This window comes from Anastrepha ludens, chromosome X (genome assembly GCF_028408465.1).
Source record: "Anastrepha ludens isolate Willacy chromosome X, idAnaLude1.1, whole genome shotgun sequence".
Classification (NCBI taxonomy): Eukaryota; Metazoa; Arthropoda; class Insecta; order Diptera; family Tephritidae; genus Anastrepha; species Anastrepha ludens.
The window spans coordinates 70,474,728-70,546,816 of NC_071503.1; the positions used below are offsets into that span (position 1 = coordinate 70,474,728).

Sequence of the window (72,089 nt, forward strand, 5' to 3'; positions counted from 1 at the left end):
TAGAGTTTTTAGTGAAATTCCCAAACTTTCCAATTGCTACTGCGCCTGAGTTATCTCCAAATATTTTTATAGGCTTTTCTATTTTTAAATTGAAAGCATCATTCAACAAATTTCTGAAAAATAATATTTCGGCTACTGCTTCTGATAATGCAGTATACTCAGCGTACAATGTTGAACATTTTGTAACTTTATTTTGTTTATGTGTTTTCCAAAAAACTAAATTTCCATACATTCTAGTAATAAACCCTGTTGTTGATTTCCTACCAATACTATCTCCGGCAAAATCCGAATCAATCTTTTGTTTTATATAAGTATTTCAATACCCTTAATGCATATTTAAAATGTGTATCATTATAACTGCTTTGAAATCTACTTAAATAGTTTACACTGAAAGTAATATCCGGCCTTGTGCCGTTATTAATATATAATAATTCACCGATCAAATTTCTATATTTTATTCTTTCATTAGTCTCATTACATTGTGGTAATTTCAATTTACTTTCCATTGGAGTATCATACAACTTTGTATTTTCTAGATTATATTTTAATGCTAATGATTCAATAAACATATCTCGTTTGACTTAATGTTAGTTTGCTTTTATCATTGCTATAGTTTATATCGATGCCAACATTTTTCTTTAAATTTTCTTTCACATTTTTTATTTTATTTCTGTCTTTGCAGCAAATTAACATATCATCGACAAATATAAAAATGTATATTGGGTCTTCATTTTGATTTTTAACGTATAAACAATAATCATAATTATAGCGATTTAATCAATCTGTCTTTTCTTTTATTTAACTTTTCTTTAAAACTTAAAATGTGTTACAATTTTGCTTACTTAGCTTAAAGTTATTTTCGTTGGTTTACATTTTCCTTTTAACAAATATGTATATGCTGATCTATGATTTTACTTTTATAATTTTAATTATTGTGAAATATAATAAAATGCTGATTTATTACTTTGAATATATTCTTTTGTGAAATACGCCGGAAATATGGAATTGGGTTACTGTCTGGCTTTATTAATTTGGTTTAAAAATTCCTGGAATTTATCAGGTTCATTGGATTTAGAACTTATATAACTTTTCTATTTTTTGCCGTTCTTTATTAAACTCCAATCTCAACTTTCGACCGTTCTTTATTAAACTCCAATCTCAACTAAAAACTATATTCTTACAATCTACCCTAAATCCCTACTTGCGGTGTAGCTATTGAGTTTGTGTTGGTGTAGTTGCGCCGGCAGCTTTGTTTGTATGTTGGTACGAATGCATTCTCAGCTGCATTCCTCAAGCTGCCAAAAGTCACGTACGTAAATTGATGATCAGCTTGACCGCTGTAAGATTTGTTTATTTGCAAAATCCAAAAGACGGGCAGGCGTAGGAGTAAGCTGTGCGATCTAATTACGAACAGCCAGTAGCGTGGGAGTGATTCAAGGGAATCATCAAATCTCTGTTTTAGCTTTGCAAGTGTGCAATGCGCTAACTTCTCCCCCTCTTAAGACGAGCCGTCCTCGACTCGTGCCAAAATTTCCTCTACTGCCCTCTGAGTTTTTACTTTATTACTTGCTAATTTGTTTCTGCGGTGGATGAAAAAAATTGCTATTGCGATCAATAATAATGGAGGAAAAGAAAAAATCGTCCAGAACAAATTACGATGAACAGATATACCCTCCTTCAATTCGTGAATGCGAGAGATGTTGTCGATATAAATTTGGTGCAAATATGGTAGGGACAAACTCGTATGGTGTTCCAAGTAATTAATGGATACGGTTTTTGGAGGATGTGGTTGGATATAAGTCGGTTCTCTTTTTACCACGTAAGTTGTATCATTTATGGTGATAGAGTCACGAAAAAGAAGCAGATACGTTCCCCTTATTTCCAATTTTCGTTGATCAAATATTGTCGTTGGTTGCACGTTGTTAAGAATAATGATGCCCTCTTCTATTTTTTGAACTGATGGTATGTGATATGCCGATTCTGATGAACAATTAGCTGTGTTATTATTTAGCATCTGACCCAAGCAATCTGAGTGAGCCGGTTTGCACACTTTAGCTACCAGAGTGTCATTGCAGTTCTCGAGTGGTTGAAACGTATCGCTACATTTTGCCGCAAGCGTGGTCTCTAGCTTTACGATACTATTATTATGGACTACAGGATAGATTTTTAGGAATTGACAGAAATTTGTAACCTTAGGAACCTTAAGAATATAGTAAATAACATCAGAACTTTGCAAAATTTTTACCTTAGATACTAAAAGTAAATTACTTAAACTAAAGGGTAATTGTTCGGAATTGAACGCTTGATCCATCTCTTCGTCATCCAAAATAAGTGGATTTATGATATTACTTTTTGCCAACACAATGGAGAGTGCTAGTCTGTTTAGTTGGCTGATTATATGGTTATTTCTTCTTACCAAATTTTCACAGAGCAATGTTTCCTCGTCTTTTAATATCCAATCCGTTTGATTTCCGCGAAGTGTATTGATTAGGTTGGTAATTTCGTTAATTCTATTTTGTAAATCGGAGTTAATTCTAATCTGCCTATTGTTGTTTTCTATTAGTATGCTTTCCTTCGTCAAGAGCAGTTCAAAATCTTCGTGGTCCGGGGTACCGGCTATAAATTTCAGGGCGGACCCCAGAAAATCTATTGACCTTGCAATTCTCTTAGGTATTTCCAAAGTGCGAATTATGTGTAGTATTTCCTCACCTTGCTGTTTCAAAATATTTTCGTTCACTACCTGATTTTTTGATTTTGATGTGAACCATCGGCTTTCGTAAGCTATCTGGCGATAATCTGTTAGGTTGGTGGCGTGCACGAGGTAAATGAATTCATTATAAATAGCCACATTTCCCCGAGGGATGGTGATAACTTGTGAGGAGGTGTAGTCAATTAAATTGGCTCTAGTGACGAAGACTAGGGCAAGCGGCAATCTGAAATTGATTTTATCGTAAATTACTTTTATGAATTTTCCTGCCTTCTATCTGTACTGTTGTACCTAAATCTCTTTCTACTATTTTTTCCACGAACACCTTCTCAAATTTATTTCCCAATCGCTTATTTCGTCGAAGAAACACCCTTTCACCAGGCTGATATGTTTTGGTTATTCTTTTCTCATTCAATCTATTCAATACTAAATTCTGGGCTCTTATTAATTTATCTCTAATTTCCCCAAATTTCTCCGCTGGGCAGTTCTGCAAAATTTCGATTGGTTTCGAATCTACAACCGAGTGAATTGTTCTGTTGTACTTGTAAGCAGCAAGCAAAATCAGATCTTTAACCTCGCTTATCTGCTGCTGTGCCTTCACGCATCTGGCTATTTCCAAAAGGGTTGAATGAAACTTTTCGACCTGTCCGTTGCTTTCGCTATGTAAGGTGGGTACGAAAAACTGTTCTATGGAGAAATGATCGCGTAGCATGTTTCTAATTAAATTTGAAGTAAACGCTCTTTCGTTATCTGTGACAATTGTTTTAGTGTTTTGGAACATACCTAATACCTCTAATAAAGCTTCTTTTATATCAATGGTACATCTTGAAATAACAGGTTTAACAATTGCAAACTTTGAAAACCTATCAACAGCAGTTAAGAATAGCTGCTTTCCAGTAATTAAAATGTCTAAGTGGAGAATTTCTCCTGGGTGCTCTGGGATTGGAGTTTTCCCAATTTCCGGATTTGGTGGTTTTCTTTGGTATTTATTTTCCAGACAGATCTTGCAATTTGATACAGCTGACCTGAGCATTTTCCTCATGTCGGGAAAGTAGTATTCTGATAGAATTTGCTTAAAATTCTCGGACAGAGATCGATGGGCACGGGCATGCTCCGTTGCTATTGCTTCCTGTTGATCGTTCGGATTCGTTAGATCGATTACAAATTTTTCTGTATGAATAAATTTAACCCCCGGGAATGCTTCGACAAGAGGTCCCTGGATCTCTGATAGTGTCGGAAGATCGCAACAAAGAGCGTTTGTAACGCTAGGGCTTACGAGTTTCTTAAGATTATGCAACAAATTTACTATTGTGTCGTAATTTATAGTATAACGAATTTTTTTCTGAAAAATTATTTTTGTACTTTGGTGATAATGATCCCCCTTCGTCAAAATGAATTGTCTTTTGAATTGGTTTACTGGATACTGGATAGTTTTAATTGTGTTTGAGAGCGATGACTCGCTATGTGCTGTAGCATCTGTATCAGTCATATTATTCAAAAACTGACGGGACAGAGCGTCTGCTACGACGTTGTCTCTGCCGGGTTTATAAACAAATTTAGGCGAAAATTCTTCTATGAACGCACGCCATCGCTTCATTTTTGTATTAGGATTTTTGTTCGAAATAGCGAAAGTTAAAGGCTGGTGGTCTGTGAATATTACGATGTCTTTAATACCGTATAAGTAATGTCGAAGGTTTTTAAGGGCCCACACTATAGCCAAGAGCTCACGCTCGTTGGTTGCATAATTCTCCTCTGTTTTTGATAATGTTCTTGAAATCATTGTAATGGGCCGACCATTCTGGGAGAGGACCGCGCCTAAAGCGCTAGAGGAAGCGTCTGTTGTTAGTTCGAATGTTTTGTCATAATCCGGATAAAACAGCAAAACATCTTCCGATGCCAAAATGCTTTTTACCCTTTTAAATGCTTGAATGGCCTCGTCATCAAGGACTATTTTAGTGTGTTTGGACTTGTGGGATGACACATGGCCATTCTCCCCCCGAAGATACTTTGTTAATGGTTTGACGATAGACGCATAAGCCCTTATAAACCTTCTATAATAACCTGACAGACCCAAGAAAGAGCGTAATGCTCGAAGTGTTTCCGGCTTCCTATAGTCGATTATGTCCTTGACCTTATTTGGACATGTTTTTATCCCCCTTCGAGAGACAATAAAGCCAAGAAACTCAACCTTATCTTTAAAGAATTTAGTGTTTTCTGCTGAAACTCGCATACCGGCCCTTTCCAACTTCCCCAGTACCTTATCGACATGTTGAATATGAGACTTTTCGTCCCTTGAAAAGATGATTATATCATCCATATAAACTTGGCAACTTTGGCCAATGTCGTCTCTCAAGACGTCATCAATAGCCCGTTGAAAGATACTGGGCGCATTTTTTAACCCGAATGGCAATCTATTAAATTCGTATTTGCCATTGTTAATGCTGAAGGCTGTTTTTTCGCGGTCCTTCTCCTCAAGGATTATCTGGTGGAATCCAGACTTTAGATCTAAAGTAGTAAAAAATCTGGAACTGCCCAGGTTTGCCAATATGGTAGAAATATCTGGTATAGGATATTTATCCGCAATCGTTTTTTCGTTTAATTTTCGAAAGTCGATTACCATGCGGAGCTTTTGTTTACCATATTCATCCAGGCCTTTTTTATTCACTACATGGACCGGAGAGTTATACGCCGAATTAGATTTTCGGATAATTCCTTCTTTCAACAGTATTTCTATTTCCTTATTAATGAATCCTGCCGCCGAAACCGGGTATGGATAAGATCGGGTGTAAATTGGTTCCGAGGAAGTGGTACGAATTTTAGCTTTGACCTTAGTATTAAATGGCAAAGCGCGGTTAGGTTCGGCAAAGGCCTTAAAATTCTTTTTAATCATAGAGTCAAACTCGTTTTTCACAAGAGCTGGGACCGAGTCCTTGTCCAAATATATGGAGTTAACTTGCTCACATTTGACGTTATTTAATTTTTCCTTACCACCCTCGTAATATAAGTATCCGGATGTCGTATCAATTTTAGATTCTATCTCCTTAAGGAAATCGTATCCCACTATACCATCGAAGCCCTTTATATTAGGAAGAATGAAGAAAGTTGAGACTTTCCCCAAAACGAAAACCTTACATTTTTTTTCTATGAGATTACATCCGTTTATAGTTTTGACCGTAAACTGTCTCTCCACAGGGATAATTCCCTTTAGGAAGCTCAAATTTTTGATATAGTTTTTTGAAGTTCCTGTATCAATCAGTAACCTAAGCTCCTGCCCCTCCGACGCCTTCTTGGTAATGTAAGGTAGGAGCGACCTTATACTAAAAAATTAACCTCGTCTTCCATCGCGAAATTGGAAGCGATCTCGACATCCGAATCACTGTCACGGTCCACAGTAATTTTCTTTTGTGGATCCACCTCTGGGGTTGTCTCCAAATGGTTGGTCCGTTGCACTTTCGGCTTCCGTGAATTTACTGAATCTCCCCTTCTGTGCTCCCGTTTATTCACGTATTGATTAGCATCCCTTTTGGGGTGCCCTCCCACGGCATTTCCCTTTCTATAACTCTGGTTGGACTGTTTTGTACGTCGGAATGCGGAGGATCCGCGGTCTACATCCATTGGAGTAGGGGTGTCCTTGAGCATTTGGGGATTGCCAGGATAGTTATTGTGGTATTTTGGGCTAGTGGTAGTTGCTACGTTGTTAACCGCAAATGTTCTGGCGAAATCATAACGCATGCGGTTGTTCGCTAACTCCTGGGCAGTAGCCAGTGCAGAAGGCAAATCTTTAGGATTGGCAGAAAATAGAATGTCGCATAACGGCCGCTTTAGGCCAGAAATAAAAACTCTTAATGCGTTTTCTCTAGCTCTATCATTGAGCGCGGCGGCAAGCTGCGTATTGTTTGAATGAGTCATTATATTTTTATTTGTTATGAGTGTTAATTGCTTGTCTACCGTATCATAATATTGGCAGATTGACAAACTTCCCTGCCTCAGAACGCTGAGCTCTGTTTCCAAAACATGTAGCGGTCTTTTGTCCGCGTATGCTTTGTCCAATCTAGCTATTATAGCTTTAAAATTTAAAACAGTTGAGAAGGAAGCGAGCGTTGCATTTGCGGGGCCTACTATCTTGTTTCTAAATATCCCCATGGCAACATAATATTGCTCTGAACCCTCTTTGTAGTAGCCAATGGCGAATTCTGCTGCGGAACGCCAGGCCGGATAAGAAGCAGTATCCCCCTTAAATTCTTGTATAGATTTTATTAAATCCATATTTGTGTTGCCCCCGACCACAGTTGGATTTATTTCCACGGGAATGTAACTCTCCGCGGATGGCGGCTCTAAGCGCCGAAGAGTTTGCATCACTTCATCCAACTGGGCTTTTAATTCTTTTTTATTTTGCTCATTTTGTTGTCTTAAAATTTCTATTACCTGTTCCCTAGTTACACTCATGTTAATTTTGTTTTGCTTTTTTTTTTTTTAAAAAAGGGTAAGAAAGAGCCGAAGGTATTTCGCTTTACAAAAACTTTATATAACTTTTCTTTAATTGCACTGGATCAAAACCGAACAATTACTTACAGTATTATTATTTCACGTATTGCAATCATTTCTGCCGTGCAGGTTTCCTTCGTTTCCACAAATAGTTGATTGTATCCTTCGTTGTTAGATTCAGTTGTTCTGCCAGTTGGGTTCAGTTGTCCTGCTAGTTGGGCTCGGTTGTTCTGCTAGTTGGGTTCAGTTATTCTGCTAGTTGGGTTCAGTTGTCCTGCTAGTTGGGTTCAGTTATTCTGCTAGTTGGGTTCAGTTGTCCTGCTAGTTGGGCGCCACTTTTCTATTTTTTGCCGTTCTTTATTAAACTCCAATCTCAACTTTCGACCGTTCTTTATTAAACTCCAATCTCAACTAAAAACTATATTCTTACAATCTACCCTAAATCCCTACTTGCGGTGTAGCTATTGAGTTTGTGTTGGTGTAGTTGCGCCGGCAGCTTTGTTTGTATGTTGGTACGAATGCATTCTCAGCTGCATTCCTCAAGCTGCCAAAAGTCACGTACGTAAATTGATGATCAGCTTGACCGCTGTAAGATTTGTTTATTTGCAAAATCCAAAAGACGGGCAGGCGTAGGAGTAAGCTGTGCGATCTAATTACGAACAGCCAGTAGCGTGGGAGTGATTCAAGGGAATCATCAAATCTCTGTTTTAGCTTTGCAAGTGTGCAATGCGCTAACTTATATGTAACTCGCCCACATGTTCATCGTTTGTAGTGTTATGCGAAAAAAATATTGTATAATACATTGAAAACAAAAACAACTATCTCATGATTGAAGTGTGTAAATCGCCGGAAAAAAATTTGCTTGAGCCAGAATTTAATATTGCAGTTAGTTGAGTTCCTAAAAAACGAGCTAGCGTTATGGCAAATGAAAAATAAAAAAATCGAGCATGGGGTAGGAGTAAATGGCGTTTGTTGACAAGAGTGATTCGTTTATTAAGTTCACTTAAGAAATACATATTTTATTTTACATACATACTTTGGTGTAGAGCAATTGTTCTCTCTTTCTCTCATTATATTACACTAGCTTTAACCCGCAGCCCCGCTCGCGTAGGAGTAGTTTTGAGGGATTTAGGATATGTATATAAAAGAATTACAAACAATAATTTCATAGAAAATAATTTTTTATTAATAACCATAATATTACAATACCCGGCATCCGTTGCTATGCCTCGTTGAATAAAATCAAAACAACCAATCAGAAAAATATCAAGCAAAATTGTTTTTATTAATTCTCTATCTCAAACCGTTTTTGAACTTTGCATTTGGGTCATAGTTGAACAGCTTATGCGGATTATGAAGTCTAGAGTGTGCTATAAGATTTTTTACATTAAATGTATGCAAATATTCGATTATTAGTGACGAATGAGAGTGCAGGCGCGGCCTGGGGATGTGGGAAGGGAGTTCCATCATAAAAACATGCCTATAACCTTCATTGGGTGAAAATATGAATGTATAAAAATGTTTACGTCATTTGGTGTTGTTGTTTCGTAGTGATGCGCGGACAACGTACAGCCATTCACCTTTATGGTATAGACTAGCTTTAACCCGCGGCCCCGCTCGCGTAGGAGTAGTTTTGAGGGATTTAGGATATGTATATAAATGAATTACAAACAATAATTTCATAGAAAATAATTTTTTATTAATAACTATAATATTACAATACCCGGCTTCCGTTGCTATGCCTCGTTGAATAAAATCAAAACAACTAATCAGAAAAATATCAAGCAAAATTATTTTTATTTATTTATTATTTACACCTTATGTGTACAATATGAATGTATAGTATACCATATATAATAATATATTAGAACACGCCTCCTTACATTAATGTTGTACGCCTTTGACTTATGATTTACAATTCAATAACATATTTGTTTTTCTTATTTCCTTTACTTTAATAATTAATTAATGTTCACAATTTTTCAAAGTAAATTTAAGGATTTTCTATTTTTCATAAACTTTATTTTATCTAGACTTTTGGTTAACAAATGTGCCAAATTATACTCCGACTCAATTTTAATATCAATATCTATTAAATCATTTTCATAATTCTCGTTAGAATAATGATGTGCTTAGAGTTTTTAGTGAAATTCCCAAACTTTCCAATTGCTACTGCGCCTGAGTTATCTCCAAATATTTTTATAGGCTTTTCTATTTTTAAATTGAAAGCATCATTCAACAAATTTCTGAAAAATAATATTTCGGCTACTGCTTCTGATAATGCAGTATACTCAGCGTACAATGTTGAACATTTTGTAACTTTATTTTGTTTATGTGTTTTCCAAAAAACTAAATTTCCATACATTCTAGTAATAAACCCTGTTGTTGATTTCCTACCAATACTATCTCCGGCAAAATCCGAATCAATCTTTTGTTTTATATAAGTATTTCAATACCCTTAATGCATATTTAAAATGTGTATCATTATAACTGCTTTGAAATCTACTTAAATAGTTTACACTGAAAGTAATATCCGGCCTTGTGCCGTTATTAATATATAATAATTCACCGATCAAATTTCTATATTTTATTCTTTCATTAGTCTCATTACATTGTGGTAATTTCAATTTACTTTCCATTGGAGTATCATACAACTTTGTATTTTCTAGATTATATTTTAATGCTAATGATTCAATAAACATATCTCGTTTGACTTAATGTTAGTTTGCTTTTATCATTGCTATAGTTTATATCGAAGTTTATATCATCGACAAATATAAAAATGTATATTGGGTCTTCATTTTGATTTTTAACGTATAAACAATAATCATAATTACTTCTGATCAAGCCTAATTTTTCCATAAATTTGTTAAGGTGCTCATACCAAGCTCGTGGACTTTCTCCTAAACCATAAAGTGCTTTTTGCAATTTACATACTTTATTTTGTCCACTTTCATAGCCTTGTGGCTCATAAATGTACACTTCTGATGTTAGCCAACCATTTAAATATGCAGAATCAAATCCATCTATATGATTTATACAACAAAATCAAAGTAAAATCTTTAATGTTTGAACCTTTCCTACTGGTGAATAAACATTTTCAACAGTTTCCTTTTGTTGGAAGCCTCTAGCTACTAACCTAGCTTTATATTATTATCATTTTTCCTCTTATAGGTATATCCATTGTATATCAATTATTTGTTTATCTTTAGGATTATTAATAACAATCCAAGTTTTATTTTTATTTAAAGTGTTAATTTCTGAGTCCATTGCTTTTTTCCATTCTCTATGTTCATCACAACTTATTGCCTCGTTGTATGTATTAGGTATAGTTGCATTTGCATAATTAACATAAATAAAGTGTGTAACAGGATTTCCAAATCTATTTATTGGACGTTTATTTCTTCGAGAAGTTCTTTCTAATGAGGGGATTTGTTCATTCCTTTCTTCATTTTGTAAATTTCTATTTATCTCTTCGTCATCAAAATTATTTTCTCTATTCCTATAAGACTCTAAAGTAGATCACGAAGTTAATTGATAAGATTTCTTAATATTATTCTTTTCAGTTCCCAAATTCTCAATTGTTATTTGTTTCATTTTCATATATAATTATATATAAGAAATTTGTGAGCTATTTTCGCTTTCATTTCGTTTTTCTAAGCAAATTAATTCTGTTGTATTTTCCACTGCTCTTACATGTCTGGCGTTTAATACTTTATTGTTAACAAGAACTCTATAACAATTATTTCTGTACCCTGTTAATAATACCACTTGTGACTTATCGTCCCATTTGCTTTTTCTTAAAACTTCTGGTACTCTTACAAAAACTTTACTGCCATAGATCTTTATGTGATTTACGTTAGGCTTTTTGCCGAAAAATATTTCATATGGAGTTTTATTTTGTTGCGTATTGGCTATTGTACGATTTTTTAAGTAAGCAACAGTTGTCATTATTTCTGACCAATATCTGTTATGTATTTTTGCCTCTCTTGCTAAACATCTACCGACGTCCATGGCTGACCTATTATAACGCTCAGCTACCCCATTTAATTCGTGCACATAAGGCGGGCAAGGTAAAATTTCAATACCTTTGAGCTTTGCAAGTTATAAATTTCTTTATTTATATTATATATTCTCTACCGTTATCACATTGCAATTTTTTATGCATTTATTAAATTGGTTTTCCACTAGATTTACATATTCTATTAAGCAACTTGCTGTCTCTGACTTGTTTTTAATACAATAAATTTTGGCACACTTATTATAACACTGTGGAACAAATTCAGGTTAGCAAAAATTAGGTCCATTCTGAGAGTGGCGGGTGAAAATAGAGGCGAAATTAGAAGACCCGGCGCGTTTTTTTATGTTAGTTCGAATTTTTTTTTAATCGGCCTTCGAAGTTCGAAATCGGAGCAAAATTGTTTATATGGTTTTTTGGCTATAACTCGTCGACTAATTGATATTTTTTCAATCTGTAAAAGCCAAATTATTGCTAGAGACCTGTGCAACAATTACAATTTTTGAAAAAATTGATTTCGAAAATTTTTTTGGTACTTATGAAACAATATACTGAAAATCGGCATTTGACTGCAAACTTCGAAGGCCGATTAAAAAAAAATTCGAACTAACATAAAAAAACGGTGCGATACGGGTCTTCTAATTTCGCCTCTATTTTCACCCGCTACTCTCAGAATGGACCTAATTTTTGCTAACCTGAATTTGTTCCACAGTGTTTTTGTCGCTTTTAAAGATTTATTGTCCGGTATTTTTACATCAATCGGATTTTCTAAGTTTATACAGTTACAAAAGAATTTACATTATTGATAACACCTCGATTTCTTAACAAATTTTGGTCTTTTTTTGATCTAACGGCTTCATATTTGATTGTATTTGGGTTACATGCTTCATGCTTTGACTCATACTCCTCTCTGCTTCGTGATATTTGATATTTTGCATCTCTGCCTCGAAAATTGCCTCAATGTGGTCCACCGCTGTTGTGACCTCTGTGTAAACCTCCTCTATTCGTATTTTGTTTGCTATACCAAAAGTATTTTACGTGATGCCCTATTTTTTCGCACTGATAACACTTTCCTTTGGCTTGTACCTTAAATGTACTCACGTTTGCCATTTTCTCACTAATACCTTTACTTAAGTTTTTTTCTTTAATTTTCGATTTTATTAAGTCAACTGTTTTTTGATCTTTTGGCACTAAGTCTATAAACTCACCAATGTAACTATAACTCGCCGGCAATGCTTTAATCATGTATGTCATTTTTTCTTCTTCATTTAAACTTTAACTTGTAGCCTTGAGTTCATTGCATGCCTTTTCAAAATTAATAAAAAATTCTTCAACATTTTCGTAGTCTTTCAATTTCACTTCATCTAATTTATTATTATATTTAGTTGAATATATTTTTTCTAATTTGCATCATTTCAAAAATAGTAGTACAATCACTTAAATATTTTAGCTGTTTATCGGAAACTGTACTTATCTTTATTGTTTTTGCTTTTAAATCAGTTCTTTTCCAGCCTTCAATTTTTTCCGTTTCTAATTTGTGTCTGATTGCAGGTTCATTGCATTCTTTGTATTCCAATATGTTCATAACCCTAAATTTCCAATTATTACAATTTACACCGTCGAAAACGGGAATATAAATGTCATCAATGTTTGCTTGTCTAGCCTTTTTTTTTTGTGTAGTATTACTTTTTAAATTATTATTTTCAAAAAATTTTATGCAAGGATTCTCATACCCTTGTTCAAAGCACTTTCACTCGAACTTCCTTTTTGCACGGCTTTACAACCTTGGGTTTGTTCTCACGGTATTGACTAACACCGAATTTTTAATTTTGGCGAATTTGTGCAGCTATTAAATAGCAACACAGCAATTTGCCCTCCGAATCTATGTGGCTGTCTGTCACTCTTTCAATTTTCGCCTTTTATTCGCTGATTACGCTAAATTGAAGTCTGCTGCTGCTGATGCTGCTCGCACTGTTCCGCTTGCATTTATGCCGTTACATTTATCACTACAAAATGCCTTTTCGCTATTTCACAATTGGCTTTTCCTATCTGCGGTTTTAAATTAGGATCAAATTACACAAACTGGTTTAAACTTTTTCACTTCAAATTTCACACATTTACTCCATGAATAAAAAAATTTTGTGATTTTTAAGGTGGAATTTTAGATTTCTATTCCTCAATTGAAATGTAATAATTTGAATTGAAGTGAGTTTGTAGAATCCAAAGCTCGTTATATCCTTTTCGACTTCTACTTTTAATTAGTCTTATGTACATAATGTAATTTCATTAAAAACTGTGTGTTGGTTTATGTAAATTTGTATATACTTAAATATTCTATGGTTGAAAAGCGTAGGTAAGGGAATTGAATTTGAGTTTTAGATATTTTACAAAAATTAAAGGTAATCTGCTTTAGCTTATTCTGTTCGTTGTTTGAGAATATTTTTTTATGGTACCCACTTTCTGTGTTATAATAAAAATTCGCAATATGTCATGTTTTTAATTATAGCTGATGTTTTTCGTGTTCATTACTTTATTATTATTAAATTACTTTTGTATTTCAGTTTTAAAGAATTTCATTTACATTTCTTTATGTACATATTTTATACGGATTGTGCTTATTTTTAGTATATATAGGTTTTTACGAGTGATATAAGGCTATTGGGCAACCGCACACTAAATACTAACCTCGATGGTGGTGTGGAAACTAAAAATTCCCAATTTTTGTTTAAAAAATACCCAATTAATGTTTCTAACCGTGTGGCAGTATTGGCAAATGTTATAAAAAATGCACATTTTTCAGCGCTCTCACGAGAAAAAGAGTTTCTGATCTAGTCATCTATGTTGACAAGAGTGATTCGTTTATCAAGTTCAGTTAAGAAATACATACATATCTTATTTTACATACATACATAGGTGTAGAGCAACTGTTCTCTCTCTCGTTATATAACAATATGGGTACAATATGAATGTGTAGCAAGAATGATAGAAAGAAGATTGCGCCCATCAGAGCGTACATGACGTCACGTTTGCTGAGTTGTGCAGTATTGCCAACCATTTGCTCTTCGCAATAAATGTGGTGCTTTTATATACCGAAAATGCGAAAACTTTTAAGTTTAGTGTTTGTTTCTTTTTTTTAATTTGAAGCTACCGAAACTTTAAGTTAAAAAACAAACTATATTATTAAACAAACAAAGGTTAAAAAAGGTCACTCTGAGAAGATTTTAATGCTAATGAAAATTGTTTTACTCTTATAAAATTTGATAATTTGAAAGTGCAAATTTAATTTTTGGCTCCATTTAAGGTTATGCAAAAATATTAAATGCCCCTCTCTCAACTCTTCTAAAGATTGAACATCTTTTTACACATTTTAAAAAGCCTTTGAATTTATTGAATGCGAATTAAGACCATAGAGGTGTAATCGATTATTCCGGTTATCAATCCTTAGTGAGACATAGGACATTAAGAGTTATATTCATTGTAAAAATAAACAAGAAAATACTAGAAAATACTAAAGAAACCATATTGACATTTTTACAAAAAGAGTACCTTATCTAGTTACATAACTTCAAATATAGCAAAAAAGTCGTTCCCTTAACAAAAGAGTCTCGCTTAACAAAAAAACCTCATAAATTAAATTGTACATAAGCATAACACATTTATTCAAAAAAACGCACATTTTAAAGACAAATTGTCACGCATACAAAGTTCTTTAAGTGATTCAATAAAAATTTGTTGGGTTATTTTCTTTGAATGGGCATTTTAGTGCGTTTTTATATCCAAAGCTAGGCAACACTGCAGTAGCGAGAGAGAGATTTGGCTGCCGAAAGCAGAAGAACACCAACAACACCTGCAATCGCGGGCAATGCCACCAGATGTTAAAAAAAAGTAAAGCTAAATAAAACTGAGTGAATTATTTAAATAATTATTAAAAATTGTATATTTTACAAAATTATAAACATGACATTTTAATTAGAACAACTAGAAAAATGTCATGAAGAAAGAACTAAAACTCCGAGACTAAATAACAAAAAAAAATGCTAAATCAAGTTACGAAAATGGTAATCTGGCCATACTGGAGCTAAAATCATGTAACTAGTTGTCAAATTCGCTGAGCGCAAAGTAACGGGACCACGATAGGCGCCATCTCATTATTCTTTCCATCATGAATGTGTAGTATATCATATATTATAATATATGGGAGGGACTGGGATGAAATACTTGCCAAGAATTTCAAGTCCTTGTAGCTTTGTCCTGAGGCAAGGAAACTTAACTTAGCGGATAAACTCTGGTTTGGCGTAATCGGATCTCGCATTAATGTATTTTATTAGCAGTTGCAGGCATTGCCAATTCGAGCATGTAGTTATAAGTGTCTATGTCCATACGCAATTTTTTTTATAATTTCTAGATTATGACAATCAAAGACGATTTAATATCTTTACATGGTATCTTTCCTTTTCTTCTCTTATGCTAGTGACGGGCAAACTCAGCACGTTTGCACTTTGCAGCAGCGTGTGCTTCTGCTAGCTAAAAGTGCTTGGCAGAGAACGTTAAATATAGAGAATTCTCACGAGCTACGAATAGTGTGAATTGTCAAAAATGAAGTGTAACCACCGCCGGGGTATGGTGAAACTTTTAACAGAGCTGTTTACAGCGATCTCTCCTTTAGCATATTGGCCCTGCACAGTTTTTGACTTCTGTAAGAAATCAAATTGACGAATAGCCGACGGCATTTTGCAAAGTATTTGCAATGACAGGAACGTATGGAATTTTCAGGGGTACTCGTTTTGCGCGCGTGGTACACCACAGCCACATTTTTCACCAAAAATTAACAGTAAGGGGCTGAATTATGTAAATTTAGCAGCAGTCGATAAGAATTTGTTGGTGATTAGAAGCAAAGAATGTTAGGTAGCTTTTTAATATGACATATATATTTGAATTTTTCCAAATCATCCAAAATTATATATGTACATATGTTATGTCTGTCTGTCTGGTGTCTGTAAAACTTTGTTGAATCAGAGAATGTTAATGCAATGAGAAGGTGCAAATGTTACTGTGAGCTTTTTTTAGTACAATTGATATTTGAAAGATTTGAAATAAGGGAATTTAGCACACCGAGTTTATAGACACCTCACTGAATTTTGCCCACACAAAAATTAGAAACACCACACATCTTTCACCTCAACACACAACACATTTCTCACCTCGACATTGAACCAATTAAATTTTTACTATTTTCGTATTTTTGAAATAATAAGCGAATACGTAAAATTTATTACATAATTTTTTTTTTCAATTACATTAAAAAAAAAACGTTTAAAAAAAAAAAAAATTATAAAAAAAAGTTTGCGCCGGGAATTGAACTCGAGTCTAACATGTGGCGAGGAAAAATAGGAGGTGCGTTTATTTCTTCGACTGCTTATTTTTTTACCATTTTGTTACTTTTGAAATGATAAGCGGATACATAAAATTTATTACAAATTTTTTTACGATTACATTAAAAAAAAAAATTTGCACCGAGAATTGATGGCGAGTCACGTGGGGAGGATAAATACGCAGAGCGTTTATTTCTGCGCCTGCGTTGTGAACAAAAGGTTTTGTGCATGCGCGCGACGCGAATAAATTTTAATAAAGTTCTGAAAGTAATTCATGAAGTTTTTCATTGCATACATTCAAAAATTAACGTATACTTTATATGTAAATAAATGATGGTATATGAAATATACATACATAAGTACATAATATGTATGTACATGTCAATTGGAGGTATTTGCATTCAGAAAAAAAGAACGGTTTAAGATAAATCAACACTTATTTTATATTTTATGTCAATTTATAGTTTATGTATTCGACAGCATTTACATACATATGTATGTATGTACATTTGTATATGAAAAACAATTATGCACAAGCGCAAGAACATCATATCACATATGCAAGTATGCCCAAATAACCTTGACTTATGTATGTACACATGTCACAGTACATCACATTCTTACAAGAAATCAAATACACATACGCACTAGTGAACGAGTTTCTTCCTAACAAGTGCAAAAACAATGCTGCTCTATGTATGCATATATACCGACTTTATGTCCTAGCATATATACATACATATACGAGTATACCTACTTGCCTTCTAAACTTCCTACAAAATGATTGTATTCATATGTTACAACATCCATGCACGTTCATACATTCATGCATACATATATGCGCGAGCACAGCGCTCCCTTCTTGCTTCCGTGTACTTTTGTCTTTCACCAGTCGATATTCCTAATATTATACTTACAAAAACACAATACTTTGATAGACGCAAAAGCAGCAGCAAGCGCAACGCGATGGCCGCTTTGCCACCACACATTCTAAAATGTTCTAGAACACAACAAAAACACATGCCTCACATGCGCATGTCGCCCAAAGCTAAAATCTAAGCCTAGCGACTACAAAAACAAAATACATTCGTAGACGCAGTCGCAACGGCCATGATTCTATCAGCGACGGCGCTGAACAATTTAGAACAAAAACACAAAGTTCATTCATAAGTTAGAGCTCATATTTCAATTTCATTCATAAAACGAGCCGCCCATATGCCAATTTTCGCGACCATTCGAAAATAGTCAATATTGGAATATTTCGCGTGGAATTATTTGCCAATATTTGATAAATCTTAAATTTTTGTCATGTCGAGTGGCCGCGGCTCCGTATGTATGTATGCACCCTTATATGTATGTAAATATGTCTTCTAACTGTGCGACAGTCGCGAGTTAATGCGACTTCCAGCGAATCACACATTGCTGTCCGCAAAGCCGCATATATGTACCTTATGATCAGAAAGTACCGGGAATGTTTAAATTAAACAAAACAGAGTTAAATTTAAGGGAAATTTATATTATCTCCTTCAAAATATGACCCGTCTGAAGCAACACACATGTGCCAACGCTTAACCCAGTCCTCCAAACACCCCCGGCAGGCCGATTTGTATTCTCTTTGATCAGTGCGATGGCGCGTTATCATCATGCAAAATCTGAGAATTGTTTGCTCACATTTCCGGCGGTTTGCAACACACAGCATCTCTCTAAGGTTTCAAAACGGATAAATAATATTATCTTATGACTGTCTGGCCCGATGGAAGGTACTCATGGTGGACTATGCCTTGGCAATCGAAGGAAACAGTCAACATCACCCTCCCGGTTCTTTTTGCTCATATGGTATACATATCCCATCTTTTCACTGACGGACAAGAAGACGGTCGCAGTTGTTGTTTTTTATATGCATACATTTTGCGTTCGTTGAAGGTTTGTATATATTTGTATACATATGCGTGTATGCGCGTTTGGCTTTCTGGATGCAACCATGGATATTAGAATATTTTCTCATCAATATGTGTATGTAAGTAGTTCAGATTTGACTGAAGAGATTAAATATAGGAATGCATATTCATATGATTGCCTTTATGGCTGTTTTACATATAAATTAATTCAAAAGAAGTATGAATAATGTTATATAGAAAATAAATTTCTAAATAACAGGTATTAGAAAAATCTGAATACACTATTTTAAATCAATTCTAATTTAACCAAATATAAAAAATGAAATAAAAATATCGAACAAAAAACTGTGTACAGGATTTGAACCTGAGTCAAACATGAGACTATGCACCGCATACACAACACGTTTTCCACGATTCCGCTAATCTACAATTACTAATGAACTTTTCTAAATCACTCATTTATTCGATTCTCAGTTTTATATGCACATATTCTGCGTTAGTTGAAAGTTTGTATGCGTAATTATATGCATATGTATGTGTGTTTGCGCATTTGGCTTTCTGGACGGATATTAGAATGATATTTTCTCATCAATATAATTTGGATTTGATGAAATAGATTATAGACATATGTACATATTTTCTGTTTTGATTGATTTATATAAAAATCAGGTCATATCCAGTATGAACTATTTTATACCGAAAAGAAATTTCCATTTATAAAATACAACAAAAACAGTATTTTAAAGAAATTTTAATTAAAATAAACTCAAAAATTTTACCAAACTTTCCTGGTTTGAATTGTAAAAAAAAATGTGCAAGAAAAAAATATGACTTCAGGACTTGAACCTGAATTAAATACGTGTCAAAAAACAAAACGAATAATTCCGCCGACTTTAGCTTCTGCACCACAAACTAACTGCCGCGCGGCCTTCTTAATCGCAAATTTATTCGCTTCGATTTCCTTAGTAGTGTGCCGAAAAATCTTATGAACTTCCTCAGTAGTTTGGTAAACGCAGAAAATATCTGAATTCCTGTCCTAGCGTGGTAAGTAAATATAGAAACCCTCCACTCGCGTCACTCGCGTGGTAAATATCTGCAATTCCCCACTCGTGAGCAAAGTTGAATTTGAAATTACCTTAGTTTGAATCTACAAATTAGTACTCGAAAAAAGCTCATTTAACATTTGCTCCTTCTCATTGCATTAACATTCTCTGGTTGAATCCCTTCAACTGAATACAAATCCTCTATAGGAAACGCTTCATTACCAGGCGCACAGGAAGATGGCATATGCAAATGTAAATTTGTGAATTTATATACATTTGCGCATATGTATATGCTGTGTGTATGTATGCTCACCAGCCACAGCTCAAAATAAAACGGTAAAGCTTCTCAAGAAATCCAGCGCGCATTCAAAGGCGCAGCGCACATTCATAGGCACAGCATTGTATGTACAGTAACCTTGACATTTTTAGAGGCACCAGAGAACGTTAAATATAGAGAATTCTCAATGACTGAAAAGGCAGCACTTTTCAGGGGTACTCGTTTTGCGCGAGTAAAGTTTCTGGTCCTTTAGGTATAATAAAAAAATATATTTTATTAAATCAAAACCAATTCTATGCTTAAATCAAATCTAGGCGAAGTACACATGCTCGGCTAATAGATGAGACTGCCTTTCTATGTAAAGAGTCTCATATTTAAAAGTTTGGAATAACAAGTCTAAGTTTGTGATAAGAATGCTTAATCTAATGTTTATATATAGACATGCGGTTGCCATGTGTTCATGTGCTGCGATAACTAAGTTTGGAATAACAAGTCTAAGTTTGTGATAAGAATGCTTAATCTAATGTTTATATATAGAAATGATGTCATGGTACGGCTTGCATCCGGTATTTGTTTATTTGACATGCGGTTGCCATGTGTTCATGTGCTGCGATAACTCTCCTCCTCCTTAGAAATTTGAACGTCCCTGTTCTGTTTGTTTAAGTCGAAGTAACATTTGAACTTGTTCTTCGTTTTCTTTGAGTAATCTTGTCATTTCCTTTTCAATTCTTTGTTCTCGATGTGATTTATAATATTTAATTCCCAATGTTATTATGAGATATATACTTATGATAGTTATTGTTATTAATGTGAAACTTATGATTGGGTGTTCTTCGATGGGTACAAATATTGAAGATATTTCTTGTATATTGTCGAATTTATAATTTGTTTGAGATTCTAAATATTCGAGTACATTTAATTTTTCCTTATGTTTTTCATGTAATATTTCTACAATTTTATCTTTTAGATTTATGTATGTGTTGTTATTAATATCTATAGTCTTGTTATATTGTAATAAAAAATTTCCTTTTAGAGTCTTATTTTTGTTTATAATATTTACACCATCTATGATAATGTTCCCATTTCCATAGTCTGTTAATGGTTCATTATTTTCTTTAATTACATTACAACTCGCTTCTCTATTGTCTAGGATGTTTAGTGTGCATTGGTCATCTTTTCCTTTTTTACATATCGTTAAATCAATGAAGTTTTTACAATTTTTTATTGTTTGGAATTTATTTTTGCATTTCCCTATATTTGAGTCTAGTACAATTTTTCCTTTTTTCGAGGCTATTGAATGGATAATAAATTGGGAGCATTTATTTACAATTTTTGGATATTTGTATATAATAATATATGTTTGTTCATATTTGACTATCTTTATTTCTGCGTATTCTAATATATTTATTATTGGTACATCTGTGGTTTCAATATTAACTACTTCTTTAATTTCTTCTAAGTCGAGTGTCGAAGATAAAAAGTTGTTATTTTTAGCTAAATTTATAGTCATTAAAAGATTATTTAATTCGTTATAAACTTCTTGTAATATAATTTTTTGTGTCACTTGTTCTGGCTGAATTCGTTCTAATATTTTTTCGAATTGAGAATTTATGATTCTTTGTTTATTATTATTTTCTAATAGCTGGTTCATTTTAGTTTGTAATTCTATTTCGTCGTCATAGTCAGGTGTGCCTGTTATCCATTTCAATCCTGTCCCTAAAAAGTTAATTCCTCTCTTAGTCCTGGGGTTCAGTTGTTTCCTTAATGCTTCTATTTTGTTGTATAAAATTTGTGTGTCAGGTTCCATGCTATATACATTTCTCATTGTGTTTTCGAGTGGTTCGATTATTTTTGTTAGGTTAATCAAGTGAAATAAATATTCGCTTTTATCAAATGTATATAAAGGGTTTGTTTTGATTAATACATAGTCTTTATTTTTTAAGTCTGTTATTTCTACTTGTCCTTGTATCATTTGTATAAAAAACAGGGTAATTATTATCTTGAACATTTTTAATTTATTCTAATGTTATCCTTGTGCACTATTCTGCCTTCTCTAGTTAATATAGTTTTCCCTTTATCTTCTTTTACTATTTTCTTCGCGTATTTGTCTGTCACTTTATTTCTTCTTTTTGTTTTAATAAAGATCACGTCTCCTTCTTTGTATGTGACTAATTTGTTTGTATTTTTTTGTTTCTCTAATAACTTTCGTTGGTTTTGTACAAGTTTATTTTTTATAGAATTGTATTTCACTTCCCCTCTGTTAAAAAACACGTCCTCGGGTTTTAATCCTATCACAGAATGGATTGTTTTATTATATTGTCGTACTGCTTCAAATATTATTTCGTGATGTTTAGTTTTTTGTTGTTTTGCTAGTAAACTTGTTAGTTCTAATAGTGTACTGTGCGTACGTTCTATTTGGCCGTTCGATGTTGAATGGTGTGGTGGCACTACAGTATGCTGTATTTGTAGTCGATTGTAGAGTGCTTTTGATGCATGACTCGTGAATGTTGATTCGTTATCGGTCATTAGATTAGTCGCGTATGGAAATATTTGTGAGAGTATTTCCGTTAGATACATGTACGTGCCTTTTTTGTCATGTATTTCTCTTAAATAGCAAAATTTTGAATATTTGTCTATGGTTGATATGTACATTTTATTGTCCATGTATATTTGTTATGTTTTCTCTTTCTTACCGAGCGGACGTGTGTGAAGTGGCTCCGGGAAGAATCTAAAAGAGTCACGCAGTGCGGGCGCGCCAAAAGCGAAAAACGCCACAAAAAATAGCAGCTCTCGTAGCTGCTATCGGGTCGCAAAAACCAGCTATCTCCATAGCGCTGGGAAGGCAAATTTGTCAAATTTTGATTGAAATAATAAACTTTTTTGTTCGTTTTATTATAACAAAAAACACTCAAAAAACTAAAAGAGAAAGTGAACTCACAAACAAATTTAACACTATAGCTGTTTCACGTTGCTGAAAAGCAGCTGACATTCGAATACAGTGTTGTAAAACGTAAATTTACTTTACACACTACATTAAACTTATAAAGGCATGTACGCAGCTCAGTCGCCAATCAAACAAAAGTTTGCGCAAACAAGCGATCAAACATGCAGACAAAAAAAATCTTGGAGCTCTCAGTGTGAGTCACCAACAACCAAAGATAAATCGACCTCTCCGAAAGGTATCACAAATAACTTGAAAAACATGAATAAAGGTGCTACGCCTGCAAAGCGCGGGAGATCTAGTCCAGGTAAATTTACACCTAATAAAACAAAACAATCAAAGCTTGATAACTACTGGCTAGCATCGCCATCTGCAAGCAACTCAAATCGATTCGCAGTACTCGACCAAGAGGAAATGAATCGTAGTACCCCCCCCACCTCAAACGCGCAAGGAACCTAGGCCCCCACCGATATTTGTATCTGGAGTGAGCAACATCCAGCCACTTCAAGACCTACTCTTAAATGTTGCCGTAGATGGCTTCGTATTAAAAGTTACTAGAGGAAGCGAGGTTAAAATCCAACCGCAGTCAGCAAAGCAATACACTGCAATAACTGCGGCCCTAGCGGAAAAGAAAACTGAGTTCCATACATATAAATTAAAACAAGAACGTAACTTTAATATAGTCCTTAAAGGTATGCATTCATCGACACCCACAGACGACATTTGTGAAGCAATAGAAAACCTCGGCCACCAAGTGGTAAATATTTGCAATATGCGTCAATGGAAAACAAAAAAACCGCTTCCAATGTTCTACATTAGCCTCAAAGTAGGCAACAAAAATAAAGAGTTATATGCATGCGATAATCTGCTTTATACAAAAATTAAATTTGAAGCACCAAGAAAACGGCGCGAAATTCCACAATGCACAAGATGTCAACGCTACGGGCATACAAAGCACTTTTGCAATCGTAGTCCAAGATGCGTTAAATGCGTTGGTAATCACTTAACCATTGACTGTCCAAAAAGGGGTATTTCAAAGGAAGTTAAATGCGTGCTATGTGATGGTAACCATCCCACTAATTACAAGGGTTGCACTATTTACAAAGACCTGCAACGAAGAACGTCCCCAACGCTGCGAAAAAAAGAGCTGCCAAATGTTGTGCCTAACTCCGAAATCTCGCAACCCGCAATAACAAAAAACACGCTGTCCTACGCGGAAGCTCTGAAAATCAATAATGGAGCACAAGAAAAACCACAACCAACTACTGAAAAAGGTACTGTTCAGAAAGAAACTAATAATGAAATAGAAGAACTGAAAAGAATGGTCAGAACTCTAGTCGAACAGATGGGTACTGTACTCAATCTGCTTACAGCCATGCTTCCGAATGTTCCAAAATGAATAGGCCGCTGCTGCTTGCAATTTGGAATGCCAATGGGCTCATCCAACACCGCTATGAAGTGGAAGTATTTCTAGCAGATAAAAATATTGACATAATGTTAATATCTGAAACACACTTGACAGACAAATGTTACGTAAAAATTCCAAAATATGATTTATACCACACAAATCATCCTGCTGGTACAGCAAGAGGAGGCACAGCCATCTTAATCAAAAATAATATTGCGCATATGGTTCATGGAAACACTAAAAATTACAATCTACAGTCGACTGCTATAACAGTCACAGATGGAAAGAGCTCTCTTGTGATTGCTTCTGTGTACTGCACTCCAAATCAATCAATAAAAAGCGTTGAATACCAAAGGTATTTCAAATCGTTGGGACCTAGATTTATAGCAGGTGGCGACTACAATGCGAAACATCCGCAATGGGGCTCACGCTTAATAACTCCAAGAGGGCGCGAACTCCTCAAAGTAATGCAGGTCAATAAATTATTCCACGTCTCAACAGGACAACCCACTTACTGGCCTAGTGACCCAAATAAAACACCGGATCTTATAGATTTTTGCATATGCAAAGGTGTATCTAAAAATCAGGTCTCCATAGACACATGTTTAGATCTCTCATCAGACCACTCACCTTTGCTGTTAACAATAAACTCTTGTTTTCAAAAAAAGGAAATGACACCAAAGCTACACAATAAAATGACAAACTGGGAATACTTTAAAGAACTAGTCGAGGATACACTGTGCCTAAATATTCCACTAAAATCCAACTCTGATCTGGACACGGCCGTTGAGATTTTCAACAACTGCATTCAAAGAGCTGCGTGGACCGCTACGCCGGAAATTAAGCACACTCACGCTGAAGCGCACATTAACGATCACGTCAAAATTTTAATATCAGAAAAACGCAAGCTTCGGCGCATATGGCAAAGCACCAGAAACAGAAACGACAAAAAAAAACTAAATAAGCTCACAAAACAATTAAAAAACACTATAAGAGACGCAAAAAATTCAGAACTGCATGAATACTTATCCAACTTGTCACCCACGGAAGCTACTGACTACTCACTCTGGAAGGCAACGAAAAAGATCTCACAACCAACGCCTCACAACGCAGCGATAAAAACGTGTAGTGGAGATTGGGCAAAAACTGATAAACAAAAAGCAATAGAGTTTGCCAAACACCTATCAAATGTTTTCCAACCATTTCCGAGTCAAAGTGTGGAGGTAGACTCAGAAGTTAACGAATTTCTCTCAGCTCCGTTTCAAATGGATTTTCCGACTGTACGATTTACCTGGAAAGAAGTTAGATACGCAGCAACCAAAACTCTCAAAACCAAAAAGGCGCCAGGTTACGATCTAATAACTAGTAAGGTTTTAAAAGAACTGCCCAAATGTGGATACAAATTCCTCACCATTATATTTAACGCGATGATAAAACAAGAGTATTTCCCAACTCAATGGAAAGTTGCTGAAATCATCCTTATACAAAAGCCAGGGAAGACCCCGAGCGTGGTATCCAATTACAGGCCAATAAGTCTATTGCCTGTTGCCTCCAAGCTCTTCGAAAAGCTGCTTTTAAAAAGGATAAATCCAATAATTGCGCAAAGAAATCTCATTCCAGCCCACCAATTTGGTTTTCGTAAGTATCACTCCACCATAGAGCAAGTTAATTGTGTGTATGATTTCGCTAGACAAGCACTTGAGAGGCGGCAATTCTGTACAGCGGCATTTTTAGATATCACGCAAGCCTTCGATAAAGTCTGGCATGAAGGCCTGCTATACAAGCTTAAGCAGGGCTTACCGCACAACTGTTATATGCTCATAAAGTCATATTTGCAAAATAGACATTTTCTTGTTAAAGTAAACAACGAAACCACTAACCTTCACGCAATCAGAGCAGGTGTACCACAAGGAAGTGTTCTAGGCCCCGTCTTGTACACTTTGTTCACGGCAGATCTTCACTATCAAAGAACACATATACAGCCACGTATGCAGATGATACAGTCGTCATGGCCAGGAGTACCCTTCCCTCAATTGCTTCTGATTACCTACAAGAAAACCTTAACAGTGTTAGCGGCTGGATGAAAAAATGGCGCATAAAAGCTAACGAAAGCAAATCGACGCAGATAACATTCACTCTTCGAAATGGCTCATGTTCTGCCGTATCTCTTAACAGCGTTCCAATACCACAAACAGATAATGCCAAATATTTAGGTATTCTATTAGACCGGCGTCTTACTTGGCGATCGCATATATTTTTAAAGCGAAAGCAACTTGGACTGAAATTGCGATCACTACACTGGTTAATCGGCTACAATTCAGCACTTACACTAGACAATAAGGTGCTTATCTACAAAGCTATTCTGAAACCGATATGGACGTATGGCGTTCAATTATGGGGCTCAGCAGCAAAATCAAATCTAGAAATCATGCAAAGATTTCAGTCAAAGGTGCTCCGCATGTGTGCCAATGCGCCATGGTTTGTACGAAACGAGATATTGCACCGTGACCTAAAAGTTACGACAGTTTTCGAAGAAATAAACAACCTCAGCCAGAGATACAACAACCGACTTGCCACTCATCCGAATAATCGAGCAAATAACCTTTCCAAGATAAGCTACTCCTCAAGATTAAAAAAATGTCAGCCTAACGATTTAATGCAAAGATTTAAACCGTAATATACGTAAATGCAAAAGTTGTAAAATTGTATAATATATGTATATGTTATATGTTGCTCATTATTAAGTAACGAATTCCACTGGGAATTCTTACTCTAAGCTATTCTTATTTAAATTGTAGGTAAAAATAGTACTTATTGTTATTGTTATGACAGATTGTATGGAATAAATGGAGTTCGAAAAAAAAAAAAAAAAAAAAATGTATAATATGTCTATGTGTAAGTGTGTACCTACTTTGTTGGGTATTGGTGTCTCGCCAAAGTTTAGTTTGTTAGGTTTCCTGTCATATTTGCATTGTTTGCAAAGTTCACATATTTGTGCTCTTAATTTGGTCATTTCTTTTAGTTTTGGCCCATAATATTTTTCTTCTATTTCTAATATATTATTTTTGTAATTTCTATGTGCTCTTTCGTGTGTCATGTTTATTATAGCGTGTTGTTCGTCTTCAGTTTTTATATCTTTTACTAGCGGATTCGCGATAATAATTTTAGTTGTGTCTAAGTGAGTTATGAGTTCGGTTTGTATTTCGAACAATATTTCTTCACTAGTAGTGATTGCGTTTGTAATATTTGGTTGAATTACAGTTTTCAAATCTGAAATTAGTGTGTCTAATTTTTCGAAGTAGATTGTGTGTCTAAAGTAACTAAATATGTTTTCAGAAGATATTCTAGTTAATTTCTTCTCTTTTTTTATTATTATTTGATTTTTAAAGTGATTAATGCTTTTCTTTACTCGCTTGATTTTATCTGTGTGTGAGCTTTCTTGTGAGTGTATAGAACCGTCATCTGAGCTTATCTGGTTTAGTTGTTGGCGACTAAGTGCGTCAGCTACAATATTTTGTGCTCCTGGTTTATACATTAATTTAGCTCCGTATTCTTCAATTAAATTCTTCCATCTCTTCAATTTATTATTTGGATTTTTTTCTGATATTGAGTATATTAAGGATTGGTGGTCCGTGTATATCGTTATGTCTGATCTACCGTATAAATAATTTCTTAATTTTTGTAATGCCCAAACAATGGCTAATAGTTCTTTTTCGTTCGTGCTGTATCTTTGTTCAGTTTCGCTTAGGGTCCTAGAAATAAAACAGATTGGGTTTCTATTCTGGGATAACACTGCTCCTATGGCAAAATTACTTGCGTCAGTGGTTAGATCAAAGGCTTTATTAAAATCTGGTTGGAAAAGTTCTATTTGTTCTTGTAGAGCTTCTTTAATGTCTTCTAGAGTTTTCAGAGCCATCTCATCTAAATTTATCTTTGTTTTTTCACTTTGATTTTTGTTAATCATTCCGTTTTCTCCTCGTAAATATAATGTTAAAGGTTTTGTTCGTTTGGCATAGTCTTTAATGAATTTCCTATAGTATCCTGCCAATCCCAAAAATGATCTTAATTCCTTCAGATTAGTCGGGGGTGGATAATTTTTATAGTTTAAATTTTTTGTGGGTCCACTGTTATTCTTTCATGTTTAATTATGTGTCCTAAATATTCTATACAATTTTTGAAAAAATGTGACTTCTCGTATGAGATTTTCATGTTAGCTTGTCTGAGTGCTTGTATAACAATTCTTATGTGTTCGATATGTTCATCAGGTGAGGATGAATATATTAATACATCGTCTATGTATACATGCACGAATTTGCCTATATATTCTCTCAATATGTCGTCTACACATCTTTGAAAGATTGATGGTGCATTTTTTAGTCCGAATGGCATTCTTAAGAATTCATACTTTGCTCCGTTTATACCGAAGGCTGTTTTTTCTGTGTCTGAATCCTTTATTTTTATTTGGTGGAATCCTGCATCGTACGAGCCGCAGAACTTAATCGCTCAGGCACAATATTTTATAAGAGCGTACAATTGTTGGCGTATGCCGATGATATTGATATCATCGGCCTTAACAACCGCGCTGTTAGTTCTGCCTTCTCCAAACTGGATAAAGAGGCAAAGCGAATGGGTTTGGTGGTGAACGAGGACAAAACGAAGTACCTCCTGTCTTCAAACAAACCGTCGGCGCACTCGCGTATCGGCACCCACGTCACTGTAGACAGTTATAATTTCGAGGTTGTAAAAGACTTCGTTTATTTAGGAACCAGCATTAACACCGATAACAATGTCAGCCTTGAAATCCAACGTAGAATCTCTCTTGCCAACAAGTGCTACTTTGGACTAAGTAGGCAACTGAGCAGTAAAGTCCTCTCTCGACGAACAAAACTAACACTCTACAAGACTCTCATCATGCCCGTCCTAACTTATGGCGCAGAAGCTTGGACGATGACAACATCCGATGAAGCGACGCTTGGAGTGTTCGAGAGAAAGATTCTGCGTAAGGTTTTTGGACCTTTGCACGTTGGCAACGGCGAATATCGCAGGCGATGGAACGATGAGCTGTATGAGCTTTACGACGATATAGACATAGCGCAGCGAATAAAGATCCAGCGGCTTCGTTGGCTGGGTCATGTCGTCCGAATGGATTCAAACGCTCCGGCTTTGAAAGTATTCGATGCGGTACCAGCTGGTGGTAGCAGAGGAAGAGGAAGGCCTCCTCTGCGTTGGAAAGATCAGGTGGAGAAGGACTTGGCTTCACTTGGTGTGTCCAATTGGCGCCGGTTAGCACGAGAGAGAAACGACTGGCGCGCTTTGTTAAGCTCGGCCAAAATCGCGTAAGCGGTTATCGCGCCAATTAAGAAGAAGAAGAATCCTGCCTCTAAATCTAGAGTAGTGAAAATTTTTGCTTTTCCTAAATTTTGTATAGTCATATTAACGTCTGGAATAGGATATCTGTCTGTTATAGTTTCGTTATTTAATTTTTGAAAATCTATAACCATTCTTCTTTTTGGTTTTCCTTCTTCATTTAATCCTTTCTTTGGCACAGTCCAAATGGGTGAATTATAGGGACTTCTACTTGGTTTTATTATCCCGTTGTTTAACATTTTCTCTATTTCTTTGTTTATAAAATCATTGTCTGAAAAAGGGTATGGGTATTGTTTTGTCCATATCGGGTCATTACTTTTTGTTCTAATAGTAGCTTCAATTGTTGTAGTAAAGGGTAATGTAGGATTTGTTTCCTCGTTTATTTTCATTATTTCCTCTATCTCTCTCCTATATTTTTCATTGTCAATGGTGAAATTTATTGTTTCTTTAGTTTTGTTTTTAAATAATTATTTTATAATTTAGTTTGTACAGATTCAAGTGAATGTTCGCATACATTTCTCTTAAAGTCTGTTCTCCTAAAATCATGTCGAAATCTTGCAATTTATCAATTTCGAAAAATAATATTTTTCTTCCTAACATATAAATGTATTTTCCTGAATTTATTGTGTTTGAACCATTCAGAGTTCTACTAACAAAGGGTTGTATGGGGATTGATTTTCCTTCTTTAATGTCTTTTTTTATATAATTGGATGTTGATCCTGTGTCTATTAAAATATTTAATTTCTTTTTATCTTTAACAACAACTTGAAGACACGGCAAATTGTTTATTCTTCTAAAAAAGTGGCCCTATTTTCAAATTCTTCTTCATCTATGTTTACCTCGGTTGATTCAGCTGGATCATCGTCTAGGATTTGATTTATTCTTTGTTGTTTCTGTGGCATGGTATTGCTTCTCATTGAATTTGGTTGGTGTTCTCGTTTGAATGGTTCTCCTCGATTTGTGTTGGTTGGAGGAAATCCTGCGAGTTGTCGGTCATAATTATTTCTGAATGGGTTCTGATTTTGAGGTTGCCATTGATTTGTTTGTTGTTGTGGTCGAAAATTTCTATAGGAGTTGTCTACTTCCATGGGTGTCGAGGTGTATTTAATATTGTTTTCTCTAGGTTGGACAACAGGTTGGTATCTCGTGTTGTCTTGACGTACATAACTCCTTTGTGTTGTGTTCCTTCTCAAAGGGTTGTTCATTCTTTTATATTCTATTTCACTTGCAATGGCATATGCGCTCTCTAAATCTCTGGGTTTACTTCCATAGAGCGTAGTTTGGGTGAATTCATCGTTTAATCCATTTCGGAAGCAATCTACGGCAATGTCTTTGGTGACTTCTTGAAGTGGACCAAAGTTTCCTGGATAGTCTATTTCGCATTTCGTCATAGCGGCATTAAAAACTTGACAAATTTTACTATGAAATTCTGATAATGTTTGTCTGCCTTGATATTGACGTTTCATTTCTTCGATCAATGTGTTGTAACTTCTCTTGTCTGCATAATTGTAATCTAGACGATTAATTATAGCTTGGAAGTTTAATGGTGTACCATGATTCTGTAATAGATCATCTGCTTCTAAACGTATTTTATTATACCGCACCGTAAAAAGAGCATCATGATATTGTCTTGTACCGTTGAAGTGTTCTATTAATTTCATGGCGTATGAAACTGTATTTCTCCATGATCTGTATCCTTTTGTTGTCCCATCGAATACAGGAAGACTTTTATACATTTCATAATTGATTTGGTTTGGATCGGTAAGTGCAGGATATGTCGAGGCTGGTTGTTCCACTATGGATTCTGTTCCTCTGGCTTGGAGAGCTTGTAAGTCCGCTTGGACCTGTTGTAAGGTTTGTTTAAGCGTTCTAAGTTCTGCTTCGGCCATGATCCTGTTTTTGTCGAATTCTTTTATTCTTTTAATTTTATGGTGATCCAGTATTGGTTATATAGTATTCGTATGTACTATGTTCTGTCTGGATATTTTTGTGTTTAAACGGTCCTTGCTTTTTCAAAGGATGTGGAATTTATTTTCTTGTTTAACGCTTAACACTTTTATTTATTGTTAGCTCAGGATTTCTTTTGTCATAACATTCATATGTATTATTTTTTGAATATCCCGGTTGAGCCCCCAGTAAAGTTTCTGGTCCTTTAGGTATAATAAAAAAATATATTTTATTAAATCAAAACCAATTGTATGCTTAAATCAAATCTAGGCGAAGTACACATGCTCGGCTAATAGATGAGACTGCCTTTCTATGTAAAGAGTCTCATATTTATAAGTTTGGAATAACAAGTCTAAGTTTGTGATAAGAATGCTTAATCTAATGTTTATATATAGACATGCGGTTGCCATGTGTTCATGTGCTGCGATAACTAAGTTTGGAATAACAAGTCTAAGTTTGTGATAAGAATGCTTAATCTAATGTTTATATATAGAAATGATGTCCTGGTACGGCTTGCATCCGGTATTTGTTTATTTGACATGCGGTTGCCATGTGTTCATGTGCTGCGATAACTCGCGCGTGGTACACAACAGCGACATTTTTCAGAGAACGTTAACAGAAATATGCTCAACTGCAGAAATTTAACAGCCTTTGAGAATTAAGAGCTTTTTTTTTGGAAACTTTCCGTTTTGTGCCAAAGTTAGGTTACAGGTGCTTTTTGTCTCTTTATTTGCATGAAAATTCATTTTTGAATTTGAATTGATTTTGCGTAATTTGCGCCAAAATTTCCATGTCAAACCAAAAGAGTCTAATGAACTTTAGTTTGAGAAAAACTTTTGATTGACGTCGCGCAATTTTCAAACGCTGTCGATTTTCCGAATTTTTTTAAACTTTTTCGATTTAAAAATGAGCAGAACGTGTCGTGTGCGCGGGTGTTATTTAAAAAACAGTGAAGTGAAATTATTTTCTTTCCCACAGGACCCCATAATAGCAGACAAATGGAGGCAGAATTTGCATATTGCCAGGACGGAACATCTTCCACCCCACAACTCATTTGTGTGTGTAAAACACTTTGAGGCATGTGTTGTGGGGGGACAATGTTTGAAAAAGGGTGCCATCCCCACCCTTCGTTTAGGTAAGTTTTTGCGCAATACATAAGTAGGTATGTGTGTTTTTATATTTCGCTAAAGCGAACCTACAAGAATATCAAACACACATACCTACATATGTATTGCATGCATTTGATATAATATTAGGGTGGATAGGTTTTATTGTATACATTTGATATAATATTAGGGTGGTTAGGTTTTATTGAGGGTGAGGTTTGCTATCTGGTAGCATTAGAGTTTTGAGGCAGGAAAGTGGAGGAAGTTAAGAAATTTAAATTATTTTTGAATGTGTATGTGCATATATTTCATAGAAAATAATTTTTTATTAATAACCATAATATTACAATACCCGGCATCCGTTACTATGCCTTGTTGAATAAAATCAAAACAACCAATCAGAAAAATATCAAGCAAAATTATTTTTATTAATTTTCTATCTCAAACCGTTTTTGAACTTTGCATTTGAACAGCTTATGCGGATTATGAAGTCTAGAGTGTGCTATAAATAGTGGGAAATAGGGAAAACTAAGAGTTTTTAGATTAAATTTAAGCAAATATTATTTATTTATTATTATTTATTATTACTAAGTCAAAACATACAACCATAGGTTATTTTTACAATGATTGACCTTAAGAATAGTTTACATAAAAAGATTAACAGTAAAATCAAAATTAAAATTGAAATTACAGATAGTAGTAAAGATAAAGTATTAAAAGGAAAGTAAGGTAAAAATAGTAGTAGTAGGAGTAGGGACTAATAGGAAGAGATTTAAAGTACATTCAGCAATATTCGATTATTAGTGATGAATGAGAGTGGTGGCGCGGCCTGGGGGCTGTGGGAAGGGAGTTCCATCATAAAAACATGCCTATAACCTTCTTTGAATTATTATACGTTTATATTATATTATAAAATAAATTTTCTTAATAGGGCACGACGATGACCCTACATACAGCTGTACAATTCCAAAGAAGCAACGGAGCTGTTGCGTGGTAGGATGCGTGGTGGAAAAGGGTCATACGTTGTACGAATTTCCTCGACGCGGAGAGGCTCGAAATAGTTGGGCCCTGGCTTGCAACGTGCAACCAGCAGATTCTGACAGGCTATATGTTTGTAAGCGCCACTTTAGTCCAGAGCAAGTAACTCGTTATAAAGTTTTAGACGGGGCTGTTCCATCTTTAAGATTAGAGCCAGTTACTAGAAGTCGCTCACCTAGTACTGGCTCTGATTGGGTTTGCCCGCCCGTTACTAAAGTGTACGTAAATCGTACAGTAGGTGTAGGTGTAGCAAATGATCTCACGTTAGAAGAATTCGCAAAATATTCTATGCTAGAGGAAACAAGGCAGGTACCCAAAAACAAAAACATCTGTGAGGACTTAGAAATCACAAGCAGTAGCGAACGATTTGCTCAGGCTGCTCGTTATTATCGGAGCAATGAAATAAAATTAAAAAAAAGAATTCAAGAGTTAGAAGCAGAAAATGAGAAGCTACTGCAAAAATATAAATATTTGTGTACTCGTGCAGTTCTTGCGGAAGAAACTTCAAGCAATGATGCTGTAACTTTCGCAAGAATGATCGTCAGTGGCCAAAAAAATCGTTATAGCGAGGAGGAAAAGACATTGGCCCAAAACATCAATTATATGTCCTACAAAACATATACGTTTATGCGTGACGATCTAGGTTTTGCTTTGCCCCATAAATCATACCTTTCGCGTTGGCGCCCCATCAAATATGTTGTTCCGGGGTTCGATGCCAATGTCTGTGATAATTTAGAAAAAATTGTTTCAACTATGTCCGACACCGAACGCATACGCGTTCTATTATTCGATGAAATCATCATCAAATCGGACTTAAGCTATAATAAAGCTAGAGATGTTATCGATGGGTTTGTAGACCATGGGGAAGGTCAACGCGAAAACAAAATTGGGAATAAATGTTTATTTTTTATGGTTAAGGGATTGTGCTCCAAATGGAAATACGTGTTTTCGTATTATATCTCCAGTGGTGGTATACGTACCGAGAAATTGATGTCCATTTTGGACAAAAATGTCGCACAACTAAAAAAAATGGGGTTAAATTTGAAAGGTATAGTTTGCGATCAAGGGCCCTCCAAGAGTAGTATCTTTAAATCTTTAGGGAATTATGAGGATAGCCCCTTTTTCGTGCACGAAGGCACAAAAATTTGTTGCATGTTCGATTACTGTCACTTGATAAAGTCCGTCCGAAATACCTTGATGAAATATGACATCTTAACATCAGATGGAGTGACAAGCTTCAAGGTGATCAAAAAATTGTTTGATATAGATCAAATGAATCCCCATTTTAAAATTTGTCCGAAACTAACGGAGGCCCATATATATCCCAATTTTATGGATAAAATGAACGTTTCACGTGCGACTCAGGTCCTGAGCAATTCGGTAGCCTCTGGTATCGACATGGCCTTGTCCCAAAATTTATTAGGCAGTGACGAGTACGTGACAAAATGCGCTAAGCCCACACAGATGTTCGTTAAAAAAATGAATGATCTGTTCGATGAATTGGATGCAAAAAGATTCCAGTCGAAAAATCCTTCAAAATGTCCGATTAGGCGGGGTGACAGCAAAAAAATTGATAGATTGAATGAACATCTAGATTTTTTGCGGTCATTCAAGTTGCCGGAAAACGCACGCGTGCAGTGCATCGAAGGTTTCCGCATAACGATTTCAGCGATGCAAAAGTTATGCGAGGAACTTTTCATTGAGCACAGCTCCCTCAAATTTATTTTCACCGGGAAAATAAATCAAGATGCGTTAGAAAACTTTTTCTATCGCATACGAGCTAGTCAGGGTATGAATACCCATCCAACAGCTCACGAAATTCAATACATAGTTGCGCGACTGATCTCAATGAAAATTTTACGCCAGAGATTTGAGAAGAAAGGTTCTAATTGTACAGATGATGACGATATAAATTTAGATTGGTATATAGGCCCCGAGGATCGTCATCTTGAGACAGAGGTAGGAGACCAGCGAAATGAGGATCTCGTTTTAGAAGAGATTGATGTGGAAGACATACATTTTGCTGAAGAAAGTAATGAAGCTGAGGAACAAGTGCAGCGTTACTTCACAGGCTATGGTATTTACCAGAAAATCCTGTGCAAGTTAAAATGTGAAAAGTGCACCCACGCCATGACGAAAACAAAAGGGGAGCTGAAGTTGCATTCAGAAGCCCTGATAAGATAAAAAAACTTCACGGATGACAGCGATTTAAGGCTTGTCAATCCTGAAGACAGGGTTTTCGAAGTGTGTCGACTCCAAATGGTGTGGTACCGTCAGCTCTTCGCAAAATATGCCCACATTGCAGGTCTTAGGTGTTTAATGTTGTCCGCTCTAAAAGAAAAAACACAAAAAGTGTTTCCCGACTGGTTTGTAGGATCTGGCGAGTGTAGAGATCATCGCGAGAAGCTATTAGATTTTCTCTTAACTGTCCTTTTATTCAAGAATGCAAAGTGGCTCTTGCGAAATGAGGTCAATAAAGTCAAAGAAAGAAAACTACAAAATAAATTAAAAAAGCTGTAGGTTGTAAGTAGGTTGTAAGCCAGGGCCCCACGAAAAGAGACTCGCCGTTCACACAGGTAATTAATAATCTATTAGCTATCTTTTGCATATGATGATACCTATTCTTTTATTTCAGGGTTTTCCACTTTTCTATATTTCAGGTTTTTTTTATTTATATATTTTACAGGTATTTTCCCGTTTCAGGTTTTTTCTATTTTTTAGTCTATTTTACAGGTTTCTTTTTTATTTTTTCTTCTCTTTCAGCTAGCACCCGAGCCTAGATTTTTAAAGCACTACAATTGTTTCTTAATCATGATGGATTGAGAGTAGTGTTTTAAAAATCAGGTAAATCGCAATGACTTAATCGATGTCAATATCGAAGTCGTGTGAGAAATTGTTATAGTATGAGAACAATTTCGTAATTCGTGCTTTCACAATTTTATATTTTTTTTTTCATTTCAGGAAATGTAATTACCTATTATTTAGACCATTGTAATATACACATAGTAGAAAAAGTCTGCGTTCACCTATGCAAATATTCTTTGCATTAGAAAAAGTTCAAAACAATTAATATTTCAGAAATTTTTTTTAATGAGTTTTATTTAGTTCACTTAAACGTAACTATCACACATATTTCGCTACCAATAACAAAATCAAATTTAAAATGAGATCACATAGAATTAAAAAGGCCATTCAAACTAAACGGAAAAAGTTTGCGTTCACTTCAATAATAATAACATAAAAGGCTTAAGATCATAGAAATGTTTTAAAATTAATAGCTAGTTGGATATCCACGCCTTTTTATGGCTTCTAGAAGGCGTCTTTTCATCGATCCAACTAGTTTGGCTGTTATTTCTGGACTTATGGCTTCCCATTCCTCTTTAAGCGCGTTCTTAAGCATTTCCTTGCGAGTTATTGTACGCTTTCGTATTTTTTTTTCTAGAACGTCCCATAAGTGCTCAATGGGGTTAAGATCAGGTGATTGTGGTGGTGTGCGAAGTTGTTTTGGAACATTATACAACAACCACAACCTAACAATCTCTGCTGTGTGTTTCGGGTCGTTGTGCTGTTGGAAAACAAATCTTTCACCGAGTCCCAGTTTGATTGCACTTTCTCTCAAATTCGTTTTTAAAATATCGAGATAATCATGTCTTTTCATTATCGACTCAATAAACTGCATATTTCCAACGCCCGAACTAGCCATACACCCCCATATCATGGCACCTCTCCCCTCATGCTTTACCGTAGGTACCAGATTTTGCTTTCCAAGTGCCGTTCCGTTTTTCCTCCAAATAATTTTACGACCTTTTATCCCGAAAATGCAAAACTTGCTCTCATCTGAAAAAATCACACTATTCCAAAACTCAGGTGGCTTGTTTACGTATTCCTTGACGAAACCATCCGCTTAAGTCGATTTACTCGCGAAATGAAGGGTTTTTTTCGGGCCACTCTGCCGTGAAATCCGATTCTTTTTAGAGTTTTTCTTACTGTATCTGGATGTACTTTCTTTTGGTATTTTACCTCTATGTATTTTGAAATTTGGCTTGCTTTTAGTCGTGGATTAGACTTCACAAGAATAGTTATGTTGCGTTCTTCTCTTTCAGTCAGTTTTTTTGGACGCCCAGAACGAGGCTTAGACTCCAAACAATTCGTTTGCTTGAAGTTGTTTATCACTCTTTGGACCGAGGAGTATTACCTCCCAACAATTTTCGCGATTTCTCGATAGCTCTTACTATTTTGCCACAAACTTACAATGATTTTCCTTTCACCAATATCTTTTTTTTTCGCCTTTGGTCCATAGTAACAAAAAATGTATTTCTAATATCAATTTTTCCCTCTTTAGATTTGTTCTTAACCGCGTCAACTACATTAATGATTTAAAATTAAATTTAACGTAATTGCCATGCAAATAATCGTCACTATTCGAAATGAACGCACACTTTTTCTGCTCAGCCTATTTAAGTAACTGTACTACAATCCCGTTATCTGAACACGACGCAGTTCAAACTCCAAAAAATTTTGTTCATACCCTCTACGAATAGTTTTCTTTGAAATAAGTGAAAAGAAATAACTGAGAGTTTTAAGATAAACACGTTAAATTATTTTAATACTTTATAACAGTGGGTGAACGCAGACGTTTTCTTCCATGTGTATATACATATACATAAATTGCTGTGAATAAAAATAAAAAATTAAAATTAAAAAAACTAGTATTTCATTTTCTTAAGGATAATAATATTTATTTGGTAAGAGGATCTTAAAGAAACATATACCAATAATACAATTCGACAGGATTTCATTAGAATATCAATACACATATTCGTTCAGCTCAATAAAATAAATATCTGCATATGAAAAATTGTTCCTATGGACGTGCAAAAGCAAAACACGCATATATAGTACACTAGCAAACCCGGCCCCCTTCTCTGGGCACACTAAAATATAATAGATATGGTTTAGAACAGAAAATATATGGTTTTCATATTATTTATTTCTTTATTCTTTATTCAAGCGCTTTGGCATAAACAATATTTTTTGTTTTTCTATTTGTTTTTGAGTAAATATTGTATAAAATATAAATTGAAAATCAGGAAAAAAGAAGATTGTTTTTAAATTTCAAATCAACGCATATGAATAAACAATCGTCTTTTTTCCTGATCATCCATGAATTTTTCGTTTCAATTTATATGTTTTATTAAGCATTGGAGCTTTTTTAACTATTATTCATTTATATTTTTCAAAAAAAAAAAAACGAAAAAAATTGTTTTTTCCACGAACACATAATTTCATTCGGATTTCACATTTTTACATGTTGCACTTACGTTTTTTCCTTATGGCATCCAAATCAGAAAGAAATATTGACACATTGTAACTCACACTGTCAATTTGACAGTTCAGCTCCGCCCCAAGCGTTAAAAAAGTAAGCGACATTATGGCTGGCTCAAAAGAACGCTGTACCCGTTGCCACTGCTCCGAATTACAACCAAACTTTACGAAACCCATTTTCAATACTTACTTAACAATGTGCATAAGTTTGGTTTAATTCGGTGCAAAGACACGGCGGGTCCACGTTTTGGCATATATTTCGAGACCCTAGTCATCAATAGGTATGAAAATTACCCCGTATTAAAGCACTTATCAACAGCTTTCATTTGATACCCATATTGTACATACACAACCAAAGGTTTACCGGGTCCACGTTTTGACCTATATCTCGAGACCCCAGTCACGGAGCGGCATGAAAAATACTCTGTACTAAAGCATTCACCAACAGCTTCAATTTGATATTCATATTGTACAAACACATTCTAGGGTCCACGTTTTGGTCTCTATCTCGAGACCCTAGTCACGGAGCGGCATGAAAAATACTCTGAACTAAAGCATTCACCAACAGCTTCCATTTGATACCCATATTGTACATACACATCCGAAGGTTACCCGGATCCACGTTTTGACCTATATCTCGAGACCCCAGTCACGGAGCGGCATGAAAAATACTCTGAACTAAAGCATTCACCAACAGCTTCCATTTGATACCCATATTGTACATACACATCCGAAGGTTACCCGGGTCCACGTTTTGACCTATATCTCGAGCCCTATCCACCAGTAGGTATCCAAACTATACGGAAACTATCTTCAATACCTTCTTAACATTGTGTGTAAGTTTGGTTTAATTCGGTGCAGACACGGCCGGTTAGCGAACACACACAAAAAGTTGACTTTATTTTATATATAAGATTTTTTTCAGTTTGTGTCCGAAAAATCCAAATATCTTACGGAACCCCATTTTTTTCCAAAATAAAATGTAATCCATGTTACTCTTGGATAATGTAGTTTTCGAATGGTGAAAGAATTTTTAAAATCGGTCCAGTAGTTTTTGAGCCTATTCGTTACAAACAAACAAACAAACAAACAAACAAAGTTTTCCTCTTTATAATATTAGTATAGATAAATACATGCATACAAACTGCCATAGCCATACATACATATGAGGCTGCGAGCACTTGCGACAGAAAAAATATTTCGATTTGCTATTGTTGTCGAGAATTTAGAACACATATTTACATACATATATTGATGCATACACATGTACGGAGCCGCGGCCACTCGACTTGACAAAAATTGAAGATTTACCAAATATTGGCAAATAATTCAACGCGAAATATTACAATATTGACTATTTTCGAATTGGCGAGAAAATTGGCATATGGGCATATGGGCATATGAGCTCGAACTTAGTGTTATAGAATATTTTGGATTTTTCAGCGTCGTTGCGACTAAAAAAATCTGCCCGCTGCGACTGCGCCTATGAATGTATTTTGTTCTTGCAGTCGCTAGGCTTATAATTTTAGCTTTGGAAACATACGCGTGCAGAGGCATAAAGCCAGTGCTTTGTGTGTGCTGTTGTATGTACATACATATGTATGTATATACTAATAAGCATAGTTTTGCTGGGAGTCGAGAATGTATGTATATGTATGTACGGACATACATACAATAGGGCATCAATATGCCAATACGTGAGGTAGGTCATGGTTGCTTCAGTACATTGAACTTTTGCTTAATTGTTTCTTACATGTGTATGCATACATGTACATACATATGTTTGTAGTAAGAAACAGTTTAAACAGATTTTGTTACTAATCCAAATATACATACTTACGGTAACATACGAATATGCTTTTTTATCCTATAAAATATGTAAATATGGAGGATATCTTGGGTTTGTTAAAATTATTCTTTTATTTATTTTGAATATCAAAACTTGTATACAAACCATGCTTGTATACCTCCTGCAATAGGATGTGGATGAAAAATTACAGAACAGAAATAAAAACGTAATGCCTCAAATGCCTTGCAAAATGCTGTCGGTCAATTTTATTTCAAACAAATGTATGTATAACAATGCCCAATTTCTTTTTGTCCAAAAATAACAAATATATATGTATATGCAAATACATACGTTTCTTTGAAGTTTTCTTTTATTTATTTTAAATTTCAAAGTTTTATACTATCTATAAAATGCATACATATGTATATTATTCCATGTAATAAATCTAAATTGAAAAAAATTTCGTTTGCAAAGGAACAAATGAATGCATATTCAAATGTAAATATGATATATACATACATATGTAACACTATAAGAATTGAAGATCCAGTTGAACTTTTGCACAAACATAGCTAACATAATACATATGTATGTATATATTGATATACATATATTTACATACATATGTCAAAATACCCAAGCACTTGTATGTAAAAATTTTCATCAAATTTGTATAGTTTTCAATTTACTAAAATGCACAAACCAAGATGAGAGGTCGTTTTATAGTGCATTTTTTTAAATTAAATCAAAATATTAAAGTTACTTTGATTTGAAATGTTGGCGCATATAATAAATATTCAAATTATTCATCAATAATCATTTAGTTGAATAAATTTTCATTCATCAAGGGAACATTTGTAGAAATGAACAAGCAAATTCTTTGCAAAATGCCGTCGGCTAATCGTCAATTTGATTTTCTACAGAAGCAAAAGCAGAGAACGTTATGATATACAGAGAACGTTCTCTGTGTGCAGAGCCAATATAGGAAGAGAGAATTCACTGCAATCAGCTCTGTTAAACCCCGACCGCGGTTAGACTTCATTTTTGACAATTCACACTATTCGTAGCTCGTGAGAATTCTCTATATTTAACGTTCTCTGCAGGCACCTTCAAATGCTCTGATTTCAGAATTGATTTCACTTTTTATCAATTCAAGAACTACATACGTAAAGTTATCTACTAATTAACTATTTGCCTACTATCAGTTAACATAAAATAATTGTTTCCTAATTTTCTCTTGGTATTAAAATGTTCGAATCAGACCTTTTTTTAAGCTACTTGTTTTCTTCTGCAACTTACTGTATGCTCATGCGCGCACTTGACGCACAGCAGCTGCGGCTGTCGAGCATTTAGAAAGACATATTTACATACATATATTGATGCATACATATGTACGATGCCGCGGGCACTCGACTTGACAAAAATTCAAGATTTATCAAATATTGGCAAATAATTCTACGCGAAATATTCCAATATTGACTATTTTCGAATTGTCGAGAAAATTGACATATGGGCGGCTCGTTTTATAAATGAAAGTACTTGCTCTTAGAAGTATGAGCTCGAATTTATCAATGAATTTTTTGATGATGAGTTTTTGTTGTACAGTACAATAGTTGAAACTGTTCGGCGCCGACGCGACTATTCAGCGCTATGGCAACTAGAATGATGGCCGCTACGCCTGCGTCTATGACTGCATTTTGTTCTTGTAGTCGCTAGGCATAGAATTTTAGCTTTGAACGACATACGCATTTTGAGGAATAAAGTGAGTGCCTTGTGTGTGCGATTGTATGCACATGCATATGTGTATATTAATAAGCATTGTTTTGCTTGAATTCAATTCACATATTTATATTTGCATATGCCATCTTCCTGTGTGCCTAGAAATGAAGCGTTTTGTATACAGAATTTTTTGGTTTGTTTGAAGGGATATGGGCACCAAGTGTACATACGCACATACAAATATGTACATGAATATTCAAAAGAAATTTGTTTTAGCATTTGTGAGGCAGGATCATTGATCATTAGGTTATTTATATTAAATATAAGGCGATGCTCGTGAGGTAGGTCATGTTGCTTCAGTGCACACATATGCGTTTACATATATTTATTTAATAAAGATGCAATTGAACTTAGTAGTCCCATATATGCAAATACGTTTCTTTGAAGTTTTCCTTTATTTATTTTAAAGTTTTATACTATCTAGAAAATGCATACATACAAATGTATGTATATTATTATTCCCTGTAATAAAATGTAAATTGAAAAAGATTTGGTTTGCAAAAGGAACAAATAAATGCATATTCAAATGTAAATACATATGTCGATATACCAAAACACTTGTATGCTATGAATTAATTTCGACTCAAAAAATTAGTAAAAATATTCATCAAATTTGTTTAGTTTTAAATTTACTAAAACGCACATACCGAAATGTGAGAGGTCGTTTTATAATGTTTTTTTTTTTAAATTAAATCAAAATATTAAAGTTACTTTGATTTGAAATGTTGGCGCATATAATAAATATTCAATCATTTTTTCTTCATCACCTTTGTTTGAAAATACAAAGTGAATAAATTTTCGTTTATCAAGGGAACATAAAAATGCACAAGCAAATACTTTGCAAAATGCCGTCGGCTAGTCGTCAATTTGATTTCCTACAGAAGTCAAAAACTGTGCAGGGCCAATATGCTAAAGGAGAAATCGCTGTAAACATCTCTGTTAAAAGTTTCACCACACCCCGGCGGCTGTTAGACTTCATTTTTGACAATTCACACTATTCGTAGCTCGTGAGAATTCTCTATATTTAACGTTCGCTGTATAAACTGCCAATGTGTAATGAAATAGCAAAACAAGTAAACAAAGAACATGCAAGAGGAATGCTGAAACCATTTCTAATCGCTACAATGGGTTTAATGTATGTCAGTTGAATGCGCGAAGTTTGAATGCTGAAAAAATTGACTATTTAAATTTTGTTTTTGATAATTTGAACATTGACTAAATATGTATTACAGAGACATGGTTTAAAGAGTATATTGATAATACAATAATATATATTCTCTGTGGTGGCTCGAGGAGGTGGCATTGGTTTATATTTTAAAAATAATTTTAAATGGAAAGAGTTCTGTAGATCAAATCATTTTCAAGAAGTCGAATACATTTTTGTTGAATTTTATGATAATAATACCAAATGTCTTGTTGCATGCATTTACAACCCTATCAATAGAAATGACCTCTCAATGATATTTGATAAATTAGCGGAATTCCACATCTCCTATGAACATATTATTGTGTGTGTGGTGATTTAAATGTAGATCTTCTTTGTGATAATTTTTCTTCCAGGAGCTTGGTAGATAGTTTCCAATCATTTGTAATTTCCTTAATCAGTGAATATGCTACTCGCTTTGCACCCCACTGCAAACCAAGTCTTTTGGATGTATTTTGCGTCAGTGACAGAGATTACCTCACTCATATTGATCAGCTTCCTATGGTTGGATTTTCTGACCACGAGTTGATATTCTTATCCTACAACATCCAGTTCAGCAGACACAATCAAGTAAAGGATATATTTTTTAGTAACTTTAAGCTTATTCAACATGATCCCTTAAGGAGGCTGCCGAGCTTAATTGGAATATGTGTCGGTTATTCACAATAGTGAATAAAGTCCATGGAAACAGGAAACCATGGTTTACACGTGAGATATTGTTTTTAATTAGAGAGCGCAGTAAAGCATATAACAAGAATTATAGAAACATTCACTCGTGGCAAAAATATCGTGTAGCAAGAAATAAAGTAACTGGAATTACTAGAGATGCCAAAAGGGCATATCTACAATGGAAGCTCAATGATAGTTTACCTTCGAAAGTCCTATGGAAAAACCTTAAATCCTTAGGTGTGTCAGGAGAGGATAAGCCCGTGTGCAGTTTGAACCCAGAAATCTTAAATACTCACTTTCTAGCATCTAACAGGGTTCCACTCGACATACCCGTAAAAGTTCCTCTATGAGAGCGTACTGAAGATGGTGAGTTTGAATTTGTGTCTGCAACAGAGATGGACTTGATACAGTGTGTATATACTGTCAAAACTAATGCTACAGGGACCGACGGCATTTGTCTTAAATTTCTCAAAATTATTCTACCATTTGTAATACCAACACTAACGCACATAATTAGCTTTTCAATCTCCTCATCTACATTTCCAAATCTCTGGAAGATAGCAAATACAATACCTGTGCCAAAAATAAAATTCTCTGCCGCTCCTCAGCACTTCCGACCAATAAGCATTTTACTTGCCTTATAGAAAGAATAATCTGCTGAGTAATTTCCAGTCGGGTTTCAGAAGTTTGCATAGTCGCTCCACAGCTATGCTCAAAATTTTTGAAGATGTTCGCTCTGCTTATGATAAAAACTACCTAACAGTGCTAGTACTACTCGATTTTTCAAAAGCATTTGATACTATTGATCACAACCTTTTACTGCAAAAATTGTGCTATCACTATAAGTTTGGAGCATTTTCTCTGCAACTAATAAAAAGTTTCGGCTAGAAAAAGTTTAGTGTAGTCAAGCCCAAAACCAATTACGTCAGGTGTGCGACAGGGCTCTATTTTAGGTCCAATTTTTTTTGCATTTTTATTAATGATATTGTTGCCCGTTGCCAAAATTCGTCGATACATCTCTATGCTGATGACACCCAGATCTACCTGTCAAGGCCAATAAGTCTTATTGAGGATTTGATAGCAAGGCTTAAAGAAGACCTCACTCGTATTTCTAACTGGTCCAAATCTAACAACTTGAAATTAAATGAGTCAAAGACGAAGGCGATTGCTATTTCTCATTCAAAGTATGACCTTAGCTCTTTGCCGCCAATATTACTTAATGAAGTAAATATTAACTTTGATGACATAGTAACTAACCTGGGTTTCAGAATAAATTCATGCGTTAACCATGTAAACTTTGTTGTAAACAGGGTTTAAAATATTCTTAGAAAGCTATATTGTACTGCCTACTTACTGCCAGGGCAAACTAAATTAAAACTTGTTAGATCACTCATTGTTCCTCATGTATCATACGCTGAATTAGTATATTGCAGGCTTAATAATAATTCGAAACGTAAATTGCAAATCGCTTTAAACAATGCAGCGCGTTTCGTGTTTGGAAAAAGGAAATATGACCATACTATATATCTATCTACTCAAAACAGATTCTCGATTATAACCTCGACTCGTATCTCAAAATACGCTCTCTTTTGTTCCTGCATAAATTATTATACACTCAAAAACCATTGCACCTGTATAAAAACATTAAACAATGCCAGTGCACCCGAACATTGAATCTGATTGTTCCGACCTACACTTACTTGGAATCAGAACGCATGTTCTTTGTTAGTGCCATAAAACTATGGAATTCTATACCAACTACAATAAAGCTTATAAAACAAGCAAGGTGTTTTAAAACTGCAGTTTCTAACTACTTCTAACCTTTAATTCCCCTTCCCTTCTCCCCTTCCCACAATCTTCTCTTTTTCTCTCTAAGTATTCTAAGTTTTAGTCTATAAGTTAATTAGTTAAAATAGTTTTAAAATTTAAGTAGCTTTTTATGTATACTATCCTCGTATTCTAGAATTATAAGAAGTTGTACTACCACAAGACTTTGTCTTACTATGTACAAACAAACAAATCAAATAAATTGAATTGAATTGAATTGAAAATACGAATACACATATTCCGAACTTAAGGAAATTAAAGCTGGCGTCCCACAGGGCAGCGGGCTGGGGTCCATTCTTTATATTCTTTTTACATATGATTTACCTAATGACATGAATTGCTCCACAGCAACTTTTGGTGACGACAGAGCCATTTTATCGGTAGGAGAAACTCAGACGGACTCAATCAAAAACCTTCAAATTTATTTAAATAAAATCTCCAAGTGGACCATTAAATGGCGCATAAAACTAAACGAAACAAAATCGGTTCATTTAGACTTCAAACAGAAGAAAATCAAATATCTGCCACTACATATAATATAAACGAGGTGCAACACCGTATCACAACACCGCCAAATACTTAGGTGAGACACTAGATACCAAGCTTAGATGGAATGCTCACGTTAAAAAGAAAAAAGAAGAGTTAGATATCAGATTTAAAAATATGTATTGGCGTATGGGCAACCAATCAGCCTTATCCCTATACAATAAAATTCTTTTATATAAGCAGGTGGTTAAACCAATTTGGACCTATGGGATCCATAGCTGGCTGTTCAAGCTCAACCAACATAAAATCCATACAAAGATTCCAAAATAAGGTACTGCGATGCACCTTGGTACGTCCGCAACACCGATATCGAACGCGACCTTGGCATCGAACCAATTGCCACTTCCAGCAATATCAACGCTAAGTCTCATATGGAAAGACTACGCCACCATGAAAATAGCGAAGCCTCAGCCCTAATTGACCCCGGTAAATGCAAATAAAAGCTGAAACGGAAAAACCGCACCAACTCACGCAGTAGCCCATTTCCTTGCAAGTCTAGTGCAGAGTATTTTTAAATTTAGTTGTATTGTACAAAATTAAATACAAATTGTTCGTTAGTTTATAATTTATAAACTAGTTACAATTTAAATAATAATAATAAAAACAAAATAAAAAAAATATCAAAGCTTGTTGCTCTACGATTTTCTACCTCGACTTGAGACCTTAACCTGTCTATTTTCTGCCTAAGGCCTATATTAGCGTTAGCGATTAATAGTGTTATTAAGTCAACTGTAAGGTCACTGTTAGCCTTTTGACTTTTATTTTTTACACCTTTTGTTTTCTAAAAATTTTATATACTTTTCACACAAAAAAAATTATTATTTGTTTGTTTGTGATCGCTTCTAGGAAAAGAAACTCTTCTATTCTAGAGGGTCTGGAGTTTAGAATCGTTATTGGCTGTAAAAGCCTTTAAAATAAAGAAAAGGAAAAAGCATTTTTTTATATTGTGGTCGCTACCACAGTAATCAAAATAAGATAATTTATTATATTTTGGTAAAGATGTAGTATTAACCATATACTTAACCATGTGCAGGTGGTTGATTATAGATAGCTGCTGGCTGGTGGTGCGTACTTCGGCACTCGAAGTGTAACCAACTTCAGACCGCTCGCGCAGCTCATGCCTGTGTCTGTTAGTTGACTTAATAACAGTCGAGAGTATTGTTTACAAGCGCGCGGGAGTAAACGAGACGAGAGTAAATGCGAAAAAAGAAAATCGGTAATGGATTTGAAACGTAATAGTGTGATTGCATTATATTTCGCTGGAAAAGTGAAGAAGCGATTTGAACGAAATCCCCGACGAAGTGCCAATCAAATGGCGAAAGAACTGAAAATATCCGACCAAAGCATCTGCCGCATACTCAAAAATGATCTCAAAGTCAAGCCCTACAAAATCCAAAAGGCGCATGATCTCACACCAAAGCAGCAACAAGTAAGGCTTGAGAGAGCGAAGGAGTTGCTTCGCTTGACCGACAGCGGTCAATTTCCGAACATTCCTTTTTCTAAAGAGACAATTTTTCAAATTGAGCAATTCCTTAATTCCCAAAACGATAGGGTTTATTTGACCGATCGTTCATACGAGTATTTCAGTCATCGATTGGCCACCAGGAGGTAGCACCCGCCACAAGTAATGGTTTGGGCTCGTTTTCATCGAGTCTGCCGTCAAAGTAAATGCGAAATATTATCGGGAAAGTATTCTGGAGGTTGCTTTTAAGCCGTGGGCAGACAAACATTTCGGTGGCAGACCATGGATGTTTCAACAGGACTCGGCACCCTCTCACAAAGCTCGAGTGAACAAAGAATGTCTAAAAAACAACGTTCCGAACTTTATAACAACCACACAACGCCTTTGAAATTCACCAGACGCGAATCCGATGGATTAACCTCTTTGGCCCATTTTGGAGAGCAAGGTTCGAACATAAAGATTCACCAGACTCGAGGCGCTGCCATTGTGCGCGAGTGGGCCAAAAGAAATTGATTCATTTATTAATTTTGTATTATTTTCACACATTTTTTTCTTTGAATTGAATAAAAGTAATTTTCCAAACTAAACTTATAGCCTTTTTAATTGGTTACATTTCGAGTGCTAGACCCTATGTGCAGAGACCGTTAATACATGGAGAAGTTTCAAGGCTACAAATAGTGTGAATTGCCAAAAATGAAGTCTAACCGCCGCCGTGGTGTGGTGAGATTTTCAACATAACTGATTACAGTGAACTCCCTCTTTAGTATATAGGCCCTGCACAGTTTTTGGCTTCTGTAGAAAGGCAAATTGTTCCTATTTTTTTGTGTTGAGCGTACAAGTGTTTTGGTGAATTAATATATGTAAATATATATATTATGTTACTTATATTTGTACAAAAGATGAATTGCATCTTGAATTGCGTAGTGTTACATTAGAGGTGTGTTCAAAAAGTATCGCGAATTTTTTTTTTCAAAAATGATTTATTTATTCATTAATATCTATTTTGCCCCCTTCAAAGTAATCCCCATGAGATATTATGCACTTGTGCCAACGTTTTTTCCAATTTTTGAAGCACTGCAAAAAATCATTTCTTGTTCAGCTCCTCCTTCGATGCTGTCTTCATCTCGTCAACCGTAGCGTAGCGTCATCCTTTCATGGGCCTCTTCAGTTTCAGAAACAACAAAAAGTCACAGGGGGCCAGATCTGGGGAATACGGTGGCTGTGGCATCATTAGTGTATTGTTTTTGGCCAAAAAGTCGATGTGTGAGCAGGTGCGTTATCGTGATGCAAGAGACAATTGTTGTTCTTCGACAAATCCGGGCATATCTGGCGGATTGCTTCTCGCAAATTGCGCATTCCTTATTGACCGTTTTACCCTGTGGCAAAAGCTCATGATGCACAACGCCCTTGTAATAGAAGAAAAAGGTAAGCAAAACTTTTTCATGCGACCGAACTTGGCGCGCTTTTTTCGGTCTTGGTTCGTGCGGCAGCTTTCATTGACATGATTGAGCTTTGGTTTCCACGTCATAACCATAAACCCACGATTCGTCACCAGTTATGACCTTCTGGAGCAAATTTGGGTTATCGCGGACAGAGTCCAATATCTCATTAGCAATGTTCACGCGATGCTGCTTTTCGTCGAAATTGAGCAGTTTTGGTACGAATTTTGCGGAGACCCGTCTCATGTCGAAATCATTGAAAAAAATCGAATGGCACGAGCCAATCGATATGTCCAGGACCTCAGAAACTTCTCTAACGGTGATTCGACGATTGGCCAATACCATTTTCTTCACTTCATCAATGTTTTCGTCTGTTGTTGAAGTGCTCGTGCCAACAATTAACTGAACATTCAAAATGGTCAAACTCGTCGGCATGAGTACCAACATATCGCCACAAAAAAATCGAAATTCGAATATACGTAACCCGCGAAAATTCAAAATTCGCGATACTTTTTGAACACACCTCGTATAAATGTACATACATATGCAATACAGCAATCATGACCTACCTTGCGACGCATCGCTTTACTATATCTACATACATGCAATAATTAAGGAGTAAATACGCGAATGATCGAAGTCCTGCCTAACAAGTGTGCATATGCAAACTTGATGCCCCAACCTATATACCTACATCATTTTATTCTGAACTGCAATATACACATATGCATGTACATACACAGGGCACTCACTTTATTCCTCTAAATGCGTATGTCGTCCAAAGCTAAAATTCTAAGCCTGACGACTACAAGAACAAAATGCATTCATAGGCGCAGCTGTACCGGCCATGATTATGTACTCGCGACGGCGCTTAACAGTTTCAAATATTAAAAAGCACAACAAAAACAAATTCATTGATAAGTTCGAGCTCATACTTCTACGAGCAAAGAACTTTCATTCATAAAACGAGCCGCCCATATGCCAATTTTCTCTACCATTCGAAAATGGTCAATCTTGGAATATTTCGCGTAAAATTATTTGCCAATATTTAGTAAATCTTGAATTTTTGTCAAGTCGAGTGTCCGCGGCTCCGTACATATGTATGCATCAATATATGTATGTAAATATGTCTTCTAAACCGCTCGACAACCGCAGCTGCTGTGTGTTAGGTGTGCGCGTGAGTATACAGTAACTTGTAGAAAACAGCAAGAAGTATCTTATAAAAAGGTTCTGTGTCGGACATTTCAATACTAGGAGAAAATTTCGAAACAATTATTTTATCTTCTCTGATAGTAGGTAAATAGATATTTAGTATAGTACTTTACGTATGTAGTTCTTCAATTGATAAAAAGTGCACAAAAACATATGCATATATCTGCAAGGATAGAAACTTACTCTGAAATCAGAGTATTTGAAGGTTACTGTACGAGTACATACAATGCTGTGCCTATGAATGTGCGCTGGATTTCTTGAGAAGTTTTAGGGAATGGTTATATTTTTTGCTGTGGCGCATGCACATACATACCCATAGCATATAAGGACATATATATGCACATATGAATATAAATTCACATATTTGTATTTGCATATGCCTTCTTCTTGTGTGCCTGAATATTTTCTCTATGAGGAATATTAATTTGATTTTCTTGAAGAATTTAAAATAAAACCAATTGTGACAGTGACGACAAGTTGTTAATAATACCAGTTGGTTTTAAGGTTTTGATTATTAATTTATTATTATATATGAAGGAAAAAATGGATGGTAATATTTACCATATACCTGATATACCTACATATGTTATATACCAATATGGTATATAAAAACATGCGTACTATACTTTGGTGCAATTTTCATAACCTAATATACATATTTATGTCCTATGCTAATACATTTAGACATGCATACATACAATTTCGCGCAATTTTCAATAAAAATCCAAAAAGAACAAATCCAATATGTAAACATGCATACAAATCATATGGACATGTTATGTGAAGTATGTGCCATTAGAAGATACAGCTTTACTCCATCTTTCAACCAGCATACGGATTCCTCTGACGAAAAATTCGAGTTCTTTTGATTTGATTCATTGAACCAGTTTGCAATGTTCTCGTAAGGAGTGAACCGCTCTCCAATAAGGGCTGACTGCATTGATCGGAACAGATGATAATCCGACGGTGCAATGTCTGAGGAGTATGGCGGGTGGGGCAAGATTTCCCAATTCAGTCCATCTAAATATTTCGGACCGATTCAGCAACGTGTGGCCAGGCGTTGCCATGCACCAAAATCAGTTTGTCATGACTACCGTCCAATTTCGGCCGATTTTCTTTGAGAGCTCGATTCAAACGCACTAGCTGTAGTCGGTAACGATCGCCAGTGATGGCTCCAGATGGTTTAAGGAGTTTATAACATAACCTTTGCACAACATAGCCATTGAAGCATGAATATTTTTTTCGCTATCGATGGACCTGGTTCATTTTCGGCACTAGGGTTATCATAATATATCCATTTTTCGCCAGTGACGATGCGATGCAGGAAACCGTATCTTTTCTTCCGTTCAAGAAGCATCTCAGACGTCACCAAACGTCTCTCGATATCCCTCTCCTTCAATTGATATGGCACCCAGTTATCTGCTTTCTGGATGTTTACCGACGGTTGATCTGTCAACATCCAACTCTTTAGACATATTATCACGGGTTCGACATGCGCAAATGCTGTTTTTTCGCGAGGAACGTAGACATTTTTGACGTCAGATAAAAAGGGATTCACAAGATCCAATAGTATCAGCAGCGACACCTATTTTACGAGGGTGGAAACTTACTCCCATACCCAATATTTTTCGCAGTATCTTTCTTTCAAACCTCAGTATTTGGTCGATGTCTGTTGTTTTAAGTACCCAAACCTATGCCATATGTTAGTATAAGTTATCATATCATGCCTGCCCTAATATTTGACCCAGCAGTTAGCATTGCTGTGATCTTGTTTTTCATAAACAAGCGCAACAATGAAAAGCAGCAAATCCATTTACGGTACCCAGGTACCCAGACTAAGAGCATTGCTTAACAATAGCTTAGCGGTGTGATCTTGTTTTTCACAAACAAGTGCAACAATGAAAAACAGCAAATTTCTTTACGGTACCCAGGTACCCAGGCTAAGAGCAATGCTTAACAGCAACTTAACAGTGGCGTTCGCTAACAACAACATAGACAGACAAAGGGTATTTAAGGTGGCAGCGTAGAGTAGGAAGGCAGTTATTTGATTCGTGGGTTTACAACGACAAGTCGTGGACGGGAATAAATAAAGTCCTAGAAAAGTTGTTTTAAAAACTTAATTAGACTAGAAATAAAGTAATGTAAAAAAATGTATTATAAAAATGGTGTTTAAAACTTAATTAGACTAGAAATAAAGTAATGTAAAAAATGTATTATAAAAATGGTGTTTAAAACTTAATTAGACTAGAAATAAAGTAATGTAAAAAAATGTATTATAAAAATGGTGTTTAAAACTTAATTAGACTATAAATAAAGTAATGTATTATAAAAATGGTGTTTTAAAACTTAATTAGACTAAAAATAAAGTAATGTAAAAATATATTATAAAAAAGGTGTTTTAAAACTTAACTGGCACCCAACTTACGGGAACGAATTCCAAAAACAAAAATCGTGATAAACGAGAAAAAATCGTGCCCACAAACAAAAAAAACAAAAAACTTAATAATGAACAAGTGAGCATCACCAAGTGAGCATTGCATAAAGTGGACTTGATATAAAGTCATCAGGAACGCTAAGTAAAAATTCCAAAAAACAAAATCGTAATAAAACGAGAAAAAAATCGTGCCTAAAAAAAAAAAACAAAAAGAAAAAATCGTGCCTAAAAAAAAAAAACTTAATAATGATCAAGTGAGCATCACCAAGTGAGCATTGCATTAAGTGGACTTGATATAAAGTCATCAGGAACGCTAAGTAAAAATTCCAAAAAACAAAATCGTAATAAAACGAGAAAAAAATCGTGCCTAAAAAAAAAAAACAAAAAGAAAAAATCGTGCCTAAAAAAAAAAACTTAATAATGATCAAGTGAGCATCACCAAGTGAGCATTGCATAAAGTGGACTTGATATAAAGTCATCAGGAACGCTAAGTAAAAATTCCAAAAAACAAAATCGTAATAAAACGAGAAAAAAATCGTGCCTAAAAAAAAAAAAAGAAAAAATCGTGCCTAAAAAACAAAAAACTTAATAATGAACAAGTGAGCATCAACAAGTGAGCATTGCATAAACTTTGCGGCCAAGAATTGACGAAAACCCATCGTAGTGAACAGCCAGGAACTTGGAAGCAACGTAGGAGCATCTGTATCAACTTTGCGGCCAAGAAGTGACGAAACCCATCGTGGGGAACAGCCTGGAACTCGGAAGCGGTAATCTATTTATCATTGAACCAAATCGTAAGGAATTTAAAGTAAGATATTCAGTTATCTAATAGCCCTAAGATCACTATTGTACTTATATTTCTATTAGAAAAAGTAACTAAAAAAAAAAAAATAGAACAATGGATGTAAATATGGTTAATAGCATAGTGCAATCCGCGGTAGAAGTAGTCCAAGAAAGTTTTAATCAACAAATTTTAGAACTAACCCAAGCTATTCGAAATATACTTCCTCAAAAAATAGAGCCACATAAACCGGTAACAATAGTAGATGGAGTGCACAGTACTCATACCGATCTTAGTTTGATTAAGTCACTCCCAGAGTTTAAAGGCAAAATGTCGGAATATCCGGCATGGAGAGACGCGGCAAAATTTGCGTTAAGCTATTACAGTGAGGGTTCTGAGCCATACTATATCGCGATGGGAATTCTCAGGAATAAAATAACGTCCTCGGCTAACGAAAATCTTAGCGCCTTTAATACCCCACTAAATTTCAAAGCTATTATTGCAAGACTAGATCAGCTCTACGCGGATAAGCGCCCCCTTCATATATTAGAAAATCAGCTTAACACATTGAGACAGGGACAAATGTCTATTAGCGAGTACTATGATGCGGTTGATAGGCAGCTTACTTTGATATTAAATAAAATAATAATGACACATAGTAACAATGAGGAGCTCACGAATGCTTTTAATGAAAAGGCAAGGGAAAATGCGTTAAGAGTATTTATTTCTGGCCTTAAACGCCCATTATGTGACACCCTTTTCGCAGCTAATCCTCCAGACTTGCCCAGTGCACTTGCACTCGCACAGGAGCTACATCACAATCGGCAAAGATATGAGCTCGCTCAGACTTATGCCACAGGAAGAATGCCACAAAATACCCAAATAAGACCCTTTTCAAAGCGCTTTAGTAGCACAACTTTCAAACCAAATAGCTCCCAAAACGTTTCAACTCCTAGCCCTACACCGATGGATGTAGATCCAGGAAGTTCCTGCTTCAGGCGGCAGACCGAGTTTAAAAATAATACCTCTGGTCATTTATATAACAGTCCTCAGCCACAAACTTTTAAGCGAAGAGGTGATTGGAACTTTCAGAACTCGTCTCAATGGCAGATACGCCAACAAAGCCGTAATCGCGTCCAGCCACAACAGAATGTCAGCACTTTTAAGAGACACGGCAGCAACACGTCCTCCCAAGCACCAATAAATAAACAGCAACGAGTTAATGCAATGAAAAACGAACCATATTTTTCTGAAATAGAAGAATATGAATGCGCAGATAATTCCTTAGATGAAATCAATTTTTTAGGCTAAGATCCCACTTTCCGTTCATTACGCGAACCCTTCCGAGCGGACAAGTCCTTAACCTGCTAATAGATACAGGAACGTCTAAAAATTATATAAAGAAATATTCATTTTTAAAAGGCATTAATCAGGTAGAAAGCCCCTTTCAATTAAAATCCATTAACGGAGTCAATAAAATCACAGAAAAATGCAGAATCGATATATTGGGGACAATTTCCACATTTTACATTTTACCCAAGTTAACTACTATACCTTTGATGGAATCATAGGATATGATTTATTGAAAGGTATCCAGCAAAAATTGATACACAAGCTGATCTCATCTTCCATAAAACTGGAAGAGAGAAACTCAACTTCTTTTATTGTCAGGAAGTCAATATGGGTACAACAATGGGTAAAACGAAAGTACCCGCAGGTATTGAGCTATTGATAAAGAAAAATCAAAATGCATTTGCAAACCCCAATAGAGCTCTACCATACAACACTAGAGTAATTGCGAGAATAGATACCCAAACCGACACACCCATCTATTCAAAAAGTTATCCATATCCAATTTCAGCAGCAAACTTTATTAACAAAGAAATCGAATCTTTATTGAGAGATGGTATCATAAGGAAGTCATACTCACCTTATAATTCACCTGTACATGTCGTTTCAAAAAAAGGGCTGGACGACGAAGGTAACCAGAAATTGAGAATGGTAATAGATTTTCGAAAACTTAACGAACAAACCAATTCTTTCAAATTTAGGAAAATCTAAGTTGTTTACCACGCTCGACCTCAAGTCGGGTTTCCACCAAATTTGCCTCCTGGAAAAAGACAGATGCAAGACAGCATTTAGTGTTAACAATGGCAAGTACGAGTTTTGCCGATTACCCTTTGGTCTGAAAAATGCACCAAGCATTTTTCAGAGAGCCATAGACGACATCCTGCGGGAGGATATCGGAAAAATATGTCATGTTTATGTCGATGACATCATTATTTTTTCGCCGGATGAGAATTCACACTATAAAGACGTCGATGCTATATTAAAAAAAATTGAGTGCGCTGGAATGCGAGTATCTATAGAGAAATCCAAATTTTTTCAGGAAGAAGTCGAATTTTTAGGTTTTACCGTATCATACAGGGGTATTCGAACATGCCCGAGCAAAGTCGAGGCAATACTAAACTACCAGGAGCCGAAGTCATTAAGATCCTTACGTTCTTTCTTAGGTCTTTCCGGTTACTACCGCAGATTTATTAAAGACTACGCTCACATATCCAAACCTCTCACAAAATACCTAAGAGGCGAAAACGGACACGTTAACAGCCGACATTCAAAAAAAATCAATATAGCACTTGACGAAGATGCTATCGCTGCTTTTAACAAGCTTAAGAGTATTTTAGCTTCGGAAGATGTTCTTCTCCAACACCCAGATTACACTAAGCCTTTTGAAATAACCACAGATGCATCGGCCGTCGCTTTAGGTGCTGTACTATCCCAAAATGGGAAACCGATAACGATGATATCGCGTACTTTATCGAAAGCTGAAGAAAACTACGCCACGAATGAGCGTGAACTTCCGGCAATAGTTTGGGGCTTCCAGAAGTTACGGCATTATCTGTATGGTATCAAAAATATTCACATTTTCACGGACCATCAGCCATTGACGTTCGCCATTTCAGACCGAAATCCTAATTCAAAGATTAAAAGGTGGACTGCATTTATTAACTCATTTGCGCCAAAATATTTTTATAAACCTGGCAAAGAAAACAAAGTGGCAGACGCACTTTCACGCCAGTACACACACAACCTAGGTGATTCATTTTCAACGGCTCACAGCGAGATTTCCTTGTCAGGTGTAATAAAGACGATACAAAACCCTGTCAATCAATTTAAGGCTCAGTTAATACTTTCAGCATTAGAGGTTAACAGTAAATCCACTAAAATTTTATTTCAGAAACTTATTAGGCACACCATAAACTTCAAAAGCGCGGAATACCTTTTGCAAACCATCCGTGAAAAGATAAATCCAAACGTTGTCAATGGAATCTGTTGCGACCTCGAAACCCTAGCTAGAATCCAGTCTTTACTTTTGTCAAATTTTCCGGGTGTAAAATTCATACATACCGAAAAATTAGTAATAGACCTGGTAAAAAAAGAGGATCAAATCGAGGCAGCCACAATGGAACATAATAGAGCTCACCGCTCCATTCAAGAGAATTATAAACAATTGGTGTCAGAATATTTTTTTCCAGAAATTAAGAAGACCTTAACTACAATAGCCAAGAATTGTAGAATATGCTTGGAAAACAAATATAATAGGCATCCTACAAAAACAGAGATAGGCAAAACACCCATACCGGAATATCCAGGTCAGATTCTGCATATAGATATATTTTCTGTGGATAAATCCCATTTCCTCACATGTATTGATAAATTTTCCAAATTTACAGTCACAATTCCGATAGAGTCTAGATCAACAATTAACATCAAAAATGCACTTTTAATCGTACTTAACAAGTTCAGAAAAACTAAGTTAATAATTTCTGACAATGAAAAATCCTTTCAATCCCATGCCGTAGCCAATTTGTTGAAGGATCAGTTTGACATCAATCAATTTTTCATACCTGCTTTACATAGCAATAGTAATGGTCAAATAGAGAGGGTGCATTCAACTTTGACAGAAATCGCACGTTGCATTAAAGCAGAGCAAAATTTAACCGATACCACAGAACTGATCTTACTTGCAACTTATAAATACAATAATTCAATGCATTCGACGGTGAATGCAAAACCGATTGATATATTAAATAATTTTTCAAAAGACCATATAAGTTCAATTAAAGCTACCCTAATTACTGCACAAGAAAAAATCGTTAAAAAATCTAAAGCTACCCCAAGGACATTCAAAGAAGGAGAAAAGGTGTATGTTCGCCGGAATAAGCGCCTAGGTAATAAACTTAATAAAGTATATGTTGAAAATGTAGTACAAAACGACCTAGGAACAACCGTGCTAATAAATGGCAGAAAAGTCCACAAGGACAATATAAGATGATTTTTCACAACTACATACTAATGTAACGACAATGAACCAAAATACACGTTTGAGGAAATATTTTGGAATAGTTTGGAATTTTTGTTAATGGTTTTTTTTATTATTACACTCGAGCTGCTTCTTCCAACAACACTTCATTTTGTATTACGTAAATAACAATAATAATTCAGTACAAACCCACATACATATGTATATGGAAAAATTCATTGTAAAAACTTAAATTCTTCACATTTTTATAAAAATTAAAAAAAAAAATAATTATTTATATTTTTGTTATAAGTTTAAGAATTTATGAATTTATAAAAAATTAATCCTTCACATAACTGTAAAAATTTAATTTTTCACATTTTTGTAAAAACTAAGAATTCCTAAAACAAATTGTTTGATTAAAACCTATATCATACTCATGTCCAAGATTTATATTAAGACCACAGCTAACATACGTATGTATATACTTTTCATTTAATAAAAATACGCATATGAATTTGTAAAATATAATTATAATCGCTGTTGTGCAAAACTTCAATCATGTTATAAAAGAAAAACAGTTTTACAGAATATCATATATGTAAATTCAAAAAAAAACAGCGATACACTCACTTATTTTGTAAACGTAGAAAGGCATACATATTTATCGTTAAAATTTGTTAATTATATGTTATGCAAAATTGAATTCACATTTTATGTAGTTTTTAAAAAAAAAAAGCTCGTCGGATCAGGGACGACCCGAATTTAAGAGAGGGAGGAGTTATCATATCATGCCTGCCCTAATATTTGACCCAGCAGTTAGCATTGCTTTGATCTTGTTTTTCATAAACAAGCGCAACAATGAAAAGCAGCAAATCCATTTACGGTACCCAGGTACCCAGACTAAGAGCATTGCTTAACAATAGCTTAGCGGTGTGATCTTGTTTTTCACAAACAAGTGCAACAATGAAAAACAGCAAATTCCTTTACGGTACCCAGGTACCCAGACTAAGAGCATTGCTTAACAATAGCTTAGCGGTGTGATCTTGTTTTTCACAAACAAGTGCAACAATGAAAAACAGCAAATTTCTTTACGGTACCCAGGTACCCAGGCTAAGAGCAATGCTTAACAGCAACTTAACAGTGGCGTTCGCTAACAACAACATAGACAGACAAAGGGTATTTAAGGTGGCAGCGTAGAGTAGGAAGGCAGTTATTTGATTCGTGGGTTTACAACGACAAGTCGTGGACGGGAATAAATAAAGTCCTAGAAAAGTTGTTTTAAAAACTTAATTAGACTAGAAATAAAGTAATGTAAAAAAATGTATTATAAAAATGGTGTTTAAAACTTAATTAGACTAGAAATAAAGTAATGTAAAAAATGTATTATAAAAATGGTGTTTAAAACTTAATTAGACTAGAAATAAAGTAATGTAAAAAAATGTATTATAAAAATGGTGTTTAAAACTTAATTAGACTATAAATAAAGTAATGTATTATAAAAATGGTGTTTTAAAACTTAATTAGACTAAAAATAAAGTAATGTAAAAATATATTATAAAAAGGTGTTTTAAAACTTAACTGGCGCCCAACTTACGGGAACGAATTCCAAAAACAAAAATCGTGATAAACGAGAAAAAATCGTGCCCACAAACAAAAAAAACAAAAAACTTAATAATGAACAAGTGAGCATCACCAAGTGAGCATTGCATAAAGTGGACTTGATATAAAGTCATCAGGAACGCTAAGTAAAAATTCCAAAAAACAAAATCGTAATAAAACGAGAAAAAAATCGTGCCTAAAAAAAAAAACAAAAAGAAAAAATCGTGCCTAAAAAAAAAAAACTTAATAATGATCAAGTGAGCATCACCAAGTGAGCATTGCATTAAGTGGACTTGATATAAAGTCATCAGGAACGCTAAGTAAAAATTCCAAAAAACAAAATCGTAATAAAACGAGAAAAAAATCGTGCCTAAAAAAAAAAACAAAAAGAAAAAATCGTGCCTAAAAAAAAAAAACTTAATAATGATCAAGTGAGCATCACCAAGTGAGCATTGCATAAAGTGGACTTGATATAAAGTCATCAGGAACGCTAAGTAAAAATTCCAAAAAACAAAATCGTAATAAAACGAGAAAAAAATCGTGCCTAAAAAAAAAAAAGAAAAAATCGTGCCTAAAAAACAAAAAACTTAATAATGAACAAGTGAGCATCAACAAGTGAGCATTGCATAAACTTTGCGGCCAAGAATTGACGAAAACCCATCGTAGTGAACAGCCAGGAACTTGGAAGCAACGTAGGAGCATCTGTATCAACTTTGCGGCCAAGAAGTGACGAAACCCATCGTGGGGAACAGCCTGGAACTCGGAAGCGGTAATCTATTTATCATTGAACCAAATCGTAAGGAATTTAAAGTAAGATATTCAGTTATCTAATAGCCCTAAGATCACTATTGTACTTATATTTCTATTAGAAAAAGTAACTAAAAAAAAAAATACAGAACAATGGATGTAAATATGGTTAATAGCATAGTGCAATCCGCGGTAGAAGTAGTCCAAGAAAGTTTTAATCAACAAATTTTAGAACTAACCCAAGCTATTCGAAATATACTTCCTCAAAAAATAGAGCCACATAAACCGGTAACAATAGTAGATGGAGTGCACAGTACTCATACCGATCTTAGTTTGATTAAGTCACTCCCAGAGTTTAAAGGCAAAATGTCGGAATATCCGGCATGGAGAGACGCGGCAAAATTTGCGTTAAGCTATTACAGTGAGGGTTCTGAGCCATACTATATCGCGATGGGAATTCTCAGGAATAAAATAACGTCCTCGGCTAACGAAAATCTTAGCGCCTTTAATACCCCACTAAATTTCAAAGCTATTATTGCAAGACTAGATCAGCTCTACGCGGATAAGCGCTCCCTTCATATATTAGAAAATCAGCTTAACACATTGAGACAGGGACAAATGTCTATTAGCGAGTACTATGATGCGGTTGATAGGCAGCTTACTTTGATATTAAATAAAATAATAATGACACATAGTAACAATGAGGAGCTCACGAATGCTTTTAATGAAAAGGCAAGGGAAAATGCGTTAAGAGTATTTATTTCTGGCCTTAAACGCCCATTATGTGACACCCTTTTCGCAGCTAATCCTCCAGACTTGCCCAGTGCACTTGCACTCGCACAGGAGCTACATCACAATCGGCAAAGATATGAGCTCGCTCAGACTTATGCCACAGGAAGAATGCCACAAAATACCCAAACAAGACCCTTTTCAAAGCGCTTTAGTAGCACAACTTTCAAACCAAATAGCTCCCAAAACGTTTCAACTCCTAGCCCTACACCGATGGATGTAGATCCAGGAAGTTCCTGCTTCAGGCGGCAGACCGAGTTTAAAAATAATACCTCTGGTCATTTATATAACAGTCCTCAGCCACAAACTTTTAAGCGAAGAGGTGATTGGAACTTTCAGAACTCGTCTCAATGGCAGATACGCCAACAAAGCCGTAATCGCGTCCAGCCACAACAGAATGTCAGCACTTTTAAGAGACACGGCAGCAACACGTCCTCCCAAGCACCAATAAATAAACAGCAACGAGTTAATGCAATGAAAAACGAACCATATTTTTCTGAAATAGAAGAATATGAATGCGCAGATAATTCCTTAGATGAAATCAATTTTTTAGGCTAAGATCCCACTTTCCGTTCATTACGCGAACCCTTCCGAGCGGACAAGTCCTTAACCTGCTAATAGATACAGGAACGTCTAAAAATTATATAAAGAAATATTCATTTTTAAAAGGCATTAATCAGGTAGAAAGCCCCTTTCAATTAAAATCCATTAACGGAGTCAATAAAATCACAGAAAAATGCAGAATCGATATATTGGGGACAATTTCCACATTTTACATTTTACCTAAGTTAACTACTATACCTTTGATGGAATCATAGGATATGATTTATTGAAAGGTATCCAAGCAAAAATTGATACACAAGCTGATCTCATCTTCCATAAAACTGGAAGAGAGAAACTCAACTTCTTTTATTGTCAGGAAGTCAATATGGGTACAACAATGGGTAAAACGAAAGTACCCGCAGGTATTGAGCTATTGATAAAGAAAAATCAAAATGCATTTGCAAACTAGAGTAATTGCGAAAATAGATACCCAAACCGACACACCCATCTATTCAAAAAGTTATCCATATCCAATTTCAGCAGCAAACTTTATTAACAAAGAAATCGAATCTTTATTGAGAGATGGTATCATAAGGAAGTCATACTCACCTTATAATTCACCTGTACATGTCGTTTCAAAAAAAGGGCTGGACGACGAAGGTAACCAGAAATTGAGAATGGTAATAGATTTTCGAAAACTTAACGAACAAACCACTTCCGATAAATATCCCATTCCGGATACAAGCGTAATTCTTTCAAATTTAGGAAAATCTAAGTTTTTTACCACGCTCGACCTCAAGTCGGGTTTCCACCAAATTTGCCTCCTGGAAAAAGACAGATGCAAGACAGCATTTAGTGTTAACAATGGCAAGTACGAGTTTTGCCGATTACCCTTTGGTCTGAAAAATGCACCAAGCATTTTTCAGAGAGCCATAGACGACATCCTGCGGGAGGATATCGGAAAAATATGTCATGTTTATGTCGATGACATCATTATTTTTTCGCCGGATGAGAATTCACACTATAAAGACGTCGATGCTATATTAAAAAAAATTGAGTGCGCTGGAATGCGAGTATCTATAGAGAAATCCAAATTTTTTCAGGAAGAAGTCGAATTTTTAGGTTTTACCGTATCATACAGGGGTATTCGAACATGCCCGAGCAAAGTCGAGGCAATACTAAACTACCAGGAGCCGAAGTCATTAAGATCCTTACGTTCTTTCTTAGGTCTTTCCGGTTACTACCGCAGATTTATTAAAGACTACGCTCACATATCCAAACCTCTCACAAAATACCTAAGAGGCGAAAACGGACACGTTAACAGCCGACATTCAAAAAAAATCAATATAGCACTTGACGAAGATGCTATCGCTGCTTTTAACAAGCTTAAGAGTATTTTAGCTTCGGAAGATGTTCTTCTCCAACACCCAGATTACACTAAGCCTTTTGAAATAACCACAGATGCATCGGCCGTCGCTTTAGGTGCTGTACTATCCCAAAATGGGAAACCGATAACGATGATATCGCGTACTTTATCGAAAGCTGAAGAAAACTACGCCACGAATGAGCGTGAACTTCCGGCAATAGTTTGGGCCTTCCAGAAGTTACGGCATTATCTGTATGGTATCAAAAATATTCACATTTTCACGGACCATCAGCCATTGACGTTCGCCATTTCAGACCGAAATCCTAATTCAAAGATTAAAAGGTGGACTGCATTTATTAACTCATTTGCGCCAAAATATTTTTATAAACCTGGCAAAGAAAACAAAGTGGCAGACGCACTTTCACGCCAGTACACACACAACCTAGGTGATTCATTTTCAACGGCTCACAGCGAGATTTCCTTGTCAGGTGTAATAAAGACGATACAAAACCCTGTCAATCAATTTAAGGCTCAGTTAATACTTTCAGCATTAGAGGTTAACAGTAAATCCACTAAAATTTTATTTCAGAAACTTATTAGGCACACCATAAACTTCAAAAGCGCGGAATACCTTTTGCAAACCATCCGTGAAAAGATAAATCCAAACGTTGTCAATGGAATCTGTTGCGACCTCGAAACCCTAGCTAGAATCCAGTCTTTACTTTTGTCAAATTTTCCGGGTGTAAAATTCATACATACCGAAAAATTAGTAATAGACCTGGTAAAAAAAGAGGATCAAATCGAGGCAGCCACAATGGAACATAATAGAGCTCACCGCTCCATTCAAGAGAATTATAAACAATTGGTGTCAGAATATTTTTTTCCAGAAATTAAGAAGACCTTAACTACAATAGCCAAGAATTGTAGAATATGCTTGGAAAACAAATATAATAGGCATCCTACAAAAACAGAGATAGGCAAAACACCCATACCGGAATATCCAGGTCAGATTCTGCATATAGATATATTTTCTGTGGATAAATCCCATTTCCTCACATGTATTGATAAATTTTCCAAATTTACAGTCACAATTCCGATAGAGTCTAGATCAACAATTAACATCAAAAATGCACTTTTAATCGTACTTAACAAGTTCAGAAAAACTAAGTTAATAATTTCTGACAATGAAAAATCCTTTCAATCCCATGCCGTAGCCAATTTGTTGAAGGATCAGTTTGACATCAATCAATTTTTCATACCTGCTTTACATAGCAATAGTAATGGTCAAATAGAGAGGGTGCATTCAACTTTGACAGAAATCGCACGTTGCATTAAAGCAGAGCAAAATTTAACCGATACCACAGAACTGATCTTACTTGCAACTTATAAATACAATAATTCAATGCATTCGACGGTGAATGCAAAACCGATTGATATATTAAATAATTTTTCAAAAGACCATATAAGTTCAATTAAAGCTACCCTAATTACTGCACAAGAAAAAATCGTTAAAAAATCTAAAGCTACCCCAAGGACATTCAAAGATGGAGAAAAGGTGTATGTTCGCCGGAATAAGCGCCTAGGTAATAAACTTAATAAAGTATATGTTGAAAATGTAGTACAAAACGACCTAGGAACAACCGTGCTAATAAATGGCAGAAAAGTCCACAAGGACAATATAAGATGATTTTTCACAACTACATACTAATGTAACGACAATGAACCAAAATACACGTTTGAGGAAATATTTTGGAATAGTTTGGAATTTTTGTTAATGGTTTTTTTTATTATTACACTCGAGCTGCTTCTTCCAACAACACTTCATTTTGTATTACGTAAATAACAATAATAATTCAGTACAAACCCACATACATATGTATATGGAAAAATTCATTGTAAAAACTTAAATTCTTCACATTTTTATAAAAATTAAAAAAAAAATAATTATTTATATTTTTGTTATAAGTTTAAGAATTTATGAATTTATAAAAAATTAATCCTTCACATAACTGTAAAAATTTAATTTTTCACATTTTTGTAAAAACTAAGAATTCCTAAAACAAATTGTTTGATTAAAACCTATATCATACTCATGTCCAAGATTTATATTAAGACCACAGCTAACATACGTATGTATATACTTTTCATTTAATAAAAATACGCATATGAATTTGTAAAATATAATTATAATCGCTGTTGTGCAAAACTTCAATCATGTTATAAAAGAAAAACAGTTTTATAGAATATCATATAAGTAGTATGTATATTCCGGACTACAACGCAATATCAAAAATATTAAAATTTTAACATTTATTATCATTTTAACTCAAAAATATTAAAATTTTAACATTTATTATCATTTTAATTCAAAATTTTAACATTTTTACCATTTAACTCATTTTTTTAACTTACAGTTACTCAAAATTTTAACATTTTTTAACATTTAACTCATTTTTTTAGCTTATATTATCTCAAAAAAAAAGTTAAAAATTTTGAGTTGGGTCGATTTAGTCCACCCCTAAATATTAACTACGAGTACCTTAAAAATATTAACTACGAGTACCTTAAAAATACTAACTACGAGTAACTATAATATAGGGGTTTTTAACATTTAACTCATTTTTTTAGCTTATATTATCTCAAAAAAAAAAAAAAAAAAAAAAAAAAAAAAAAAGGATACATTTATTTTTTAAAGTACCTTTCAAAAAAAAGTCTTTGAGTCAGATTTGAACTTGCAACAAAATTATTGTTACAATTCCAACTGCTTAACCAACTCATCTAAACCGTATACCCTGAATAATGTAATTATAGTTGAGTAGTATGCAAAGCAAACAGTTGATCTTATCAACATTGCTCACAATCTATAAATAGAATAAGCTTTATAAGTATTCACAGAGTGAACTGTTGGTCTGGTGCGGACCTGTGCGGACCAAAAAATGAAATACTGTTGAATATGAGTCACAAACTGCAAGATAAGCATAATATTTGATCTAGTCTGGTGCGGACCTGTGCGGACCAAAAAATGAAATACTGTTGAATATGAGTCACAAACTGCAAGATAAGCATAATATTTGATCTAGTCTGGTGCGGACCTGTGCGGACCAAAAAATGAAATACTGTTGAATATGAGTCACAATAAGTAATAGTAACTATGAAGAAGCTTTGAATTTGTTAGAAAAAATAGACTTGCGTGATAAATCAAATTCATGAAGTAGTCGAAAAATTATTGTTTTAAACAATATAAAAAACAATTAATAAAAAATATTATTCAACAAAAATTTAAACATTTTTTATAATTCAAACATTTTTTATATTGTAAAGAAAAATTCAAACATTTTTTTATATCTACCATCATTTGTTTCTTGTTCTTTATCTATTACTAAAAATCCAAACTGTTCTTTCTAACATTGAATACACATATTTTTTAAAATATCATAATCAATATAATTACAATGGTCATTAAATATATGCTTCAGATTAGTCTTGTCTTGTTTAAATATAATTATATAGTTTGCATTATCTCTTATCAATTGTTTAGGAATTTTTGAATATGTTTGACATAAATAGAAACAAGAAATGTTATTGTGTCTACCATAAGCAAAATAATTGGCAATATTATCTTGTTGTTCTGTAGAGATATCATCAAATATTATTACAGAATATGGTTTAATATTTTCAGGTGTTGGTAGAGATTGAATTGATAAACATTTTATATCTTTAGATTCCAAATCATTTTTAATACACAATTTATTAAATTGAATTATCATATCTTCCAAAAATTTATATTTTTCTTGATAGCAAGTTTTTGAACAAATTATTATATCAGAATAATAAATCTTTGATAATATATTTAATAATACATTTGTTTTTCTGCAATTACTTGGTCCACAAATAATTGCTCTAATAATATTCGGAAATATTTCATTTAATCTTTTTATTGGTTTATGAGTATCAAAATTTTGAATAGTTAATTTAATTTTATTATCTAATTTAGTAACTTTTAAAAGACCATCCATAATTAGAATTTTAGATAAATTTTTTCATTATTAATATAATGAATTACATATTTATTTCAATTAATTTTTAGTTAATTTTAATTTTATAAAAATTAAAAAAAAAACAAGTCAAACATGCATCACTTGATTTGTTAGTGGATTATATGAATAACTATCATCACTAATAATTAAACAGTGAACGACTGTATTTGATGGAAAATCTTCTGTCCATTTAAATTCAATTTTAATATCAATAGCAGCCTCTTTAATTACCTCATTCTGTTTAGATGTATCAATGCATATTATTGGATATTCTTTTAAAAATGTATCATAATTAACTATTGGTAAATTATTTATACTAGAACCATAATATGAATTTTTAAAATCTAGAAACATATTATATAATGTATCAAATTTATTTTGATTAATAGATAGTTGCATATCATAGTTTGGATATCTATTTGTATTTAATTTAACTACAACATTTTCTAAATTACAATGGTCAAATTTACTATTGTCTTTATAATTATTCTGATTTCTTAATGTTTGAAATGCAATAAGAAAATATCTAGGTTTAGCACTAGATGATGTTATATTCCAGGTATAAGTCTTTACAGCTGGAATTGCAGTAGTACAATAGTATCTCCAATTTCTAAAATACATTTGAAAGTTTGTATTATTTGAAATTTTTTTATTAATTTCATGATCAACTTCAACTGAAAATTTAACATGAGGCATTCTCCATATAATTTGATTAATATCAATAGAAAAAGTATGATCACTTAAACTATTATCAATAATTAAACAATTTGTATCATCATTTGATCTTATTAATTCTAATTTTTGATTAATTCTAAAAATGAAATTTTTGTAATCATCAAAAAACCCAATTAATATACATAATGGAATGCTAACAGAAAAATAACCTTTCTTATTACAAACACTACCTTTATTTACAATTTGCCAACCAGCATTATTTAATGATAAATCATTAGAAAATGATGCTAAGCCTTTAATTGTTGTTGTTATTCCAGGATTTTCAATTTTATCAATTTCAACTGAATTAATAAAATATGTAATTTTACTAAACAGATTTATTATACCATTATTCACAAAATTTATTTTATCAGGATTAAGTTTATCTAATATTTTACCATCTTTATCTTTAGCAATAATTTGACCTCTAATATTAAGTAAACTTTTTGATGGTAACGTTTTAATGTCTTGATTATTAATATTTATTTCTATTGGTCTTCCATATTCATTTAATAGTCTAGAATTAGATGGCAAATGTTCATAAAAGTCATAAGATTCGATACCTTTTTCTTCTTTCATTTATTTAACTAAAAAATATTATTAAAAATTTACTAATATGTTTTGACTAGGTCGAAACCTATGTTTAAAATAATTGTAGTCTTGTATTTAATTGTCTTATCAAATTATAAAAAAACATTATTAATATAATAATAATTAGTACCATTGAAATGTATTAATTTTGCATTATTTTATCTATTCCATTTGAAATAATAAAATCTATTTTTGATAATTGATTATTTTTATCACATTTTATTTTATCTTCCATTTAAATAATAAATTTTTTCCATTTTTTGAATTAATGACATAATATTATATAATAATTCTTTTACTTCATTCATATTCGTTAAATTTTCTCCACTAAAATCGCTTAGTATAACTGAAAATTTCTAAAAATTTGGTAAATATAATAAATATAATAAATATATATGAAGAAATATAAATACATCACATTTTCTATTATAATAAATGGTACGATATTATGGTAGTGGTATTATAAATAATCTTATAAATAATCTTCCATTTGAGTTACATTCTCCAGGATATAATTATTTAGGACCTGGTACTAATCTTGAATTAAAACTTGAAAAGGATGTAAATCCAATTAATAAATTAGATGAAGCAGCTAAAGAACATGATATTGCATATTCTAAAAGTAATGATATAAAGAAAAGACATGAAGCTGATAAAATTTTAGAAGATAAAGCATGGTCAAGAGTTTCAGCAAAAGATGCTAGTTTATCAGAAAAAGTAAATGCATATTTAACTACTAATGCTATGAAATTTAAAAGAAAAATGGGTATGGGTTTAACAACTCACAATTCATTAACTGAAGAATTGATAAATGTTGACTCTGTTAACGGTTCACAAAGTGAACGTAATACAAATGAAAATGAAATTAATTTTATTCCAAAATGTGGACGATATATTAAATATCCAATATCTCTAAATGAAGATCAACAAAAACAAGTTTATGATGCTATGAAAAATAAAACAGATATTACTATAAAATTAGAACCAATTCAATTACAAAGAACTAAAGAAAGTGTAATGAATGAAACATATTTACCATTAACTAGAAAACAAATTAATTCTATAAAAAAACATTTAGATAATAATAAAACTACTTTTAAAATTTTTATATTAAAATTATCTATGTCTCAGTTACAAAGTTTTAATAATGAAAAAATTGGCGGATTTTTACCAGCACTATTACCACTTATTCCAGCAATAGGAGCTGCAGTTACTGCAGGAACAACATTATATAGAGCATATAATGATAAAAAAACTAACGATAAATTATTAGAAGAAAAAATACGTCATAATAAAGCATTAGAAGAAAAAAATATAAAATCTGGTAATGGTATGTTACTTAAAAAATCTGGTAATGGTATGTTACTTAAAAAAAATTTGATTTTGAATTAATTCCAATTAAACCATTAAGTAATTATGATTTAAAAAAATATGCGAGAAAATTTAATATGGCAAATTTTAGGGGTGTATTCATGAAAGATAGATTACCAGAAAAGATAAAAGATATAGAATGTGGAATAATAAATTTAGATAATAATGATGGTAATGGTTCACACTGGGTAGCATATAAAAAATATAATAATCATATTTTTTACTATGATTCCTTTGCTATAAATAAATTACCAATATTAATAGAAAAATATTTCGAAACTAATGAAAATACTGTAATTTTTAATAATAATATTGATCAAGAAATAAATGAAATAATTTGTGGTCATCTATGTTTAAAATTTTTACTTAATTAAATAATGCCGACTATATCATTAGATGGAAATACTTCAATAATTTCATGTAATTTTGATGAACCAATAATTTTAGATAATAAACATATTTCAACAGAGTCAAATGAAGTTAAACATGATTTTGAAATGTGTTTGCTTAATTTTTCTACTTATAATTCTATATCGAACATATCTGAAAAATTAAAAAATAATATTTTACATTATGTTGACTCTGTCATTGGTTCACAAAGTGAACATATTTTCGAAGGAAATGATTCACAAGATAATTTACATACAATTAACAGTGTTAACAAAAAAATTACATTTCCAACTGGTTCATATGAAATAAATGATATAAACAATTTTATAAAAGAGAAAATAAAGGGTATTACTATTAAACCAAATATGACAACATTAAAAGTTGAAATTAAAAGTAATTATATTATTTTTTTACACAAAAAAATTCCATAGCTTCATTACTAGGATTTAGTGAACAAATTATTCAACCTAATACATTAGTATCATCTGATTTACCAGTAAATATTATGAATGTTAATTCTATTAGAATAAAATGTAATATTGTAGGAGGTAGTTATGAAAATAATAAACAAACAAATATTATTCATGAATTTTTTATTAATGATAAACCTGGTGAAAAAATAAATGAAATACCTAAAAATGTGATATACTATCCAGTAAATACAAATACTATTAGAAATATAACTATTTATATTGTTGATCAGGATAATAATTTAATTGATTTTAGAAAAGAAAAAATTAGTATAAGATTAAATATTAGAAATGTAAATTGATATAAAATTTAAAAAAAATATTTGTTAATAAATTGGAAACAATGGGTGAAATAATACAACAACAACAAAGATTATATCATAAAATAGTAAATGGTGAAAAAATATGTTTATCTATTATAAATGGTAAAAAAATATGTTTTTCATGTTTGGAAGAAACAAATATTTCTAATTTGAATAAGGGGTATTGTAAAAAATGTTACAATCAAAAATTTGCATATCGTAACACATTACCAAGTAGAAATAAAAAAATAGAGTGTGAATGTGGTGTAAATTATACTTTATCAAATAAACAACGTCATTTTAAATCTCAATTTCATATTAAATTTATTAATAATAAAGAAAATAATGAAAAAATTAATGATAAAAATTAATATCCAATTAAGTTTAATAAAATTAATTGGTATTTACATCACACTTTAAAGTATTATAATTTTATATCGTATAAAGACGAGAAGTTAATTTATTTAAAAAAAATGTTTCTATATAAATAAGGAAAAATTAAGTAAAAATATCAACCAAATAAAAATGAATCCATTTAATATTAAAGAATTGAAATCTAAAAATTTAAAAAATTTAAAAAAATATATTAGAGCAAATAAACATATTTTTCAATTGCCAAAATATTGGTACAATAAAAATAAAAATAGTTTATTAAACATAATAAGTGTTTTAATAGAAAAGCATAATAATGATGTTATTCAAAATATATTTCAAAATTTTGATGATTATGATTTTGATATTATTGATATTCAAGAAAAACAATTAAATGGTTCATGTTTTAACAATA

The 72,089-nt window shown here is 33.8% G+C and overlaps 2 protein-coding genes across 2 annotated transcripts in view; one reads left to right on the plus strand and one right to left on the minus strand.

Moving 5' to 3' along the window:
* Window positions 1-32,153: 32,153 nt before the first annotated feature.
* LOC128870193 (uncharacterized) lies at window positions 32,154-35,791 on the plus strand. Its single transcript, XM_054112786.1, has 3 exons — window positions 32,154-32,598; window positions 33,501-34,283; window positions 35,439-35,791. Exons 1-3 carry the CDS (start codon window positions 32,370-32,372, stop codon window positions 35,789-35,791), a joined length of 1,365 nt encoding a protein of 454 aa, XP_053968761.1. The 5' UTR covers window positions 32,154-32,369.
* Window positions 35,792-62,433: 26,642 nt separating this feature from the next.
* LOC128870194 (uncharacterized) overlaps window positions 62,434-72,089 on the minus strand; it is a 60,833-nt gene continuing 51,177 nt past the window's right edge. Inside the window, exon 3 of the mRNA XM_054112788.1 lies at window positions 62,434-62,491. Within this exon, the coding sequence (XP_053968763.1) occupies window positions 62,434-62,491 (58 nt within the window). The remainder of the gene's footprint in view (window positions 62,492-72,089) is intronic.

What these genes read in the sequence shown, in the direction of transcription:
- LOC128870193 (XM_054112786.1), top strand. Translation starts at nt 32,370, where the DNA reads ATGAGCAGAACGTGTCGTGTGCGCGGGTGTTATTTAAAAAACAGTGAA. An exon ending in CATCCCCACCCTTCGTTTAG is followed by an intron (nt 32,599 to 33,500) that starts GTAAGTTTTTGC and finishes TTTTCTTAATAG; the next exon opens with GGCACGACGATGACCCTACA. An exon ending in CCATAAATCATACCTTTCGC is followed by an intron (nt 34,284 to 35,438) that starts GTTGGCGCCCCA and finishes TTCAATACATAG; the next exon opens with TTGCGCGACTGATCTCAATG.